The sequence below is a fragment of the Phocoena sinus genome, chromosome 6 (genome assembly GCF_008692025.1).
Source record: "Phocoena sinus isolate mPhoSin1 chromosome 6, mPhoSin1.pri, whole genome shotgun sequence".
Taxonomy (NCBI): Eukaryota; Metazoa; Chordata; class Mammalia; order Artiodactyla; family Phocoenidae; genus Phocoena; species Phocoena sinus.
The window spans coordinates 42,313,789-42,374,736 of NC_045768.1; the positions used below are offsets into that span (position 1 = coordinate 42,313,789).

The 60,948-nt window shown below is 39.5% G+C and overlaps 1 protein-coding gene across 10 annotated transcripts; it reads right to left on the bottom strand.

Moving 5' to 3' along the window:
* Window positions 1–8,701: 8,701 nt before the first annotated feature.
* CEP78 (centrosomal protein 78) lies at window positions 8,702–59,502 on the bottom strand. Of its 10 annotated transcripts, XM_032635173.1 has the most exons (18): window positions 58,978–59,479; window positions 55,727–55,899; window positions 55,563–55,635; window positions 54,412–54,515; window positions 52,236–52,410; window positions 49,852–49,965; window positions 48,049–48,113; window positions 47,651–47,762; window positions 43,899–44,034; window positions 42,671–42,716; window positions 41,119–41,247; window positions 31,344–31,421; window positions 29,499–29,665; window positions 28,488–28,659; window positions 27,312–27,573; window positions 21,439–22,294; window positions 11,556–11,743; window positions 8,702–10,502 (listed from the first exon to the last, which is right to left on the bottom strand). In XM_032635173.1, the coding sequence occupies exons 1-16, from the start codon at window positions 59,228–59,230 to the stop codon at window positions 22,284–22,286; spliced, it is 2,070 nt and encodes a 689-aa protein (XP_032491064.1). In that variant the 5' UTR covers window positions 59,231–59,479; the 3' UTR covers window positions 8,702–10,502; window positions 11,556–11,743; window positions 21,439–22,283. The 10 variants fall into 10 exon arrangements, with proteins under 10 accessions (XP_032491064.1, XP_032491066.1, XP_032491065.1 ...); XM_032635175.1 differs by lacking the exon at window positions 21,439–22,294; XM_032635174.1 differs by lacking the exons at window positions 8,702–10,502; window positions 11,556–11,743 and adding an exon at window positions 12,707–13,095.
* Window positions 59,503–60,948: the final 1,446 nt, after the last annotated feature.

Sequence of the window (60,948 nt, forward strand, 5' to 3'; positions counted from 1 at the left end):
ATACTCAAGCATTCTAGAAATTCAGAGTGTAGACAGAGAATGTCCAAACTTCAAGACAGTTTTAGTTTAGGTATATACTTTGAATTGATAATATATTCATATGATTCAAAAGTTGAACATACAGGGGCTTCCCTGGTGGCGCAGTGGTTGAGTCCGCCTGTCGATGCAGGGGACGTAGGTTCGTGCCCCGGTCCGGGAGGATCCCACATGCCGCGGAGCGGCTAGGCCCGTGAGCCATGGCCGCTGAGCCTGCGCGTCCGGAGCCTGTGCTCCACAACGGGAGAGGCCGCAACAGTGAGAGGCCCACGTACCACAAAAAAAAAAAAAAAAAAAGTTGAACATATAAAAGGTGTACAGGGAAAATGTCCTAGTCTAACCCTCCAGGTCCCACCCCGTCTCCACTCGTAGCCACTTTTATAAGTTGCTTTAGTATCTTTCCAGAGTTTCTTTAGCAAATATAAACAAATACAAATATATACTTACTCCCTCCCTCTCTTTTACACAAAAGGTAGCACACTACACGCACTTCTTTGCATCTTGCTTTTTAAATTTTACAGCAGAGCAAAATTTGGTATAGAATGTAAAGTAACCAGAAATAAGCAGGCTTCCCTGATAGCATAGTGGTTAAGAATCTGCCTGCCGATGCAGGGGACACGGGTTTGAGCCCTGGTCCGGGAAGATCCCACATGCCGCGGAGCAACTAAGCCCATGCACCACAACTAGTGAGTCTGCACTCTAGAGCCCAGGAGCCACAACTACTGAGGCCACGTGCCACAACTACTGAAGTCTGCATGCCTAGAGCCCGTGCTCCACAACAAGAGAAGCCACCGCAATGAGAAGCCCGTGCACCACAACGAAGAGTAGCCCCCACTCGCCGCAACCAGAGAAAGCTCGCACACAGCAACGAAGACCCAACACAGCCAATAAATAAATAAATAAATTTATTTTAAAAAAAAGAAACCAGTAATAAAAGGCCATATACACATGTGTGCATACACACACATGGACACACACACTTCTTTTTTGGTATAACTAAGCAGGACAAATTAATTGAGCCAGTAATTGTTCAGCCTGCTCCTCCTTATGGGCCTTAGGAGAAGGTCTGATGTTCCATTTCTGATGCAACACTTTTGGATGAGAAGATCCTGTTCGACAGATAACAGCAGAAGATGGGGGCAGGTGAGCCCATCTACGAGCCAGAACTGCTCAGGTTCATGTTTTGCTTATTCAGAGACACTGAGACTCAACTCTTTTCGGGTCAACCAAAACTGGGGATGCCTCTCTGAGCAGCTCTACCCTTTGATTCTTTTTATCACCAGGAAAGAGAAATCACAGCACACGGAGAGACAGAAATTGGGAAATGGGCTGCTTCTTTATTCCCTGTAAATACAATGTCAGTACAATTACAGAACTCACCATCTGTCTGAGAGTGAAACTTTTCAACAGTCCAAACCATCCCAGGGTCCAGAGCTGGTGAAGTTCACTCCTTAGCATGTGGCCAACCAGGGATTATGCTGAGAAGTTCAGTCACGCCTCTGAAAACATAATTGTTCTGAGAAATCCTCCCATTTTGTTATTTCTCCCAACACAATAACTAAAATTTCATGGTGTCAGCCAATCACAATCTTCCTTAACTTCTTTTGGATGTGTGTGCGCACACACACACACACACACACACACACACATATTTCAAAGGAACAACCAAGCCTATTTTTCCAGAGGGACTTAGCCCTTTCAAGAAACACTACATTATTCTCCTTCCTCACAACACAGGCAAGCTATTTCCTGAAAGGAACACAAAAACTCTAGTGCATTTTGCTTAAGAACAATAGTCCCAGTTCTGTTAAAAACATCTTATATGTTTACGTTCAGACCTACACAGGGAATTTTCCCAAGAGTCTTCCATAATAGCAACTCAAACCACTCTTCAATCAGCAGAACTCAGCTTCTGGCTTCATATCTTTTCCATCTTTGGCCATTTCTACCCTGCAGCAAAACATCAGCCAGGGACAGCATCCGACCTTGGGACCAGAATATGTGGAGGACAGTTTGATATTCTTCTTTCTTTTGCATTCGTTATGCCCTACACTGTCAATGAATAGCTGGCTTTTCTTTACTAAGTCAATTTAACAGGGGAGATAGAGGGTATGCTATTTTTCTCTGTTTTACTTTCTCTAGCCAACTCAGGAAGAACAAAAGTTAAACCCTGTTAAAGAAGTGAGCAAGGGACTTCCCTGGTGGTCCAGTGGTAAAGAATTTGCCTTACTATGCAGGGGACCCAGGTTCGATCCCTGGTCAGGGAACTAAGAGCCCGCATGCCACGGGGCAACTAAGCCCACATGCCTCAACTAGAGCCTGCACACCCTGGAGGCTGCATGCCACAACTAGGGAAGAGAAAAAACCCATACACCACAACTAGAGAAAAGCCCGCCCACCACAACAAAGAGCACGTGCACTGCAACAAAAGACCCCGCATGCCGCAACGAGGATCCTGCAGGCGGCAACTAAGACCCAACACAGCCAAAAATAAATGAAATAAATAAATAAAGGGAGGCTGGTTCAAGATGGTGGAGTAGAAGGACATGCTCTCACTCCCTCTTGCGAGAACACCGGAATTACAACTAACTGCTGAACAATCACCGAGAGGAAGACACTGGAACTCACCAAAAAAGATACCCCACATCCAAAGACAATGGAGAAACCACAGTAAGACGGTAGGAGGGGCTTAATCACAATAATATCAAATCCCAAAGCTGCTGGGTGGGTGACTCACAAACTGGAGAACACTTAAACCACAAAAGTCCACCCACTGAAGTGAAGGTTCTGAGCCCCACATCAGGCTTCCCAACCTGGGGGTCTGGCAACGGGAGGAGGAATTCCTAGAGAATCAGACTTTGAAGGCTAGCAGGATTTGATTGCAGGACTTTGACTGGGGGAAACAGAGACTCTACTCTTGGAGGGCACATACAAAGTAGTGTGTGCATCGGGACCCAGGGGAAGGAGCAGTGACCCCATAGAGACTGAACCAGACCTACCTGCTAGTGTTGGGGGGTCTCCTGCAGAGGCAGGAGGTGGTTCTGTCTCACCCTGAGGACAAGGACACTGGCAGCAGAAGTTCTGGGAAGTACTCCTTAGCGTGAGCTCTCCCAGAGTCCACCCTGGTAGGCTCCAGTGTTGGGGCGCCTCAGGCCAAACAACCAACAGAGAGGGAACCCAGCCCCACGCATCAGCGAACAAGTGGATTACAGTTTTACTGAGCTCTGCCCAACACAGCAACACCCAGCTCTACCCACCACCAGTCCCTCCCATCAGGAAACTTGCACAAGACTCTTAGATAGCCTCATCCACCAGAGGGCAGACAGCAGAAGCAACAAAAACAACAATCCTGCAGCCTGTGGAACAAAAACCACATTCACAGAAAGATAGAAAAGATGAAAAGGCAGAAGGCTATGTACCAGATGAAAGAAAATTATAAAACCCCAGAAAAACAACTAAATGAAGTGGAGATAGACAACTTTCCAGAAAAAGAATTCAGAATAATGATAGTGAAGGTGATCCAGGACCTCGGAAAAAGATTGGAGGCAAAGATTGAGAAGATGCCAGAAAAGTTTAACAAAGCTCTAGAAGAATTAAGGAACAAACAAACAGAGATGAACAATACAATAACTGAAATGAAAAATACACTAGAAGGAATCAATAGCAGAATAACTGAGGCAGAAAAACGGATAAGTGACCTGCAAGACAGAATGGTAGAATTCACTGCTGTGGAACAGAATAAAGAAAAAAGAATGAAAAGAAATGAAGACACCCTAAGAGACCTCTAGGACAACATTAAATGCAACAACATTTGCATTATAGGGGTCCCAGAAGGAGAAGAGAGAGAGAAAGGACCCCAGAAAATATTTGTAGAGATTATAGTCGAAAACTTCCCTAACATGGGAAAGGAAATAGCCACCCAAGTCCAGGATGCACAGAGAATCCCATACAGGATAAACCAAAGGAGAAACACGCAGAGACACAGAGTAATCAAATTGGCAAAAATTAAAGACAAAGAAAAATTATTGAAATCAACAAGGGAAAAACAACAAATAACATACAAGGGAACTCCCATAAGGTTAACAGCTGATTTCCAGCAGAAACTTTACAAGCCAGAAGGGAGTGGCATGATATACTTAAAGTAATGAAAGGGAAGAACCTACTACCAAGATTACTCTACCCGACAAGGATCTCATTCAGATTCGATGGAGAAATCAAAAGCTTTACAGACAAACAAAAGCTAAGAGCATTCAGCACCACCAAACCAGCTCTACAACAAATGCTAAAGGAACTTCTCTAAGTGGGAAACACAAAAGAAGAAAAGGGCCTACAAAAACAAACCCAAAACAATTAAGAAAATGGTAATAGGAACATACATATCGATAATTACCTTAAACGTGAATGGATTAAATGCTCCAACCAAAAGACACAAGCTTGCTGAATGGATATAAAAACAAGACCCATGGGCTTCCCTGGTGGCGCAGTGGTTGAGAGTCCGCCTGCCGATGTAGGGGATGTGGGTTCATGCCCCGGTCCGGGAAGATCCCACATGCACCAGAGCAGCTAGGCCTGTGAGCCATGGCCACTGAGCCTGCGTGTCCAGAGCCTGTGCTCCGCAATAGGAGAGGCCACAACAGTGAGAGGCCCGCGTACCGCAAAAAAAAAAAAAAAAAAAAAAAAAAGAAAAGAAAGCTGGAGTAGCAATATTCATATCAGATAAAATAGACTTTGAAATAAAGAATGTTACAAGAGACAAGGAAGGACATTACATAATGATCAACGGATCAATCCAAGAAGAAGATATGACAATTATAAATATATATGCACCCAACATAGGAGCACCTCAATACATAAGGCAACTGCTAAGAGCTATAAAAGAGGAAATCAACAGTAACACAATAAGAGTGGGGGATTTTAACACCTCACTTACACCAATGGACAGATCATCCAAACAGAAAATTAATAAGGAAACACAAATTTAAATGACACAACAGATCAGATACATTTAATTGATATTTACAGGACATTCTATCCAAAAACAGCAGATTACACTTCCTTCTCAAGTGTGCACGGAACATTCTCCAGGATAGATCACATCTTGGGTCACAAATCAAGCCTCAGCAAATTTAAGAAAATTGAAATCATATCAAGCATCTTTTCTGACCACAATGCTATGAGATTAGAAATCAATTACAGGGAAAAAAACCTAAAAAATACAAACACATGGAGGCTAAACAATACATTACTAAATAACAACGATCCAAAACCTATGAGATGTGGCAAAAGCAGTTCTAAGAGGGAAGTTTATAGCTATACAAGCCTACCTCAAGAAACAAGAAAAATCTCAAATAAACAATCTAACCTTGCACTTAAAGGAACTAGAGGAAGAAGAACAAACAAAACCCAAAGTTAGCAGAAGGAAAGAAATCATAAAGATCAGAGCAGAAATAAATGAAATAGAAACAAAGAAAACAATAGCAAAGATCAATAAAACTAAAAGCTGGTTCTTTGAGAAGATAAACAAAATTGAAAAACCATTAGCCAGACTCATCAAGAAAAAGAGGGAGAGGACTCAAATCAATAAAATTAGAAATGGAAAAGGAGAAGTTACAACATATACTGCAGAAATACAAATAATCCTAAGAGACTACTACAAACAACTCTATGCCAGTAAAATGGACAACCTGGAAGAAGTGGACAAATTCTTTCAAAGGTATAACCTTCCAAGACTGAACCAGGAAGAAATAGAAAATAGGAACAGACCAATCACAAGTAATGAAATTGAAACTGTGATTAAAAATCTTCCAACAAACAAAAGTCCAGGACCAGATGGCTTCACAGGCGAATTCTATCAAACATTTAGAGAAGAGCTAACACCCATCCTTCTCAAACTTTTCCAAAATATTTCAGAGGAAGGAACACTCCCAAACTCATTCTATGAGGCCACCATCACCAAGATACCAAAACCAGACAGAGATATTACAAAAAAAGAAAATTACAGACCAATATCACTGATGAATATAGATGCAAAAATCCTCAGCAAAATACTAGCAAACAGAATCCAACAACACATTAAAAGGATCATACACCATGATCAAGTGGGATTTACCCCAGGGATGCAAGGATTCTTCAATATATGCTGATCAATTGATGTGCTACACCATATTAACAAATGGAAGGAGAAAAACCACATGATCATCTCAGTAGATGCAGAAAAAGCTTTTGACAATATTCAACACCCATTTATGATAAAAACTCTCCAGAAAGTGGGCATAGAGGGAACCTACCTCAACATAATAAAGGCCATATATGATAAACCCACAGCAAACATCATTCTCAATGGTGAAAAACTGAAAGCATTTCCTCTAAGATCAGGAACAAGACAAGGATGTCCACTCTCACCACTATTATTCAACATAGTTTTGGAAGTCGTAGACACAGCAATCAGAGAAGAAAAAGAAATAAAAGGAATACAAAGTGGAAAAGAAGAAGTAAAACTGTAACTGTTTGCAGATGACATGATACTATACATAGAGAATCCTAAAGATGCCACCAGAAAAGTATTAGAGCTAATCAATCAATCTGGTAAAGTTGCAGGATACAAAATTAATGCACAGAAATCTCTTGCATTCCTATAAACTAATAATGAAAAATCTGAAAGAAAAATTAAGGAAACACTCCCATTTACCATTGCAACAAAACGAATAAAATATCTAGGAATAAATCTACCTAAGGAGACAAAAGACCTGTATGCAGAAAACTATAAGACACTGATGAAAGAAATTAAAGATGATACCAACAGATGGAGAGATATACCATGTTCTTGGATTGGAATAATCAATATTGTGAAAATGACTATAGTACCCAAAGCAATCTACAGATTCAATGCAATCCCTATCAAATTACCAATGGCATTTTTTACAGAACTAGAACAAAAGATCTTAAAATTTCTATGGAGACGCAAAAGACCCTGAATAGCCAAAGCAGTCTTGAGGGAAAAAAACGGAGCTGGAGGAACCAGACTCCCTGACTTCAGACTATACTACTAAGCTACAGTATTCAAGACAATATGGTACTGGCACAAAAACAGAAATATAGATCAATGGAACAAGACAGAAAGCCCAGAGATAAACCCATGCACCTATGGTCAACTAATCTATAACCAAGGAGGCAAGGATATACAATGGAGAAAAGACAGTCTCCTCAATAAGTGGTGCTGGGAAAACTGGACAGGTACATGTAAAAGAATGAAATTAAAACACTCCCTAACACCATACACAAAAATAAACTCAAAATGGGTTAGAGACCTAAATGTAAGACCAGACACTCTAAATCTCTTAGAGGAAAACATAGGAAGAACACTCTTTGACATAAATTACAGCAAGATCTTTTTTGATCCACCTCCTAGAGTAATGGAAATAAAACCAAAAATAAACAAATGGGACCTAATGAAACTTAGAAGCTTTTGCACAGCAAAGGAAATCATAAACAAGATGAAAAGACAACCCTCAGAATGGGAGAAAATATTTGCCAACGAATCAACGGACAAAGGACTAATCTCCAAAATATATAAACAGCTCATGCAGCTCAATATTAAAAAAACAAACAACCCAATCCAAAAATGGGCAGAAGACCTAAATAGACATTTCTCCAAAGAAGACATAGATAGCCAAGAAGCACATGAAAAGCTGCTCAACATCACTAATTATTAGAGAAATGCAAATGAAAACTACAATGAGGTATCACCTCATACCACTTAGAATGGGCATCATCAGGAAATCTACAAACAAATGCTGGAGAGGGTGTGGAGAAAAGGGAACCCTGTTGCACTGTTGGTGGAAATGTAAACTGATACAGCCACTATGGAGAACAGCATGGAGTTTCCTTAAAAAACTAAAAATAGAATTACCATATGACCCAGCAATCCCACTACTGGGCATATACCCAGAGAAAACTATAATTCAAAAAGACACATGCACCCCAATGTTCATTGCAGCACTATTTACAATAGACAGGTCATGGAAGCAACCTAAATTCCCATCAACAGACGAATGGGTTAAGATAATGTGGTACATATATACAGTGGAATATTACTCAGCCATAAAAAGGAACGAAATTGGGTCATTTGTAGAGATGTGGATGGATCTAGAGACTGTCATACAGAGTGAAGTAAGTCAGCAAGGGAAAAACAAATATCGTATATTAACGCATATATGTGGAACCTAGAAAAATGGTACAGATGAACTGGTTTTCAGGGCAGAAATTGAGACAGATGTAGAGAACAAACGTATGGACACCAAGGGGGGAAAGCGGTGGGGGGTGGGGTGGGATGAATTGGGAGATTGGAACTGACATGTATACACTGATGTGTATAAAACTGATGAGTAATAAGAACCTGCTGTATAAAAAAATAAATAAAATAAAATAAAATTCAAAAAAATAAATAATAAATCTAAAAAAAAAGAAGTGAGCAAAACTTGAGCAAAGAACTGAAAGGGGGTCAAAATCAAGAGAAGACTCAATAGTGATCCAAACACTGAAAAGCTGGAAGAAGGACCTCAGTTCTTGTCTTCTTTGAACAAAGAATTCAGCAAAGAGACCAAGATTGTGAAGAAAATACAAGTGTTTATTAGAAACAGAATGAGTGTGAAAGGACACACGGGTGGACTCGGAGTGAGTTATGCACCATAGGGGCAGCTTAGGTTGCTTATATAGGGGCAGTTTTCCAGGTTGTCTCTGGCCAATCATCTCCATATTTGGTACTGGTGTGCACGCACATCTCTCAGCCAAGGTGGATTCCAGCTGGCGTCTTCTTCCTCCTTTTTGTCCTTCCTGTAGACTGAGGGCCTTCTCTTCACACGTGTCAGGCCGGGAAATCCACAGGAATGCACCCCATCAGGGCCCAGTGCTCCCACTGGTATCCTATCTCAAAGCGTTAGCAGGAGACCAGCTGCAGTTGCTCAGCCTGGTGCGTATCCCTCTCCTACCTATCTCCTACCTCTATAGCATGGATCAAATTGAGGGTTAGGTATTTGAAAGACTATAAGGGCTGAAAGTGCCCTTCAGATGGTGGTGTCTAGCCCCCCATCTTATAGCAGACTAGAAAGTAACTCATCCCAGATCACACAGCACATTAATGGCAGAGGCAGAAACCAGAATGCTCTCCTTTGCTCTTAGACCACTGTTCAAGGGACCATTTCCTGCTACTCCTCATTTCCTTATGGAGGGAAGGCAGTAGCCTAATCCTTTCGCTAGTCCATATTCAGAGGAACACTGGGTGGCCTGTGCTCAATTCACTTAACTACATCCCTGGACGCTACTAACTGCAATCGACACAAGTCCCGCTCCAACCATCAGAAGGGAAATGAATCCATTTGTTGAACCTGGAACCTCAGGGCAGGTGGGAGGCTAAGGCTTTGCTTCAGGGACAACCTAGACAAGAAACCCACGTGCTGGGACTCTCTTCCTTTGCTTCTGCTGTGAAAATCATCGTGGAAGGACTACAGGGCCCTTGGGTCTCACGCCCACTCCTGCACTCAGGGGTGCAGAGCAACAGGATTGGCAGCATCCACTGAATCACAATACTGAAGTGAGAGGGGCCTAGTTCAACCCCAAAAGGGGATGCTCTTGGTAGAAAAAAGGCTGAGGGCTGGGAAGGCAAACATGACATTTCCTCCTCAGCTTCCCCTCCTTTGCACAGCTGGGCCTGGTGACCTCACCCCAACTCGTGTCAGTGACCAGAATCCTGACATGTTCTGCTGATGTGCCCGGTCCTCCAGACATTCCGGTTCATCACCATGCAGGCAGACTCCTTAGAGTGAGATACTAGCCCAGCAGAAATCCAAGTTTCAACAGAAAATCAATAAATAATATTATATTCTGAACCAACGTTCTAAGTCATATTCCTAAAGAAAGACGTTTTTATTTTTAAATCACTAAGTCCTTATTGCTGCAAATTGCACATAAACTTAAATGGCTAAACTCAGAAGACCATACATCATTAGAAAATATTTATCACAGGCAAGGACACTTTATTTAACCCAAAGCTTCGGCAAAAAAAATCTGTCTTTCCTGCACTCCCTGTCCTGTCATTTCAGATTGAACTTCTGAGATTTATTAGTTTTATTCTTCTCCATTCTTCTCAAAAAGAAGAGAAATTTCACCCTTTCCTTTTGACTGGTTTAAAAAACTACAGAATTGTTTGTTCTGCCAAAATCTCGAAGACTCTTCAGTTCCACGTATGAACTTCTGTGCCACAGATATTTGTCAGTCACAGGATTCCAGAGCTTTCCAACGGCTCACTAGTTTAAAATGATAAGAAGGCCAGGAGTAGCAGACTCTTCCCTCCATGTGAGCGGAGGCTCAGATGTTCTGAGCTGACTCTGCCGTTGGCCACAATTGATTGCTGTACGAGTTATCCCCAGATCCAAGGGGCGTTCATCAGAAATCTCTTCCAGGGTTTTAAGCTGAGATACATATAACAAAAACTTTACCATCTTAACCATTTTTAAATGTACAGATCAACAATGTTAAGTACATGCACATTGTTGTTGCATCTCCAGAACTCTCTTCAGCCCACAGAGCTGAAATTCCACACCCACTAAACAACAACCCCGTCCTCCCTTCCTCCAGCCCCTGGCAGCCACCTTTCTGCTTTCTGTTTCTGACTATGACTACTCCAGGTGCTTCATATAAGCACAATAATACAGTATTTGTCTTTTTGTGGCTATTTCACTTAGCATAGTGTCCTCAAGGTTCCTTTTCAGACTCCCTTCTTTAGCATATGTTGTAGCTTATGTCAGAACTTCCTTTCTCTTGAAGGCTGAAGGATATTCCATCGTATGTACATACCACATTTTGTCTACACATTCATCAGTCAAGGGACACTTGGGTTGCTTCCACCTTTTGGCCATTGTGAATAATGCTGCTATGAATATGGGTGTACAGATACCTCCTTGAGACCCTGCTTTCAATTCTTTTGGGTACGTACCCAGAAGTGGAATTGCTGGATCACGTGGTAATTCTATTTTTAAGTTTTTTGAGGAACCGTCATACTATTTTCCATAGCACCTACCACATTTTACATTCCCACCAATAGTGCACAAGGATTCTAATTTCTCCACATCCTTGCCAAAGACTGTTACTTTCATTTTTTGTTCTTTGTTTTATAGTAGCCATCCTAATGGGTGTGATTTGGTTTCCCCAGGATTTTTAACTGGAACTAAGGCAGTCTCTTCCCATGACAGAAGCTATGGAGGTGAGACTCTTAATTGTCATGTTTCTTGACATGTGAAGGAAGACAGCCTGTATTGAGCCTTTAGGGCACTAATTAATCCTACCTCTTTCCCCTCCAAAGTTTGGAACCCAACTGAAATCTATTCAGAGAAGCCAAATAGACTCCAATAAGGATCAAAATAGCAGTGCCAGTACTTTTCAAGGAGGACTGGAGACGAGGACTGAAAGCCAAGTCCAGGCCAGTCTTCCCATTCCTCTTCCCCGACCAAGTGGAATTGACTTACCGGCAATGGCAGGCCTGCTCTGTCCACCTTGCGACAGAGACAGAGAAGGCCTGGTGGGTTTACTGCACAGAAACGCTGCATGCTGCCTGGGGACAGGCAGGGTCCGCGAGAGAGCCAGAGGGAGGGGCCATGCTTGTGTAACCACCCCTTTGCCGATCTCACCAGCCAGAATAAGCCACTCCTTCATCCTGGAAGCAAAAAGGGAGTTTGAAAAGAAGAATGGAAGCGTAGCCCCCAGAAGCTCTGAGAAGATGTACGCTCATCTCTGTGGGCTTCGGCAGACGCATGAAGGGAGGAGGAAATGTCCCCCCCCACAGCCTCCCTAGCAGTTCTAACATTGGGGTGTGCTTGTTTTTAACATCTTTATGGGAGCATAATTGCTTTACAATGTTGTTAGTTTCTGCTGTATAACAAAGTGAATCAGCTATACATATACATACATCCCCGTATCTCCTCCCTCTTGCGTCTCCCTCCCTATCCCACCCCTCTAGGTGGTCACAAAGCACTGAGCAGATCTCCTTGTGCTACGCGCCGCTGCTTCCCACTAGCTATCTATTTTACATTTGGTAGTGTGTATATGTCCATGCCACTCCCTCACTTCGTCCCAGCTTCCCCTTCCCCCTCCCCATGTCTTCAAGTCCATTCTCTACATCTGTGTCTTTATTCCTGTCCTGCCCCTAGGTTCTTCGGAACCTTTTTTTTTTTTAGATTCCATATATATGTGTTAGCATACGGTATTTAACATTTGGATTTCTTAACAAGTAGGACTCAGCACTGCATAAATGCAGCTGTTCTTCCTGAGAAGGAATGCTGAGTGCATGGGAGCAGGGCTGCTCATCCCTTGTGAGGCTGCTCTCTGACATCATCATGACTTCTTTGTGAATCCCTCGAGGTCAGCTATGGGACCTGAAGGCTCTGAAGTGGGTCTGCACAAAACACCAATTAAATTTACTCGAGGCTATCCATGGCCTAGCCTGAAAATTCACTCCCCAGTCTGTCTTCCATTTCACATTCTCCCAGGGAGGACATTCAATAGAGCTCACTGGAGATTATGCAAGGAACTCAGATGAAGTCATGAAAACAACCCCAAATAATAAATGCCAGCAATATTAAAATGCCCTGACTTGAACTATATGAAATGCCTCACATTATTAAATTCTCAGGAAGGAATTAAAGTCCCTCCAAAATAAATATCCTTTCTCTTGAAGGTTGAGCTCTAGAGAAATTAAAAGTCCACAATTATTTCCTGCCCAATTCCTTTCTGGTTCAGGGTCAGTCAGAGGGTCTCATTCAGCGATGGCGGTAGAGTCTGGCTCCTTCCACAGCTGCTTGCACTGCAGAACAATCTTGGTTTCAGGCTCTCCAGCTGTCACTCCCTTGGCCAGTTTGTCTGGAGTCCGTAACTTATACTCAACTGGGAGAAACCCACTCTCACGGGGTTAGTCCTGCTGCCATGGGGCCCTCTCCTTGTCTGGCGGAAGTCCAAGGCAGGCTGAGGCCTGTGTGCCATGGTGGCAGCTCTCCTGAGAAGCCGCTTCTCCTGAAAACCATCAAGAGGAGACCCACTGCAAACAGGCGTCTCTGCCTGCTTGGAGGTAAGACTTGCCCAGCTCCAGCAAGCACCTTGCCTCTTCCACATGGGACTCTGCAGTCCCTGAAGAAATGAAGCTGTTTCTCATTTCTCCAAGAAGGGAGGCCTGTGGTGCTAACATCACTGGCAAGGCCTGTGACATGAAGAGCAGCCTGCAGGACAGGAGCAGCAATGAAAGCTGTCACAGACTTAGAAGGCAAACGACCTGCAAGACCAAGGCTCTGTAACCCAAGGCCAAAGGCATTCAACTCTCCTTCAAGGGAGAATGGGAGAGATGGAGAAATAGGTAAGAGGCATCTTTTCATTGTAGATAAGAATTATGGGTTTCAATAAATGCTGGAGAGGGTGTGAAGAAAAGGGAACCCTCTTGCACTGTTGGTGGGAATGTAAATTGATACAGCCACTGTGGAGAACAGTATGGAGGTTCCTTAAAAAACTACAAATAGAACTACCATATGACCCAGCAATCCCACTACTGGGCATATACCCTGAGAAAACCATAATTCAAAAAGAGTCATGTACCAAAATGTTCATTGCAGCTCTATTTACAATAGCCAGGACATGGAAGCAACATAAGTGTCCATCACCAGATGAATGGATAAAGAAGATGTGGCATATATATACAATGAAATATTACTCAGCCATAAAAAGAAACGAAATTGAGCTACTTGTAATGAGGTGGATAGACCTAGAGTCTGTCATACAGAGTGAAGTAAGTCAGAAAGAGAAAGACAAATACCATATGCTAACACATATATATGGAATTTAAGAAAAAAAAAAATGTCATTAAGAACCTAGGGGTAAGACAGGAATAAAGACACAGACCTACTAGAGAATGGACTTGAGGATATAGGGAGGGGGAAGGGTAAGGTGTGACAAAGTGAGAGAGTGGCATGGACATATATACACTACCAAACGTAAAATAGATAGCTAGTGGGAAGCAGCAGCATAGCACAGGGAGATCATCTCCGTGCTTTGTGACCGCCTAGAGGGGTGGGAGGGAGGGAGACGCAAGAGGGAGGAGATATGGGAACATATGTATATGTATAACTGATTCACTTTGTTATAAAGAAGAAACTAACACACCATTGTAAAGCAATTATACTCCAATAAAGATGTAAAAAAAAAAAAGAATTATGGGTTTCAAGTCGAGAAGAAACCCTAAATAATTATAATGTCTCTGTAAGCTGTGGAGATTTACCTCAGGTTAGTGGAAAGTTCAATCCTTGTCCTGTTTGAAAGGAAATACTCAAAAGGCACGGACAACTGAGAGTCTTAGGCCTGACGCTTTAACCTAAAGTTAAAGGTTAACCTCCAGAGGATAAACAACAAGGTCCTACTGTATAGCACAGGGAACTATATTCAATATCCTGTGATAAACCATAATGGAAAAGAATATGAAAATGAATATATATATGTATAACTGAATCACTTTGCTGTACAGCAGAAATTAATGCAATGTACATCAACTATACATCAATAAAATTTTTTTAAAGAGATTTTGTGAAGGTTTGCTTTTTGTTTTCCTTTTTTTTTTTTTTTTTAAAGAGAGAAAAACTTCCTCTACATTTCAAGGACTTTGAGGACTATCTTTCTAAGACATTAAATAACCCAACTAATCCTCACTGATCTCTCAGGAACAAAGTTAATAATTATTTGGTCTATAGGTATCCTTACCTATGTCTAAACTGCTTGGTTTTTTGTTGTTTTTTGAATTCACACCGGTTTAAAACTTACAAACTGTACGAAGACAGCATGGGCCTTAGGTCAAGCCCTTTCAACCCTGTAGTACATGATGTGCAGGTGAGCAGCCAGCCACCCAAACCAAGTGGTTGCCTGAAGTCACCGGGCACTTGTCCTCTTGTTTTTTAAAACTCTTTGACCAAATTATATTTTAGACTTCTCCTGTAGATGTGTCAATTTGAAAACTCAAGCTTTCAGTATAACAAAAGGGCTTTTAAAAGGGGAATCTAATGTAAATTACCTTAAGACTACTGGGAGTTAAAGAGCTCAAAAAAGCTGGGCTTTGGAAGTAATAATGCACAAACGGAGAAGGACTTTCAGCCATAAAATAACAAAGCAAATGGGGGAAAGACTTGGGTTCTCCGTGCAGCAGTTTTGTCAGCAACAGACACAGCAAATGTTTGAAGCACTCTAGCCAGTGTTTTCAAACTTGTAGGACATGATCCATTAGTGAGTGGATTGTGAAACCCACTTAGCAGGTTGCAAACACAACTCTCTTTAAAGGAATGCAATAGAAAAGAACACAGAGTGAGTCACTAGAAGTACAGTAAGAACTGTCTGGTGAAATGTTCCCTTCATTATGTGTGCTCACAGGTAGGTTTGGGCCAGGACAATTACCCTTCCTTTTGCATGAAATACAATTTTTACTCTGGGTTGTGGCTTTAAAAAAAAAGTTCGAATGCACTATTACGTAGGAACACCTCAGGGGTCCAAAGCTCTGAGAGGAGGTTACATAGTGAGGCTCATTTTCTACAGAGATATTAGGAAAGACACATTTTGAAAAATAAGTGGACATAGGACATAGGTTATCAGAGATTATATATTTGCATTTTCCAAGTTTTCTGTGATAATGAAAATTACTTGTCATCCATAAAAATATACTTACTAAAAAAAACCAAATAACCTAGAAGTAAATGAAGTAAATTACGTAAAGGCCCCTTTCATTCCTTCTCTCCCAATCCTAGTGCCTTGGGCAGAGGAAACCGTCAACATCTTGATATGCATTACTACAGGTGTTTTTCTAGGCACGCACAGACACACACATGCCATATATATGTAAACGGGTTCGTAACCATATAAACGTAAACAGGAGTGTGTGATTCAGTATTATTGTGCAACTTGTTTTTCATATCACCATCTTACGAATTTTTTTTTTTTTAGGAATATTTTTATGTCCACACCATAGAGCTGTTTTTATCTGCTGCAGAGTATTGCACGGCAGAAGTTGGTATGTATTATTTCAACAATTTCTTCATTTATGTACAATCATGTTGTTTCAAATTTTTTATTATTTCAAAAAATGTTTCAATACACATGCTTATACCTGACTCCTAGGACTTGCGTGAAGATTTCTTCAGGTTGGATGCCTACAGTCAGAGCTGTTAAATCAGAGGCTAGACCCCTTTCAAGTATTGATATACACTGACAAATTGTCCACCTGAAAAGCTACATGGATTTATACCTTCTCCAACAATGACAGAGTGTTCATTATGTCCAGCACTAGTTATTACCAATCCTTTCATATCTGCCTTTTCAAGGGATGGGAAAATGGTATTCATTTTAATTTCTGACTGCTTATGAAGTTGGAAGTTTATACATGTTTGTTTATATTTCTTCTTTATAAAAATATTTTTATATCTTTTGTTCATCTTTTGTTTGGTTTCTAGGTGCTTTTATATTAAGGATCTTTAACTTCGTTATATTTCACATAATCCCCCAATCTTTTGTCTCCTATTTATAGTTGTGTACAGAAGGTTTTTTTTAAGGTAATCAAATCTATCAGTTTTTTTTTTTCTTTCATGGATATTGGGCTTTGTGTCTTGATTAGGAAGGCCTTCCTCACCCATTTATTAGAGATTTTTTCCAGTATTTCCTTCTTTTTTTTATGTTTCCATGTTTAATTCATCTGGATTTCATTTCTGGTTCATGGTATGAAAGAAGAAAATGTTTTCCAAGTAGTAAATAATCTCAACATCATTTACTGAATAGTTCAACTCTTCCCTACTTATTTATAATGCCATTTCCAAATATTAAATTCCCATATGTACATATACTGCTCTGTTCCTGGATTCTCTGTTCTGTGCCTTTAACCTATTTGATTATTCCTGTGCTTAGAGTGCACTATTTCATTTACTCTGGCTCCATGGATTGCTTTGATAGCAAAAATTGTTTCGTGCGTTGTCTTGTAGATGATCTTTATAATTATATTGTTATAGCCACTTAAAAACCTTGCTATGATTATATGAAATTGCTTTGAATTTATGTTAATTTGATAGAACTGCCTTTTTTTTTTTTTTTTTTTTTTTTTTTGCGGTACGCGGGCCTCTCACTGTTGTGGCCTCTCCCGTTGCGGAGCACAGGCTCCGGACGTGAAGGCTCAGCGGCCATGGCTCACGGGTCCAGCCGCTCCGCGGCATGTGGGATCTTCCTGGACCGGGGCACGAACCCGCGTCCCCTGCATCGGCAGGCGGACTCTCAACCACTGCGCCACCAGGGAAGACCGAACTGGCATTTTTTATGTTAGGTTTTCTCATACAGAAATGTGGCATGCCTCTCCATTTTGGGGGCTTCCTTTTATACCGTTCAGTATAGATTTTTAAAATTCACATAGGCCTTAGATTTCTGCTGACCTTTTCTAGAGGATGCATTCTTTTCCACCATGCATTTCCTAATTGGTTACTGCCAGTGTATACAGAAGCTTCTGATATTGCAGTGTTGGTGGTGTGCCCTGCCTCTTTAACAAGCTTTCTCATTCGTTGCAACAGCATGCCAGTAGGTAACTACAAGGTTTCTTTTTGTCCAAAAAGACTTTACAATCATAGTTGTCTCATTTTCCATCGAGTTTACTTTTTAGTACTATTTTTGTCTTCTTTCTGAGTCAGCAAGATGGGATGATAAGAAAGTTTCCTTCTACTTCTAGATTGTTGAGTATCAGAGGATGCTGAATTTATCAAATGCTTTTTTTAGCATTGAAGATGATATGGTATTCTTTAATCTGTTAATTTAGTGAGCCACAGTGATTCTGCACTTCTGTTGAGACTGGCCTATAATTTTCCTTGTTTTATTTGTGCAGTCTTGGTATCAGGATTATGCTAACCACATGGAACGAATTAGGAAGTTTTATGTCTTTTTTCTATCCTCTGCAATGGTTTACAAATAAATGTGTTCCTTAAAGATGTGCCTAATAGTATTTGCCTTTTAAAAAGAAGTTTCAGGGACTTCCCTGGTGGCACAGTAGTTAAGAATCCACCTGCCAATGCAGGGGACACGGGTTAAATTCCTGGTCCGGGAAGGTCCCACATGCCCTGGAACAACTAAGCCTGTGAGCCACAACTACTGAGCCTGCGAGCCACAACTACTGAAGCCTGCGAGCCTAGAGCCTGTGCTCCACAACAAGAGAAGCCACCACAATGAGAAGCCCGCACACCACAACGAAGAGTAGCCCCTGCTCACCGCAACTAGAGAAAGCCTGAGCACATCAACGAAGACTGAACACAGTGAAAAATAAATAAATAAAATAAAATTATATTTAAAAAAAGTTTCATACTGCTCTTTCAATTTCTTCTAAGATGTTTGGTCTATTTACATTTTCTATCTTTTGCCAATTTTTAGAATCTCTTTTTTTTTTAAGTTAGCACATTTCATCTAGTCTTTCAAAATTATTGGAATGAAGTTATACAACCATATCAGGAGTAAATTATAAACAGTACTCCCTTGTAATTAAAAAGTCTATTTGTAGTTATCTTTCTAAAAATTATTCCTAATGCTAGCTATTTTTCTTTGCCATATTTTCCAAAGGTTTGCCTTTTATTGGTTTTTATTTTAAAAACCTTTTAGTTTCATTGATCAAAATTTTTTTGCTATTTTATTAATTTCTGCTTTTAACATTTAAAATTCCTCATGTCTTTCTTCTAGTTCATCATTTTTTCTAGCTTCTAAAGTTAAATTGTTATTTCACCTATTTTCAGTTTTCTTACTCCCTGAAAAATAATATCTATAAAATTTTCTCTAATTCCTGATTTGGCAGAATCCTGTAGGTTTTGAGAAGTAATTTTTTACTAATTCTAAATAGTTTGTAATTTGTTTTGAATTCCCCTATAAATGAGTTATTTAAAAGGTAATTTAAAAATTTCCAAGTGGACAAGCCTTTTATTATTAGTTTTATTGTATTATGAAAGCAAACAGGTCTGCATTCTGTACTTTTTTACCCTTATATGAATCCCTTCTATAAACAGTTCATAAGTTTTCCAAGAAAACATTTTGTATTCCTGATGGATAGAAAATATAAAGAATGTTTTGAATTCATGATGGATACAAAATATTTATGTATCTTCCCTCTCCTAACCTACTGATGGGAGGGGGGTGGGCCTGAGATTTTTGTTTTACAATTATTATACAGTAAAAATGATGCTTTTTTTGGGGGGGGGTACAGTTCCCTTAAATTAACTTAAGTATGGATTCATGTTACCACCAATACAACCAAAACAAGGAACAGCTCATCACTGAAAGAAACTCCCTTGCACAGCCTCTTTGTAACCAAACCTTCCAACCCCAACCCCTGACAGCCACTCACCTAGTCTCTTATCACCATCGTTTTGCCTTTTCAAGAGTATTACATAAATAGGACTTCCCTGGTGGTCCAGTGGTTAAGAATCCGCCTCCCAGTGCAGGGGACGCAGGTTCAATCCCTGGTCGGGGAACTAATATCTCACATGCCGTGGTGCAACTAAGCCCATGCACCACAACTAAACTAGAGAGCCCGTGTGCCGCAAACTACAGAGCCCACGCGCTCTGAAGCCCGCGCGCCCTGGCGAAGATCCCGCATCTTGCTACTAAGCCCCAATGCAGCCGAAAAAAAAGAATATTACATAAATGGAATCATAAAGTATGTACCTTTTGAGATTACATCAAGATGTAACCTTTTGGCTTCTTTCACTTAGCATGTGACTTTGAGATTCATCCAAGTTGACATATGTATTAATAATTTATTCTTTTTTATTGCTGAGTAGTATTCCATTGTGTGGACACACCATCATTTGTTTATCCATCCACCCTTAGGAAGACTTTTTGATGATGATAATAGAGCTGCTATAAACACCACATACATGTTTTTACATGAACATAAGTTTTCACGTAACTTGTGAAACTGCTGGTGTATTTGTTTAAAGACACTGCCAATCTGTTTTGAGGGACTACATCATTTTGTTTCCACCAGAATTTCAGTTACTTTGCATCCTCACCAGCCCTTGGTTCTGTCAGTATTTTCTTATTTAGTGAGTAGCAGTAGAGCCACTGATTTGGAGGAGAGATGTGTTAAAGTCTCTCTCATAATTGGTTTGCTCACTTTTCCTTGTATTTCTGTTTTTGCTCTATACATTTTGAAACTGAGTTTCTAGATTGCAGAACCGATTTCAAATAATCTTTCTGCAAAACTATACTTTTTATCAACCGAAGAGAAATGCTTTTACTTTCTCCCAGTTAATGGTTTTCATCGAGTCCTATTTATTGTTTATTCTGAGGTTAACATAGTCATATACACTTTTGTTAGCATCTGCCTGGTATGCTCATTTACTTCTTTATAATCCACGAAAGTCTTTTAGACATTTTTTTTGCCAAATAGTACATAGTTGGATTGTTTTTTTTACTCGAGCTTAAGGAATTCCAGAATTTAATTTACATTTATTGTGAGAAAAGCATTTGGTCTTGCTACCGTCTGTATGTGTGTGTGTGTGTGTGTGTGTGTTCCTATTTGTTTCTTCTTTCCTGCCTTTTCTTGGATTTTTAAATTCCATCCCCCCTTTCCTGGTGGTTTGGGGGCTATTAAAGTTGTTGACGTATATTTGCTTCTCTCTCTCCTTGTCTTGGCACACAGTAAGTCTGCACTTCCCTGCTCAGTTGAATTCAGCCGTGCCACGTGATTTTCTTTGGCCAATGAAATGTGAGAGTGACATGCATTCCATCTAGGCAGAAGCTTTAAGTCAGGGTATGTTGCATCACAATCTAGTTTTGCTTGGGTATTGTAACAAGCAATGTTCCAAATAGTGATGCTTTGTCAGCTGGCTCCCAGGTTGAGGGGGATATGGAGTAGGGCTTCTAGCCAATCTGCCAAACGCATACAGAATGAGCACAAATAAACCAATGTTGCTTTAAGTCACTAAGATTTCAGGCTTGTGGCTGAAGTATCGTCACATAACCTATCCCCACTGATATGCCTTTCACTTCAAATATACTTAAATATATTTTTCTATCACACCTAGAGGTAAACACTATGTTCTTGCCTTGAATAAAACGAGATCCTGAACACTGTTCCACTTTCTATATCCTGCCCTGCCTCCATTCATGTTAAAGCCTAGAATTTTAGCTCACTTCATTTTTACATATGCATAATATTTACTTAGATTTTTCCTTATTATAAGCATCCATGGTGATTATAAAGGGGAAACACAGATCACATGGCATCATCAGTTCCTTTGATTTAAAATCTTCCATGGATTCATTGCTCATACTGATATCTGCACTATCTCATACAACAAGTATTTGTGCACTTACTGTATGCCAACTCCCGTGTTCTTCTAGGAGTCTTTCTTTTTCATAACTTTTATCTTTCATCCCTTTGCAATGCATATTAAGGGGATCTCTCAATCAGATCTTCCATTTCATGAATTCAAGCTTCAACTGAATCTATTCTGCTATCTAGTCCATCTTCTGAATGTTCTGTTTTCACAATCGTATTTTTAATTTCCAAAAACGAAATATCTTTTTCCTAGCATCCTATTCTTTATGGATGCAACATCCCCATGACTCTTTGAAGATCCTAATTGTACTAATTTTTAAACTTCTTCTGTTTCTTCTAGTAACTACTTTCTTGAACAGGTTAATTTGTTTTAATTTGGTGTCTCCTTTTATGTTAGTGGTTTTCTTCAAATTTGATGGTTCTTGGCATATTTATAGATGAGGGCCTAAGACTAAGGTTTGAAGTGCTTTTCCTCAGCCAAATGAGAATTCTGGTTCACTTTCAATGAATACAAATTCTGATTATAGGCACTCTGGTGATTATAAAGGGAGTGGCAGGTCACCGTAACCAGAAGTGTGGCAGCTTATCTTCAGTTCCTGCTTGGAGTCATTTTGGATAATGCCCTTGTTCTCCAATCCCAGTGTTTCCTGTGTCAGGACCCCCACTTCAGAGAGCTGCTTTCTTAGCCTGAGCCTGGTGGCAAACTCCATAATTAGGTACTCCACAAAGAGGTGATTGGAATGGCTTAGCTGTTCCACTCTTCAATTAACTCATCTTTCAATAATCTGCTCTTTATCTTCTAGGAAGTCCACATTGTTCATTTTCTGGTTTTCCAACTCTGCTATTAATTTATTTTTGTTTTAATATTTCTCCAGTCATTTCAATGGGACTCTGGAAGAGTAAAAGAATGTGTTCAGTGATCCATGTTAAACCATAAGTTCTCGTATGTAGTTTATAATTAGGATCTTCTAAAAAATTAACCATCTTGCTGATCTTCTGAAAATCAAGTGTTACTATTTTGAGATTAGGGATTATTTTGTAAATATCCACTTGAAATTAGACTGATTCCTGGCCATAGTATTGGGAATGCATACAACAGTAATTTTTGACCAAAAGTAATTATGGCATATTTAGGGCAAGATGACGAGCTCTTTGCTACTGTATCACATCTGACACTGTTTAAAAAAAAAACCAGAATTCCTGTTTGCATAGATTGCATATGCTCTGGTAAACACTCAGCAAAGGTACACAGTAATTTCTCAGTAAAGGTACATGCTCATAAACTCTAACCCAAATGAAAATATTTAATTCCAATTAAGTGACATTGCTTTAGGTTGAGTATCGAAAGTTTAACGAAGTACTGAAACTGTACATATTAAGCAGCAAAGTATCCATATTTATAATTTTTAATGGAATCACTTCAAATGATCAATAAAACATGTAAATATGAAAGAATTTTAAAACTATAATTATGTATGTGTATATGTCTCTGAAAAATCTGTGTCAAAGAAAACTGAGGCTATCAGTATAAAGTCATTTAACTTCTATCTCTTCATACCTCTATTTCCTCCCAAACTTACCAGTATCCATCCAACTCGAAGGATATAAGTGCTTTTTATATACTGTGCAAGGTTTTTTTCTTATCCATATTTCCATGTTTCCCCAATTCTCTAAGTTACTTATCTACATCTTCAGGATCTTCTTTATCGGTTCCTTCGTTTCAACATATAAAATATAAGTCCTTCTCATTCTAAAAAATTCTTTTTTGCTAATTATTTTCTCTTTTCATCCAAACTCCTTCAGAGTAGCCTATTCCCACTGTCTTCACTAGCCCCGCCTGGGCCCCACTGGCAGCCCTACACCCTCAATTTATTGCAATCTGGCTTTCTTGTTCACCACTTCACTGAACTGCTCTAAGGTCACTGGGGACCTAACTGCCCAAATCCAATGGACACTTACAGTCTCTGAAGTATGACACTGTCATCTACTTCCTCCTTCTTGAAACTCTATCACCTCTCTCCTTCCCAGAATTCTTTCTCTGCTTATTACCTAAACTTTGACAGTACCCACAATTCTCTGAAATCTCATCCAGTTTCATGATTTTAATGACTGCTTATATGTGCTAATGACATTCAAATTTTTATCTTTCCATGTCTTCACATGCATATCCAGTTATCTACCAGTTTATCTCCTGAATTCTACAGGTGCTTTAAAATTCAACATGTCCAGAAGTAAAGTCTTTTCCCCAATTCAGTTCTTTATTCCCTATTTCCAAACTCAATGATACCACCACCCAAACTTAGTCACACAGATGGGGGTCCAGCCTCCGCTTCCTACTTCTTCCTTACTTCCCAAGACCAAGTCTTGCTTGTAATTTTCTAAATAGAATTAGAACTTATTTCTTCCCTTCATCTATACCTTATTTCAGACCCCTTTCTTGTTGCTATTACCTGGTCTAGAAGTTACCAAATTGCTGTTTGGTGGAACCAGTTGTTAGACACTTCTATTAAAAAAGGACTCTACAATCAAATATATTTGAGGATGGCTGTGTACCATACGCCTGCTGTGACGATCCAGAATGAACACTAGCCTACAGCAGCCCCGAGGAGCTGTACCGTAAAGAAACCTGATTAACTTTACTTAAGCCAGGTTCTCCCTTCTGCCGGCCTATAAACCTCTCAGTAGGGACAGGAGAGGAGGTGGCAGCGTGAAAGTCCCACTCGAAAATAGAAAACACTGCTCCTCAGAAGAGTGGGGCATAATTATCTCTAGGCTTCTTCAAATTCCTCATCCATACTGACGTCAGTGGTCTAAAATGCCACCTGAACTTGTCCTTTCCATTCTTAGCTACTTTCTGAGGAAACCAGCTCCACGTACATGGGTGCTTAAGACCCGCTCTCCTCCTTGCTGCCTCCTTTAGGGGCATTTGCCACTGCCTGGTGACACTGCACTGATCCTCCAGAGCCTGTGCCTGTGGCTCCATAACACACCCCTCGCACACTCACGGCTCTGGACTTCCGCTGTCCTCTTTGCCTTGAGTGTCCTTTCCCTTCACTGGCTGACTCACCAGTTTTTCACAAGTCCTTTAAGACTTAGCTTAGGGACTGCCTCTTTCGATGACTTTTCTTTGCGTCACAGCTCCCCCTCTTCTTCCACAAACACTGATCAAACGCCCTGAATATGCCCATCATAGCATGTCATGTGCAGGATAAGACATCTGCTGTGCGTCTTCCCCTCTCACTCCACTGCTAAAGGGCCAACACTACACCTTGGTCATTGTTTCACTCCTCTAACACTCAATCCATGACTAATGAACTGAACTGTAGTAGCCCTCTTAGTAACAATCAGGCAGGACCTTCTAGAAGAAATCTGACAATCCAGCTTTTCTCTGATCTCACCTTTCAGTCTGGCTGAACTAAAGACTTATCTGTGCATGTTTACCAGGGAGACATAATTTAATCCAGAGATGTGTCATCACATGCTCTTACATACTCTGCCGTTTAAAAATTCTGCTCACGATGGGGGAAGGAGACAGGTGTGCTTTCTGACAGCCCCACTGTTTTGCACTTCTAGTGCTCACTGGCTTCTCTCTCGGTGCCTTCCTTAAACCGTTCCTCTATTAACAAGGAAACAGGATAACAAAGTAATTAAGAGCCTGGGTTCTGCCTATCTGTGAAACAGAAACAGAACCAGGGACATAGAGAATAGACTGGTGGTTGCCAAGGGGGAGGGGGTAGGAGAGGGTTGGATTGGGAGTTTGGGATCAGCACATGCAAACCGGTGTATATACAGGATGGATAAACAAAAAGGTTCTACATGGGACTTCCCTGGTGGTGCAGTGGTTAAGAATACGCCTGCCAATACAGGGGACACAGGTTCAAGCCCTGGTCCAGGAAGACCCCACATGCCATGGAGCAACTAAGCCCGTGTGCCACAACTACAGAGCCTGTGCTCTAGAGTCCGTGAGTCACTACTGAAGCCTGCGTGCCACAACTACTGAAGTCCATGCACCTAGAGCCCGTGCTCCACAACTATAGAAGCCACGGCAATGAGAAGCCTGTGCACTGCAACGAAGAGTAGGCCCCGCTCACCGCAACTAGAGAAAGCCCGCATGCAGCAACGAAGACCCAATGCAGCCAAAAATGAAAAATAAATAAATACATTTATTTTTTAAAAAGTGGATATATTAGGGCTTCCCAGGTGGCACAGTGGTTGAGAGTCTGCCTGCTAATGCAGGGGACATGGGTTCGAGCCCTGGTCTGGGAGGATCCCACATGCCGTGGAGCAACTAGGCCCGTGAGCCACAACTACTGAGCCTGCGCATCTGGAGCCCGTGCTCCGCAACAAGAGAGGCCGCGATGGTGAGAGGCCCGCGCACCGTGATGAAGAGTGGCCCCCACTTGCCACAACTGGAGAAAGCCCTTGCACAGAAACGAAGACCCAACACAGCAAAAATAAATTAAATAAATTAATAAACTCCTAACCCCAACATTTAAAAAAAAAAAAAAAAAGTGGATATATTAAAAAAAAACCAAAAAGGCCCTACTGTATAGCACAGGGAACTATATTCAATATCTTGTGATAAACCGTAATGGAAAAGAATATGAAAAAGAATGTATATAAATGTATAACTGAGTCACTTTCCTGTACAGCAGTAATTAACACAACACTGTAATTCAACTATACGTCAATAAAAAATAAAATTTTTAAAAATTGCCATAAAAATAATCACATAAGGGGGACTTCCCTGGTGGTCCAGTGGTTAAGACTTCGCCTTCCAATGCAGGGGGTGAGGGTTCAATCCCTGGTCGGGGAGCTAAGATCCCACATGCCGCGCGGCCAAAAAAACCAAAACATAAAACAGAAGCAATACTGTAACAAATTCAATAAAGACTTTAAAAATGGTCGACATCAAAAAAAATCTTTAAAAAAAAATCACATAAATCAGAAACAAATGAAACATAATAAAGTCCATACATTAAAAAAAGAAGAGCATGGGTTCTGGTCACATCCCAGCTTCCCACTTACAGCTGTGTAATTCTGGGCAACTCACATAACGTCTCCTCAGTCTCCTCACCTGTAAATGGGGATGGTAACAGTTCCCTACCTCAGAGCGTTGCTGTAATCCATAAACACGGTTAAGTGCCTTGGTAAATTGTTTGATGCTCTCTAGTTATTGTGAATTAAAATATGTCAATGGCTTCTGGCCATACGATTTATAATAGTCTGACAGTTAACCAAATGGTAAAATTATTCCATTTATTATTCCCATCTCTTTTTACCCCTTACCCTGCTTTGTTGTTTATGTTTTCTCCCACCAGAGTGTTAGTTCCAGGAGAGTAAAGGCTCTTTTTTGTTCACTGCTGAAAGCAATAGCACCCAGAAAAGTACTGTACATATGAAGCCCTCAGTAAACACTAGCTGAAGAATGGTGCAAACTGTCACAAGGAAAAATACACCCAGACTTTCATTATAATAAAAAAGTATAGATAAATCTTTCTCTAATGGCTTCCAGTCAAGTATTTTAAAACACCATATGCTATACTAAAATCATAAGTAATTTATTAAAATTTGAAGGCAAAAACATAATTTTAAAAGATTTAGACTTATGTTAGGCGTGATAGAGTATGGATGCTTTCTTGAAATTCAAAATCAGATCCAAGAGTATCACTTTCAGAATGTTCTAGTAGACTGAGTTTACTTTTAGTTGTCTTTGATGAAACAGTCACTATTCTACTCTCTTTCTTAACAGAAATGGGTTTTTTCGAAGACTCACTTTTAATTGTTTTATTAACCAAAGAATTATTTTGCCCAATTTCTTTGTTTTTCTGCTTTACAGGTGAGTCGGAGCAGGAATGCAGGTCCTTCCCAGGTTGTTTCTTAGCAGAGTATTTTTTGGTATATTCACCTGCTTTGGTCATTTTCTCTGAAGAAGACCTGCTATTTCTAGATAACTCCTCTTCTTTTCTTTGACTTCCAGTTCCAGAAATGACATCTGCTGAAGGAGGACATGTTCTAGCAATGAAATCTTCAAAAGACTCCTGCTGCTGCTCTGTGACTGGGAACCCCAGGTTATCTTTGGAAGTTTCTAAGGCCTCCTGAGTAGAGACTGGGACCTGGAAGGAGTCGAGAGACAAAGGAATCTTAGCATCACCTGTAATTTTCTGAAACTGGAAGGAAAAACAAAAGACAAGACAAAAATTCAGTGATGCACAAAGCCAACCATTAAAAAGTAGAGTTCAAAACTTCAATGTTACTCTGCGATATTATTATTAGGACAGTCAATTGATTATTCAGAAGATTTCAGAGCCAGTTTCTCTCTAATTATATCTTGCCAAGTGATTCTCAACTTAACCTAGCTATATCCAAGGCTATGTCCGCTATATTTTCAGACTTTGGTGATTGGGGTAGTTATTACCCATTTCCTGTCCCTCACTAAAAATAAACCCTACTCTGTAAAAAAATTAATTTCTTTTCTGTCCTCCAGGCACATGTAAATAGTATATAGCTTGTGACCAGACTGTGTTCTCAAGCTTTCAGTTCCCAAGACCAGTCTGAGATTGGCTGAGGTGGGAGAAGGGGGCTCCAAGTGAGGCTGGAGGAAGAGATGACAGGTTTCCCCTCCCATTCCCATGACCAGGGGAGTCACCATAATACGTTACCTATTAGCTATGTCTGGATTACTTATTTTAAAAATTATCTATATCAGTACATGTACCTTCATTAGCGTTCCTTCATTGTAAGCTGATTGCATACAAATAGAAACCTAGATAAAATATGAATAGAATAGACATTTATACAATTTGGAATATGTTCTCTAATGTTTCCTTTCTTCATTAAGGATAGTTCGCTTTAACTCATAAATTTTCTAAAGAACTTCCAGTTTTCTTATTTACAACAATACAGTATCATGAAATGGGCACACAATTACTACTAATCTCAGATTTGGAAAGGATTCCAGAGTCTTCTAGTTCCCGAGCATGTGAACTATTAGAGACTGATCATTATTGTTTTCTCCCTGACCTGGTTATTTCCTTTTTGCTAATCACTCTTAGAATCATTAAGTGCTGTTCTGTCCACTTACTTGGATATTTTGCATTTGTCCTGGGGCACCCTGTTTTGATTCTGATTTTTCTTCTTCAAGTGCCTTCTTTTCTTCTTTAGGTGGACTACTAACAGTAGAATTCATCTGGGGACGACCTAGTAAATGAAAATCTGACTGATCTATACCAGCCATTGTGGCCAGCTGCCCAAGCCTGGACCAGAGGAGGAAAGGAGAAAAGACAAAGGTTATTAAAATCGCATAAGAGCAGTTTAGATTTCCCCAGACCTACAATCATGAAATACTTCTAAAATAGTAAAAGTCAACATCCTACTCCAGATTACAAGCCTCTCCCCCAAATTCTCAGCCCTTTCCAGATTCACCCTCTAGGACACATCCCATCTCCTTACCTACTACCCCTCCATTTTAAACACTGTCTCACTAGCAGCTTCAACATCTACCACGCACCTCGTCCACTGCCTGTCACACCTCCATTCCCACACCTCTTTACCACCTTTCCTCCAGTTTCCAAGAATGTGTTTGTTCCTTCCTTCCCAACACCAATTCATTCACTGACAAAACACTACTCCATCAACTATCAATCTCCACTTCCCTCTTTCAGCAAAATTGCTCCCAGTTGAGAACCACTGACCTATATCTTCTCTGCAGATTAATAGTAATTTTTATGTCTAAGACAAAAATAACTTTAATTTAAACTTATCAAACAAGCAAATAAGTGAAAGACAGGAAAATTCTTATGCAGTCCCGAATACTTTCACTGAAAATTGCCTTCAATTTAGTCTTTACAAAAAACTATACCTACTAATTACTCTGTCTACAGGTTACTCTTCTATAATGGGCTCCCCACTCTAACAAAGCAGGCTCCCCTATTTGCAGTTCTTAAAAAAATTTAATTCCTCATTTAAAAAAGTCAACTATATTACCTATAATTACACTAAATATGCCCATGGAAGTGAGGAACTGCTCCAGTTCCTCAGAAAACTTCCATTATAGTCACAAAGAGAAGAACGCCATGAAGAGAAATGAACTAACCCAGCATCTTTAAGGAGATCCAAGAAAGCGTGGAACTTCTGAAAAGAATTCTCAATGCTGCCCAAAACACCTTCATCATCCAGGATCATGCTTGTCAATGAGTGTGCATGAAGGGCTTCAGACAAAGAGAAATTTATATTTCTTAACTGGGCGTTTTCATGTTCCAGCTATAAAAGAAAACTGAAAATGTCTGACATGATTTTTTCTCATTGTCATCAAAAGTAGCCTTGTCTAGTTTCAAGGAACAAAACTAAAACACTCAAAATGTAATTAATTTGTAACTAACCTAACTCTCCACCAGTAAAGACAGAGACCACATCACATAATAATCAAAACCCACAGGCACCCAACAAACTTTCCTATATAACACTTAGGTGGTATATAAATAAACCAAAGTTATCATTTTATTAATGATCTTTCACAAAAGATCACATTTCTAACTGGTTAAAATCATATTGGAGCCTCATTCCACATTAGAAAATTACCTGCTTTAAGTTTCCCTTATATTAGAAAATGAAATATAGAATCTGATTTGGACAAAACATATTACAACTCTGCTGAATGTTAAGAATTAACTTTAGTGAGCAAAATATCTAATGCTTACGTTTAAAGGCCTAAATCATACCCAACCCAATTTATTAAATGTAGGATCACCAATATTTTCTTTGGCTTCTTAAAAATATTCAACCCCATGCACTCTTCCCCTTCCGCTCATCATCTATGCACTTAAAAGCCCCTGTAAGCTCAAGTCTAGTATTTCTCAGAAAGACCGTTATGTTCATGATGCCCCTTTTGCCTTATATAAGCAGGTGCTCAACATTTATTGAATGAGTGTCCGCCAATCCAATGGATGCACTTTCAAAAATTCCTCCCGGGCTTCCCTGGTGGCGCAGTGGTTAAGAGTCCGCCTGCCAATGCAGGGGACACGGGTTCGTGCCCCGGTCCGGAAAGATCCCATATGCCGCGGAGCGGCTGGACCCGTGAGCCATGGCCGCTGAGCCTGCGCGTCCAGAGCCTGTGCTCCGCAACGGGAGAGGCCACAACAGTGAGAGGCCCGCGTACCGCAAAAAAAAAAAAATTCCTCCCTACACTCACCCTGTGATAAATTATATTTAGATAGAACTTTTTAGATTATGCCCTGCTTTCATGTACATTACCTAATGTAATTATCATAGTATATATTTTTATCTTTCATTGCATTCTTAGAAGTTTTCCAATATCTTAAATTTATTTAAATGATTCCCTTTCCTAATTCATTGCCAGGAGAGTCTCATCATGTCTTTTATGTTACTGTATATACAGTATATGCACAAAAAGTGCTTTCTTGAATCAAAGAATCATGAACAGAAAATAAGCTAATGTCATATAAAAGCACACACACGGGCTTCCCTGGTGGCACAGTGGTTGAGAGTCCGCCTGCTGATGCAGGGGATGCGGGTTCGTGCCCCGGTCTGGGAAGATCCCACATGCTGCGGAATGGCTAGGCCCGTGAGCCATGGCCGCTGAGCCTGCGCGTCCAGAGCCTGTGCTCTGCAACGGGAGAGGCCACAACAGTGAGAGGCCCGCGTACAACAACAAAAAAAAACCGCACACACACACACACACACACACACACACACAAAACCAAATTTTCACATTTTTAAAAATATGCTTTCTGGAATATAGATCATATGATCACTAAATACCAGTAAATGCAAAAGTCCATATGATACAACCAATTTGCAACATATTACAGTTTTATATACATATTACAACATATTACATACAAACTATGTGTATATGGCTTAAAATCTAATCAAAATAAAACCAAAACACTCTCAAAAGTATAAGAAGAAACTTGTTTACCTCACTGACTCGTTTATCAGCCTTCAGTCTTATTACTCTTTCCTCCTTTAACTGCTTTAGGCACTCCTCCAGTTTTTCCTAAACAAACAGAGTCAATATTATGATAATTCACAGTATAATATCCAAAAGCCTTTCCAGCTATAGGTCTCATCAGGATTTAGGGGCAGAGCCAGAAGTGAACTCAGATTTTAGTCTGCTACTGGTAATATCATACCATGCTAGTGAAATGAATTATCAAAATCTATCAAATTAGCATAGTAAAGATTTATTTAAATCCCACTCTTTCCAACATAAATTTGTGGCAGCCCACCATAAAAGCCATATGCGTATAACATAGTAAGTCAGAAATAAAAAGTTAAGACCAAGAAAGAAAAATTCTATTTTTATTTGTGGGTCTCTTTATAGCAGGAAGTCCTATTAATGAACATGCTTAACATAACTGAATTGCATAATTGCAGATTCAAAAGCATTTTTTTTAAAGTAATCACTTTTAAAGCAATTTACAGTCAAGCACTGTTCCTGGAGTTCTCTGGGCATTAAATAATCTAATCATCAAAACCCTAAGGGGGGCTTCCCTGGTGGCGCGGTGGTTAAGAATCCGCCTGCCAGTGCAGGGGACAAGGGATCGAGCCCTGGTCTGGGAAGATCCCACATGCCGCGGAGCAACTAAGCCCGTGTGCCATGACTACTGAGCCTACGCTCTAGAGCCCATGTGCCACAACTACTGAGCCCGTGTGCCTAGAGCCCGTGCTCCGCAAAGAGAGAAGACACCGCAGTGAGAAGCCTGTGCACTGCAACAAAGAGTAGCCCCCGCTCAATGCAACTGGAGAAAGCCCTCAAGCAGCCATGAAGACCCAGCACAGCCAAAAATAAATAAATAAAATAAATTTATATATATATAAAAAACAATAAAACCCTATGAGGAAAGAATGATCACTAACTCCATGTTATTTTACAGATGAGGAAAACAGAGGCAGAGAAGTAGGGTAACAGCCAAGGTCACATCACTAAGTAGCAGAGCCACACTGGGAACTCAGGAAGCTCGGTGCCATTCCCGTTCACGGAGGTGGTAGTCTTCCCATCACCAAGGTCAATAAAATAAAATGAACACTGATAAACTCTCTTATGAATTTTAAGAACTAAGACACTTAGGTCCTTGAAGTGGGGACACTGCTTGCAATAGGCAGAATTCTGTAAGAGTCCCTAAGACTCCTACTTACTGAAGTACACAAACCTTCCAATCAACCAATCAAACCCTAAATCTAGGTGCTGGGGTGAAGGGATTTTGCAGATGTAACTAAGGTTCAAAATAAGTTGATTTTTTAAGATAGGGAGGTTATTCTAGGTGGATGTGACCTAATCAGGCACTCCATAAAAAGGACCTGAGGGCTTCCCTGCTGGCGCAGTGGTTGAGAGAGTCCACCTGCCGATGCAGGGCATACAGGTTCGTGCCCTCGTCCGGGAAGATCCCACATGCCGCGGAGCGGCTAGGCCCGTGAGCCATGGCTGCTGAGCCTGGGCGTCCGGAGCCTGTGCTCCGCAACGGGAGAGGCCGCAACAGTGAGAGGCCTGCGTACCGAAAAAAAAAAAAACAAAAGAGGACCTGAACTCTTCCTAAATTGAAGTACAAAAGGGACAAGAGGGAGACTCTCCATTGCCGGCTCTGAAGAAGTCCAATGTTGCAGCAGGGAAGGCAAGCAAGAGGCCTCTAGGAGCTGAGACTGTCCCCCGACTGACAGCCAGCAAGGAAATGGGGACCTCTGTCCTGCAACTGCAGAATCTGAATTATGCCAACAAGCCGAAGAAGCTTGGAGGCATTCTTTCCCAGAGCCTCTGGATGCTAACACAGCCAGACTGACATCTTGATTTCAGCTCTGTGACCCACACAAACTATGGTGAACATCCATTGTTTGGGGCTCAATGTCTTATAATTAAATTTCACGTGCTTTAACACTCTCAGGAAGGAACCCACATGTTCCCGTGAGTATCTGAGCAGGAAACCCAGTCACGCTGTGCCTGGACTTCTGACCTACGGAACTGTGAGCTAGTCAAATAGGTACTGTTTGCAGTCAGTAGGAGTGTAGTAAAAGAATTAATATTCTACTCAACCTCCAGGTTCATGAACAAAATAAATGACTGTCATTGTTTTAGGCCACTGTTTCGGGGTGGTTTCTTATGCAGCGATAAACAATCAGAATACCTGTACTTATGAAAACAGTACGGTATATTTATACATTTTAACTGCTTTGAACAATCACTTAAAGAATGAGGAACTCTATTATATGCCATCATTGGGAGAGGAACTGGTATCAGTTTCTGGAGAGTAGCTTTTGGTACCTAACAACAATCCTACATCAGGAGTTTACCCTAAGGAAATCAAAGATGTGGGCAAAGATTTATGTACCAACATGATGTCATAAGATTGTTTATAACCAAACCCTAGAAGAAAGCTAAGAGCCTCCAAATTGGGATTGGTTTAAATAAAAATAGCTCACCGTCTGAAGGAATGCGCTATGAAGGCACTAAGAAAAGAATGACAAGAGGTCTCAACCAGAGTTAATGAATGGGCTTCAGGAGTTCCACATTCAAAATATATCTGTGCGCTTTTCCTGGGAGATGGTGCATAAGCTTAACCAAATTCTCTGATGTAGAGGAGTATTTAGTGACATGACAAAATATTTTTGATACTTTTTTAAGACAAAAGAGCAGATTAGGTGTGTGTACATGCAGAGGTGGCTTTTATTTCCCTCAATAAGTTGTTCATTGTTTTCAAAAATTTGCTCAATGAACATATATTTTTATATTTAGAACATATTTAAAAAATTGACAGTCCAATAACTTCAAATTCTTTAATGTTTCATTACTAAAGCCAGCCAAGTTTTCAATGGCGAAAAAGGGAAAAAAATTGCAAAATTCCTCTGCTTTTAATATAGTGGTTTAATAAATTTTCTGAAACTGATTTCAAAGAAATTCTAAACAAATAAGCAAACAAACAAAAAAACCTCACCACAGTCAGAGGAAAGTAGACTAAAAATTCCTGACTGGTTCTAAATAGCACATCAAAGTGCAATTACATGAAATAGTTTCTCCCTCTAGTGGAGGGAATTAGAACACAGTGTTAAATTTTTGTGAAAAAGTGTACCCTCCTCCTACAAAGTATTCATAATTCATGTCCCTTACATGGAAATATGGAACCAAAAAAGTTACAAAGTAAAATTGCTTGATATTCTATTACTTAAGTAAGACTAATGATAAGGCTTTGGAATAATTTTCCTTCCTGTCATCTGCTCTCCTTCCTCCCTTCTGTACACCGGCTAGGGTGATTTTTCTGGGACAAAGCTCCCATCATATTGCATATTAAATTCTATGTTCAACTTTTTTCCATTTAACATTGAAATAAATCATTTCTCATATAATCAGGGGATTCATAACCTTGATTTTTTTTGTGGGCTACAAAATATTCCACTGAGTGGGTTTACTGGTTAACCATTTTACACATTTAAATTCTCTCCAACTTTTCAATATTATAAGACAAAATAACCGTTTTTATGCATGAAGGCTTTGTTCCATATTGAGAATGACGTTCTTGCAATAAATCCATAAAAATGAGTTTGAGATCAAAGCAAATGAACATTTTTAAGGCTCTGAGGTACCTATCTCCAAACTTCTTTCCAAAAGATTTCTAAGATTTTATACTGCCATCCGTGATGTATCACTTGGTATATAACCTCTACTATAACTGTTGGCTTACCTCCTCACTTAGAGTGCAAGTTATTTGAAGAAAGGAGTGTATTTTATTAAGTGTTTATCCCCAGCACCTGTGCCTAGCACAAAGTAGATGGTCAATAAATTATTGCTTAATAAGGAAAATCCCTGCCAATACAAGATGTATGTGTGTGAAAGATAGACTGTATGTTTTTTTCTAACTGGATAGATGAAAACTTGTCATCTTCTTTAATGTACAATTTTTTTGCTTATAATTAGTAATTAAATTCTCTTTTAGATTATATTTAAAAAATTCAGATTCTCTGAGGCAAACGGGCCTGGCCCTACCCATTAGCTATATAACCTTGGACAAATTCTGTAACTCTAGGTCTCAACTTCCTCATCTATAAAATGGAGATAAGCTCCCATATCACAGAGCTCTCGTGAGGATTACATGAATTAAAACACATATAAAATTAGAAGAGTGCTTGGTACATAGAATATGTTCAATTAATGCTGAATGTATGAACATGCGAATGCAAACAGTAGTGAAAGGCTTAAAATAAAATGGTCTCATCCCACTCCCACATCCAGCACTCAAGCGACCGATTCTTTAAACAGATTTTTAACTGTAAAATACGATATGCGTACTGAGAAGCGCACAGGAAAAAACTGTCAATGTGACAAATAAAAAGATAATCCTTACATAACCACTACTCAAATCTCAAAGTATTGACACTTGTCAGCATCTCAAAAACCCCCCATACCCTTTTCTCATCACAAGCTCCTTCCCTCTTCCCAGTTAAACACCATCCTCACTTCTTGACAATCACTTCCTTTAACCTGCATGCATCCCTAACAAAATAGTTTAGTTTTGTCAACATCTAACTTTATGTAGAGGATCATAGTATAGGAAGTCTTTTCTATCTTATTTCTTTCACTCAACATTGGTTTAAAAATTCATCCACATTGCTGCCTGTAGCTCTAGTTCATTCAATTTTATTGCTTGATAGTTTTCTCACTGTATGAATACACATAATTTATTTAATTTTTTTTTTTTCCTTTTTTTTTTTTGTGGTATGCGGGCCTCTCACTGTTGTGGCCTCTCCCGTTGCGGAGCACAGGCTCCGGACGCGCAGGCTCAGTGGCCATGGCTCACGGGCCCAGCCGCTCCGCGGCATGTGGGATCTTCCCAGACCAGGGCACGAACCCGTGTCCCCTGCATCGGCAGGCGGACCCTCAACCACTGCGCCACCAGGGAAGCCCTTATTTAATTTTTGACTCTTAATAGACATTTGTATTTTTTTCAGTTTGTGCTAATGCAAATAATGCACACGAATCCTGCTGTACCGGTTATCCTGGTGCATTTATACAGGGCGGGGGTGAGGGCTGCTGGGTCACGGGGTTATTTATATACCTTCAGTTGGTGGAGAGTGCTAAATGCTTTCCAAAGTAGTTGTGTTGATTTATACTCCAGTATAAGCAGGGTAGAAGATTCCCATAGTACTCCAGGTCTACAATACCTGATACTACCACACTTTATTTATGTATTTGTCAATCTGATTGGCATGTAGTTTCACTGGTTTTGACTCACTTTTCCCTTATTACTTAATGAAGTCATACGCTTTTCCGTGTTTACTGGCTGTTTGGATTTCCTTTTTTTATGAGGTTTAAGTCAACTATTGTTATTTTTAAATTTTTAAATTATTATTTATTTATTTTTGGCTGTGTTGGGTCTTCATTGCTGTCTGCAGGCTTTCTCTAGTTGCGGTGAGCAGGGGCTACTCTTCGTTGCGGTGCGTGGGCTTCTCATTGCGGTGGCTTCTCTTGTTGTGGAGCACAGGCTCTAGGCGCACAGGCTTCAGTAGGTGTGGCTCGCAGGCTCCGTAGTTGTGGCACACGGGCTTCGTTGCTCTGCAGCATGTGGGATCTTCCCGGACCAGGGCTCAAACCCATGTCCCCTGCATTGGCAGGTGGATTCTTAACCACTGCGCCACCAGGGAAGTCCAACTATTGTTATTTTGAATTCTTCTCCATTTCCAAGTAATACTCTTACATAACTATATTCTCACTAAATTTGAGGCATTGTCTGTTAACTTTCTAATTTACTAAGTAAGGGTTTAGTTCCTTTGCACTCTTTCCTATGTCCACACTGCTCAGTAAAGTTATGTCATCATTAGTTATTCCACTGCTCATGATCTCTTTGACTTGTAGTGATATACTTAAAAACCTACATTGTTGATCAGCTATAAACTCTCTCAACGTCAGGCTTTGTAAAATGAGGACATTCATACCATCTTCCCTTTTTTCTACCTCCTGTCTACCTTCCAAACCTAGCTTTTACATTGTCAAAGTTGAAATTTATATTCTGTTCTATGTGCAGTTAAGTCTTCCGTTATTTGAGAGTCAGTACGGAGTAATGTTTAAGAGAACAGGCAGAGCGCCGAAACTCGAAGCCTCAATCCAGCCCTAAATTAGGTACAGTCTGGGCAAGTTCCTTCCCTGTCTTAGCTTCCTTTTCTGAAAAGTGGGAATGATATTAGCACCAACCTCATAAGGCTATTCAGAGGATTAAATGAGTTAATATATGCAAAGACACTTAGAGCATAATATATACTAAGTACATACTAGTACACAATACATTTCAGTACATACCAAGTTAATACTAATACATACTAAGTATAGTTTAGGTTAGTTATTCGTTATTACATGCAAGTTGACAATAAAAGCTGCAAACCAAGATAGTATTTCCATTATTACAATTAAATTAATATTGCCCACTGCAGATGTATTGTGTCTCTGTGTATAGACTATACCTCCTTCTATACTGTTTCAGTGTCACTGCCCTTGTGTAGGGTGACCACATACCCCAAGCTGCCTTGGGCTGTTCCAGTTTATACCTGTTGTCCTGATGTTACAGCATTAGAGCGCCTCCTTACACTATTGAAGTGTTCTGGTTTGGACCACAAATTAGATAGGTGGTCATTACCCCCGTGTGTCACTGAAAAGGGGGACATCTATAGTGTCAAGTCTAAGTGGATTCTTCTCTTGCTCACCAATGGTAGGTTAAAAATCAACCATAGTTTAGTTTGCTTCATGTTTATGTCAGTATAGCCTTTCCTCCTCTGGAGTTCAAGTTCCTTCTCCTCTTCCTCTCCCTCCTCCCTTCCAACAGTGCCTAATACCTAGTAAGTACAATATGTCTCAAGGTGTTTCTAAGCTCTCAATCACACAATCTCAATAGAAGCCTCTCAAATCTAAACTAGCTGCTCTCTACACTGAATCCCCTATTACCTTCCTTCTTGGTTTATTCCCTCATTTTGCTGGATTATTTCTATAAATAGCTTAAGGTGTAGCACAGGAGGTAAAATTTTCAAATTACGTACAAAATATCTTATTCAGCCTCCACTTATGACTGATAGTTTGGCTGGATACAAAACCTTAGGGCGAAAATTATGTGCCTGAAAAACTTTGGAGGTATCTTTCTAATGCCTTCCAGGATCCATGGTGCTGATGACAACTATGATAAAGTCAGATTTTAACTTTCTTTTTTAGGTGACCAGTATTTTTCTCTCTGGAATGGATGTATCCTCTCAGTAGTTTATTCTATTTTATTTTTTCAGTATTTTAAAATTTCACAATGAAGGGTGTCTAGGTGTGAGTCTATTTTTGTTCATCTTGCAGCTATTTTCAATCTGAGGCCTGATGTTTACTTTCAGCTGTGGGGAATTTTCTTGCCCTTTGACAGCTTCCCTCCATTTTTTTTGTGGGTCTAAAGTTTCTAATAGTAACATGTTGGATCTCCTAGATGCAGCCTCTCTAACATATTTCTATCACATTTTCCATTATGTCTTACTTTTTTATATACTGAGAAATTTTTTTAATTCCTACTGAATTTATTTCAGCAACCATATTTTCATTTCCAAGAGACCTCTTTTGCTTTCTGACCATTCTCTTTTTAATTAACCCCCAGTCTTATTTTATAGTTGCTAGCTCTTTTTTTTTTTTTTTTTTTTTTTTTTGCGGTATGCAGGCCTCTCACTGTTGTGGCCTCTCCCGTTGTGAAGCACAGGCTCCGGACACGCAGACTCAGCAGCCATGGCTCACGGGCCCAGCCGCTGTGGGCATGTGGGATCTTCCCAAACCGGGGCACGAACCTGGGTCCCCTGCATCGGCAGGCGGACTCTCAACCACTGCGCCACCAGGGAAGCCCGCTAGCTCTTTTTAAACCTCTCTCAGGATACTAATTAGGGGTTTTTATTAAATTATTTTGTTCCCTAAATTGTCCCTGGTCCTACTAGGATATGTTTTCACTCTTTTTCCCCCTCTCTCATGTTGTAAGCTTTACTCAAATATCAGGCAAATGACAGTTATTTTTTATTTAAGAATGAGTGCAGAAAGCTCCCTGAAGTCAACAGCTGATTGGCTTCTTATGCAGGAAGAACCTGGGAGTAACTGTAATAGCATCCCCCCGAAACACTCCTTTCTAGGGTGTAAAAACTCACACTAGCTGCCTTAGTTCTCCCCAGTTTCACTGTTTTCAAAATGAAATCATCTCATTTCAGGAGCGTGAGGGCGGGGCTGGGAGTCCACGCCTCCAAACACAACCCTTCAATGAGCTCCCCTATTTGAGTCACGCTTTTAACTAACTCCACCCTCTCTCCTACACGTGCATCTGAGCACGGAGCTGCTTCTGCAGGTGGGGTCAGATTCCTCCTCAGTTGAAGGTGGTCCGTGTGCATATTCTAGGTGATGGTTTTCCTCTGTTCTACTGCTTCAGTTTCACACTCTTCCACTTGTCTTCCGTCTTTCAAAACTATGTTGAAGTCTCTTGATTGTTGTGGGCTTATATACTTAAACACTTTGGTGCCATCATTTTAGGGTATTGTCAAAACAGACAAGAGCTGAAAGGGCTCTCAGTGCATATTCTGAATCTGCTATTCTGTGGTCCCAGTGTTTAAACTTCTTGGTCTTCCCCAGTGTCTATAATTGCTTTTAGAAATACAATCTCCTGGTCTACTCGTGAAGGAAATGGACACAACACATCTAAAATGACAAGGAACGTGGGTTAGATGCTCTAGGGTCTTGTCGTATTCTGCAACTTACTAATAAACCACTTACGTGCTACAAATTTTAGGTGCTCATTTATAAAACAAAAGGGGGTAACTCTAAATGAACTATAGATTACTCCTCTAACATTTCATAATTTTCTAAGTTCTTTTCTTAAAATTTCTCTATATTATCATTAATTTTAATTAAAAAAATAAAAATCTAACTTTCTCTTTTGAAAATCAAATAGTAATTTCCATAGTCCTACAATAATGGGATAATTAGTTCTGAAACCTGTCAAGTTTCATGTTTCATATGAAAAGAAAATCATATTAAATAATTTTTTAAAATTAAACATGGACTTTGTAGCACAAAGACAAGGTCCCCCTAAATGGTGTTCCCTTATTTACTAGAAATTTTCAGCTCTGCATTAAAGTTGAAATAAAATAAATGTATTATTTTTGAGGTTCAAAAATTTGTTATGAAAATCAATTTTTCTTTTCTGTCCATACAAACAAAAGTATGGAATGACATTAGATATCAGGTTTATTAGGTAATATAGCTTCTTGATATTTTTTATTTTAGGAAAGGAGAATATCAACATTAAAACTTTTTTCAACTTTACTTTTATTTCAAATGAGGTCGTATTTTCCTCTTATAAAAAGAGAGTTGAACTAGAACTGCCAATTTTCTCATCTGTAAAACAAGAGCACTGAATCAGCTGACTATTTTCATTCAGAACTCAATTTCCTCATCGTATGATCACTAAGGTTCTCCCTAAATCTAATATCCTAAGGTTCTAAGGAAAGGAAAATATATTACTAACGACATGTTTTGATTTTTATTTCTTACAGTTCAAATGTCCACCATTCACCTTGGTCTAAGCTTAAGGAACCATTCAAGGGGATACAATGCAGATGGGAGGGGAAAAGAGAACCCTCACACAAGCTATGCAGTGTTGCAATCAGGTTTCCACTTGAAAAATAATCTTCTCTATAGCTTTAAAGTGATAACTTTGTACCTGCAATGCTTCTTGTTTAAAACTGATTTTCTCTGGCTCTTCCTGAACACTTTCTGAGGAATCATCGACCTCTTCGATTTCTGAGGAGGAAGGACTCTCTACTGTCACAGTCACAGGAAATTCTGACTGCTTGAAGAAAGAAGACAAGATTGTATAAAAGATAACACAAGCAGATACCAAATATCCAAATATTAGAGGACATTTAACAAAAGTGATCTGAGGTATCATTATTTATAAATGTCTCTCACTGCTCCTTAGTCTAAAACAGGCAATGACTAAGTAAAATTACAGGAACTTATTTTTGCTATGTTACTGTACAGACCTCTGTTGTACATGGTTAGGATTAGTAATGGGAATTGCCCATATTATTTTATTAAGTTTCTTTCGCAGAAGCCAAGTGAAGAGCCAAGGTAAACATTTTTTCTCAGATCAACTTTATACTGCAAATGAAAAATTTATTCTTCACCATCAGACAAAAACAGTCTGGAAGAAAATGTAGTTTTTCGGAGGAGAATTCATCAGTAAGGGGACTGATAAAGAATCAGAAGAATAATCAGAAAGTCAATATATCTAAGCTGTGAAAAATAAACATTAGAATTTTAAAAAATAAATCACATACACAACTAAAACTGACCCATCAAAAATTTCATCTTCTCACCACCCTTAAGCCAAAACTAGTGTAATAGTAATACAATTCTCCTGTCAAGCTTCACTGCCACTGCAATGTTGTTCAATATGACATTTCCAAACATTTAAAAACTGACCTGGTCACAACCCCATAAAAGTCTACAGATCATAAAGAAGTGTGCTAGGATTATATAACTATGCAGAAGACAAGTCGCTAGGACATCCTTCTGACAAGCAGCAAACCCTGCAGCACAGGAAAATCCCAACAGGAGAACGAGGCGCACACCCCTCCCTCTGGGCATGCAAGGGCAGGACTGACACCCAAGGTGCTCTTCTCTCAGTCTCAGCAGTGTTGTCTTTCACAGAGCAACTATGCAGTCTCCCAAGACCACTGGGAAGGAGATTCTGATACTGACAGTATTAGCTTGTCATGAGGCCAGAAGAGAGGGAATGTGTGTGGCCTTGGTGAGAGAGCAGAGGTTTGGTATATGTTGCTTTATATTGGCTTTAAGATCAGGAATTTGTACATATAGCCCGCAAACAAACAACATTTCTTGAAAACATATGAACATTATTGAGTATGACAGCTCCATGTGAGGGGTCAGAAACGGCAGTCAAGTTCGTTTCACTGGGTAACAGCTGATTTGCGGACTGGAGAACAGGCTTCCTTGTTTACAGACATAACCACAAGGCTGCCAGTTGTGTGCCAAATCCACACAACTACACAGTTGCATTGGGAGAGCGACCAGACAAGTTTTAAACTACACAGTTGCATTGGGAGAGCGACCAGACAAGTTTTAAATCGATTTATTTCAGAGAGGGAAATGCTTCTTGTAAGGCTCTGTCAGTTTAAAAAGCAAAAAGAATGACCATCCACCTTTCCCAATTCAACCCCCTCTATATTATAAATATGATAGCTACATACCTGCAACTGACTAGATACATCACGAGCTCTGATGAATGGAAAACCCCTAAAAATATATCAACAAAATGAAGTTATATCTTGATGTAAATACATCACCAGTTAAACCCAGTTAATACAACTATTTAGTATTATGTACAGTATCCATACAGAATTGTGTATGAAAATAAGCTCAAAAGAAGGACCTGGAGGGCTCTGCTACGGAGAAAACTGAACAGAATTCAGCCGACTGGCTTGGTAATAACTCTCTGAACTGCTGAGAGGCCCCTTCAGTTCCTATGTTCAGGATGGTTGAGATTTCAGGCTCACTTCTTTAACTGGTGATATTAATCATTCTCTAATTTACCACTCCATGTGACAAGGATGGACCTGAGATGAAGTGTCTCAGAAAGAAGACAGGAAACCACAGGGTTGTTAAACTCAAGTGCAAAGACTGGGGATTCAACACTACAGTTTATGCAACAGCAATTCACATTACCATTTGCAAAAAAGTAGTCGGTTGTCCAGTGGGGATTATAAACATCCATTTAACATGAGCAACTGAACAGATATTTTACACAGTAACTACTTCAAGTACTATTTAAAATCAATTCTCTTTGTTTTCTTAAGCAATTGTTAACCTCCAATTTCGTGAATACTACCAGGTAAGTCACTTGAAGATCATCTAGAGCCATCTATTTCACTTAGCAAGCCTAAAGCGATAGTTCAACCATTTTATTTACAGTTCTATGACAAAAATTACTCTGAACAGCTATCCCCTGGATAAGTAATCAGCTAAAGCTAGTTTGACTCACTAAAGCTGATTTACTGAGTTAAGCCAGTTGGTTTAGAATAGATCTACTCCATATTTCTCATCCATTCTGCATTAAACTATTTCCCATGCCTAAAATGTCTTTTTTCCCATTCGTACATATCCAAATTCCTACTTCTGTGCTGTAGGGCTTGGCTCAACTACACCTGCCTTTAGTGAAACTTTTCTCACCTGCACAATTGGAGATAATTTTAGTCTCCTCAGGACGCCCACGGGTTACCTCTGTTGTGACACTTGAGAAACAAGCTGAAACTCCCAATTATTTTTTGTTTTTCTTCCTTAGAGGGCTCATTAGGCCGAAGCCATGTGTGAGTTATCTTTTTTGCTCTATAGAAAGCACCAGAGACCGCCCACATAATAGAAGTTCCAAAACAAAGAATTCTGAATGACTGAAAAAGACAGGGAATGCAAGCACATTACCTGTTCCTTTTTGCACGTTCTGCAGTACGCCACGGCAGGAAACCAGACACACCAGGTGGTAGAGGTTCAGGAGCATAACATTCTTTACCAGCAGAGTGTTTCCTTCCATTACCTACAGGTTTCTTTGTGGCCAAGCCTATGTTTGACAAAGCATGATAAGAAGGAATCAAGATGCACCAAAGGTCTACAGAGCAACTGTCACACGTGTACACTTTGAAAGGAATCAAACAGGCACTTGACAATGGTGCCAAGGCCATTAAAAAGAGGATCGTTTTGTAAAAAGGTTTTACATAAGCCAGCATTTTTAAAAAAATATAAGTTCTCTACAGTAACAAGTTATTTTAACTAAAACAAAAGTACTGAGATGTGCAGAAATGCAAAAATAAATTTTTCAAAAATCCCAAAGAATGATACATTTTATGTATCATGCAGAAACACTCAAGTTTATTGACTCTTAGAACACCTTTGGCATTTCTGAATCTCCAGGATAGAGAAACACAGATACACACCCATGACTTCTGCCAAACAGAATCTTTAGAATTAGACCAAAATTTCAATTTAAGATGAATTTTTCTATGTAAAAACAATAAAAGTTATAAGACTACAAGTGGTAGGTAAGTCAACGTTACCCTCCTATAAGCCTGTCAACATTCACTGCTCATTTGATTTCATATAGAAAACACACAAAAAAACAAATGAAACCCACTGGATAAAAGAGTGAAATGTGGAGACATCCTATATTTCAGTAGTAGAGAGTCAAGTATCTTTATATGAAATATTTGGTAGCAAAAACTAGACCTACGTGTTAATATTTTATTTAGAACAAGCCACATATTAAAATTCACATTTAAATATTTAATTTGTGTTTACTGAAAACAAACATCATAGGTTAAAATGGTTATATTTATCCTTCAAATCTACTATATTTTATGTTATTTTATTTATTTATTTTAATAGATCTTTATTGGAGTATAATTGCTTCACAATTCTGTTAGTTTCTGTTGCACAACAAAGTAAATCAGCCATATGCATACACATGTCCCCATATCCCCTCCCTCTTGAGCCTCCCTCCCACCCTCCCTATCCCACCCCTCTAGGTCATTGCAAAGCACCGAGCTGATCTCCCTGTGCTATGCTGCTGCTTTCTACTATATTTTAGCAGCATTAGGATGGAGTGCAAAACAGAGTGCATGTGGTAATATAGGACAAATATTTCATAGAGTGTAGCTTATTGATAATCACCACATGATCCTGTGTGACTTACATGTCTCTTAAAAATATACAGGAGCTCAGTTCATTTTGTGCTATTCTATTTTGTCTAACTTAATTACCCTCAAAAAAAAATGTTTATATGCACGTGGTTTGTATGTGTATACCCTTCCTTTACTTTCAGAAACGAATGAAAATATATTTGTAATAAAATTTTTTTAAATTACACTTTTCTTGTTAGGAGCTAAAAAAAATTTCTAATAAAAGTTCCCATCTTTTTTTAGGCATACATAATTACAATATAAATGTGACACAATTCACACCATTATTTCACCCCTATACTCACCTACCTGGATCTAACTATATACCCAGTCATTGATTTGGCTTACCTCTATGTCTCCAAATAACTGAGGCAAATACAAAAAAAAGCCCAAGAAATAAAATTACTCTTAAAATAGCTCAATGAGCTTGTATACTTCAGTTACATTTCCACTTTGTTTAATCATGCTAAATAAAAAAAAAATTTAATTGTTTTATTCTCATTCCATGATGCCCTATTATATACCACCAGGTACTAATATTATAAAATTCCTAATATGTTTTACATATACATGTTTTATTTATATATATATTTATTTCTAATATTATAGCAAAAGTCAACTTAGCTGTTTTAAGAATGCTTTACATATGATATAAATTTTTAATAATAATATGTAATTAGTGTGGTATCACAAATCTTCTTTGTATGTACTATTTGATTATTAAAATATCACTGTCTTGAAATAACTGGCAGACAAGTCATAAGCTTTTTTTTCATTTAATAAACACTCTTAACAACTTCTATTTAATACACTATTGTCCGAGCAAGTTGATTAATGGAGAATCAAAAACATACATCTTTAAGTAGAAAAAAAAAAAAGGCTGTATTTATGAAGATGTTTACAATAGTTTATTTTAGGTTATTTCTCACCAATTTAAAAAATTGACCAACTCAATGAAAACTTGTGAATACAATGTTAAAAAGTATAACTATGAATCATAAAATTTAAATTTAATATGAAAAGATAAGAATGGCAAATTATATTTAAGAATGGCAAATATATATTATATATTTAAGCAAATAAATATATATATTATATATATAAGCAAATTATATTATATTTAATGGCAAATATATTAAATTATATTCCACATAATTCCATAATGTGGAATTACGTTTATAGACAACAGGAAGAGAAAACAAAAATGTAAATATTGCTTGATAGGATAATGAGACTAGAGGTAGTCTTTTAAATTTTTCATTCTTATGCTAATACAATACCTTTATAAAACCTAAAAATCTTCAAACAACATGTTTTTTAAAAATTGTGGTAAAATACACAAAACAGAAAATTTATCATTTTAACCATTTTAAAGTGGACAGTTCAGTGATATTAAGTCAACAAATTTTTAAAACTTTCAGATGGCACCTAAATAAAAGATGTGTTGTCCATTGGTGATTTTTAATGTATCTGGTGTATAACTAAAGTCACCACAAAACTTTTTTTGGGAAATTGGCAGATCATAAACATAAAAAATTTATTTTGCTTTATATTAAACCTTATTGTTTTACTGTTTCAAAATTCAAATTTACTCACAAGAAAGAGTCAGTTTCATATTAGATTTGGTTTCACAAATGCTGCTCCTGCTATTCATTCTTATCAACAACAAAAAAAGACTATTTGTGACTAAAGATAATATGTTCCAGAAAATAAAAAGTTAAGGTCTCTTAGAAACAATACAAATGTTATCAGTAGAAGTGAATTACACCACATTTATATATTCAGGAGAAATGTGAAACTTATTCCATTGATTGTTAAAGGGTTTTAAAAGCTTTTTATTACATTTGGTAACAAAATTATAGGCTTAGTTGTAAAATCTATCATTTTAGATTTTATGGGTTAACTATCATTTGGAAAATTAAATACACATTACAGCAAACATTTAGAAAATGTTTTTCTAAAATGTTCCATCTAGGTCAATAAACTTGTCTGTAGAAGTCTTTTATAAGGATAATACATATTTCAAGTTTTTGTTATCATTGAGAGAAACAAGATATTACGTGAATCAAAAATTTAGGTAAGAATTTCTAAGAAAGAAGAAGGGAACAATGGGAAGGTTGGAACTGGGAAGAAATTTTGTTTCTTATAGCGCAAAAGGTAATTCTGCATTAAAAAAAAAAATCATCCCTCAAAAGCACCACTACTAAAATTATCATCAAAGTGCACCCCAAATTTCAATTGCAAAGTATTAGAAGTAATCATCAACCAGGAAATATTTTCAAAATAATGAACTTTTTATGAAATCCAAACAATAATGTTGGTTAATATTAATATCTCTTTAAATTCATTTATTATATCTACATTCTATAAATTCTCATAAGTATCAAAATAATTATAGTCCTCCTAATATGCATGTGATTAATATTGGCTGTTTTAATTTTAGCACACTGGAAAACATAAGGGGTATAAATTCTAGTAACATTAAAAACAAGAAAAAGTTACCAATTCTAATAGTAGCTTTTCCTTTTCGACCACTTCCCAAAATTATAGTTCTCTTTTTCTGTCTAGCAGCTTTGGATGGTTCCTTCACAGATGGAGAAGTTATCCACTGGTACTGAGAAATAATAAATATGCCATTTAAGTTCCAGGTAATTTATGAGGGTTTGATCTTAACTGGAAATTAAGATATTTTAAGTTAATAAAAGGTTTTCAATCTGCATTTCTCAGAACCTAAGTTAAAGAATCACACAACATTTTCAAAGACAGAAAAGCCATTTGATTTGACTAAAAACTTAGTTTTAAGATGGCAGAAAGTACCCTGATAATTTTCTTTTAAGGAAGAAAGAAAAACAAACCACTAAAGAGAAATTAATCCGAGAGAACTAAAACACATTATATACCTCTGACTTGGCACTCCTTCCATTCTGGAGAACTTTTTTGATAACTGATTTCATCACAGAATGATCTAAAGTAAAATAAATTGAAATTAGAATAATTATTTCCCAATGAGTAGCTATTTCCATTTAAAACCAAAAGCCAACTAATTATTGCTCTTCCCATAAATTTAAATATGAAATCTACATTACGTAATTATACACTTATTTCCCCCTTTGTGTATTCTAGTTTCTTCCTCAGAAACCTAAGATGCCACCTTGCAGACTGCCCCCTTTGGCAGCAGCAAAGGTCAACTTTAAACATTTTGCATCTAAAGCGGCTTTGGATACCTTTGGATAGAAAGTACAGTCTGAGCACCGTCCAGACACTTAGATATCTAAAGGGCATCTAAGATATCAAACCAAAGTCCTGATATTCCCTCAAAAGCCGCTCCTCCCATCAGCTCCCTTCTTCTATGTGATACCACCCAGTTGCACACATAATCATCAACGACTTGTCTCCTTGTTACTATTCCCTTCATACCCCACATCTAATCTATCAGCAAGCCTTGTTAGCTACACCCTCAAAACACAACCTGAATTCAACCACTTTTCACTTGCTCCAGACTTCCAGCCTAAGCTAAGCCATAAACATCTCTTATTTGGACCACTGTGATAGTCTCCTAACTGGTCTCCCTGTTTCTCTTCTTTATCCCCCCAAGTCTATTCTCTATACCAGGTCATCTTATTGAGATACTATTTGGATCATGCCTTTTTCCAGTTCAAAACCATCTACTCATTTAGAATAATCCACATCTTTACTCTGGCCTTCAAGACTTTACAAGAGCAGACCCCTGGCTAGCTCCTTGACCTCATGTCATACCACACTCTTCTTCACTCAGTACTCTGGCCTGTCGGCCTCCTTGCTTTTCCTTAAATACTCCACCCACCTACATGCCTGCATACGCATTGTCTCCTTGTCCTGGAATGCGCTTACCGCATTATCTTCCATGGCTTGCTCCTCTCTTCATTCAGGTCTCCGTTCAAATGCCACTTCTCCAGTGAAGCTGTCCCCTAACAAACCTATCCAATGGAGTCCTACCTGCCCCCCGCCACTCTCCTTACATTAAGATATTTCTGCACTTCCCTCTATCTAAAATTATATTACTTATCTGTTTACTCATTTCTATCTGAACTCCTTCACTAGAATGTAAGCGCCATGAGGGCAAGGCTTTTTGTCTGTCTGATTCACTGCTTTTTCCCTAGTGCCTAAACCCGTACCTGGCACACAGAAGGTATTAAAAATATTGTTAAACTGACAAATGAATAAAGTACTCCTTGCAAGAATTCAGAGGTTGCACAAGAAGGAAATAATGCTCTTGGTGGAAGCAGGCTTAGTATCTAGGTTCACCTCTATTCAGAGTAGAGATAAGAAAAATTTACAAGTATAACTCACTTTAACTGGTAAATTATCTGCTAAAAATGTACAGGAAGTGCAACATTAGAAAAGTACAGTTGACGCTTGAACAACATGGGTTTGAACCTCGCGGGTCCACTGACACACAGATATTTTTCAATAAATATGTACTATCGTCCTACACGATCCAAGGCTGGTTGAATCCACAGATGTGCAACCACTGACTATAAACTTATACCCAGATTTTCAACTGCTTGGGGGGGCGGCATCCCTGACCCCCACGTCGTTCAAGGACCAACTGTATACGATCAGGAAAGTTAAACACATGAAGTTTTAAAAACTGTCAATACGTGAAAAAATTCTTTTTGTTTTGCTATGTGTTAATCAATTAAAAAAAAAAAGTGACCACATACCGACAAGTGGGTTTTTTCTTATATCCAAAACGACCAGAGTTCTGTTGGTTTCAAGGGCCTTTAGTAAAGCCTTTGCTCCTTCACTGGTGAGGCCACACTGCTGCAGGTCAAGTGCTTTGGATGAAAGACAAAAGGTCACTTGCTAACTCTATACAGATTTGACATATAGACAACTCTCATTTTCTCACGTGTGGAAGAGTCCTGCACAAGACCAGTCATGGCAGGTTTGTAATTTTGGGTATGGAAAAAAACAGAAACGTATACACACACACATAATGCATGATCCAATTTAAAAACCTCTTCTTGGATGTGCAATGATAACACTGCCTTTAGTGCCAATAAATCATCCAACATATTTTACAATTAAAGAACTGAAGAATAACTGTATATAACCTATGAGCAAAAAACATCACAAAATGAATCTCAGTTCATAATTAGCAAGGGCGGCAGTGGCATGTAAACCTCACAAGCAAAAACTGGTGGAGCTCAGAAATGCACCGCATTCTTTTGATCATGATCTTGAGCTCCAAATCACACTTGAAACTAGTTAAAAAGGGGAAAACAAAATAGAAGAAATGTAACAACTTTTCCATTGTTCTGTTAGTTTTAGAACAAAAAGACAAGTCTAAGAGGATACAAATAATAACAAATTCAAAGAATGTGTGAATAGAGAATACATACTAAAAACCTATCTTGAAAGTATCATGGTCAAGAACTCTCTCAGGGGCTTCCCTGGTGGCGCAGTGGTTGGGAGTCCGCCTGCCGATGCGGGGGACACGGGTTCGTGCCCCGGTCCGGGAAGATCCCACGTGTCGCGGAGCAGCTGGGCCCGGGAGCCATGGCCGCTGAGCCTGCGCATCTGGAGCCTGCGCATCTGGAGCCTGTGCTCCGCAACGGGAGAGGCCACAACAGTGAGAGGCCCACGTACCGCAAAATAAAAAAAAAAAAAAAAAAAAAAAAATTTAAAAAAAAAAAAAAAAAAAAAAAAAAAAAGAACTCTCTCAGTAAAAGGTCAGACAAAAACCAGAACAAATGATCATGAATTCTAGTAGTTCTGGGGCTGAACAACCTACTCATTTAAACCAAAGGGATCATCACAAAAGCACAGGTATTAAAAAATATTACATGAAAGGAAACTATCATGAGTCTTTTTTTTAAGTGCTGTGTGTACCAGTGTCTTTCAACACCCCACGACACACAGAAATAGCAAGTCAGACATATGGATCTGACAGGATATGATACAACCCTTACAAACTCTCACTACAGAAGAATGGACACACGGTGTAATTAACCAACTAGCCAAATTAATACAAACAGCCAGTAAACCTCTCTAGTAAATCAAATGAATACAAAATAAAATGTGGTTATTCTCCTATCAGATTAAGCCAAGATTCTGTAACAAAAGCCTTTAAAATGTCTATACCCTTTTGATCCAACAACTCTCTTTCTAAGAATTTAACCAAAATAAATAGAGATATAGGTAAGGATATATATCAGAGTACTATTTGTAACTGAAAAACTGGACATAGCTTATATACAAGAATGGATAAGCTATGTGTACTGTGGCATATTCATATAATGAAACACTGAACAGTCACAAAAAATGATGCAGTAAACGCAAATTTACTGACTTGCTAAAATGCTCATACTAAATTAACTGAAAAAAGTTATAAAATTTGGAGTAATCCTACTTGCATAAAAAAGGGAGAGGTACTCATTTTTGTAGTTTTACAGTTTTTTAAAAGTGCTACAAGCCAGTGTTTGTGAGAGGGAGGCTTCACATCCACTGTTGGGGTGGACTACAAATTGGCATAGCATTTCTGGATGGTAAGCTGGCAATGTGTATCAAAAGTCTTAAAAATATGTCACACTTAGTCATTCCACTTCTAGTAACTTATTCTACAGAAGTAATTCCGATGGACACAGAGATGTACATACAACGTATTCACATTGTTTCTGACAGGGAAAAGCAAACTAAATCTAATTGCAAAGAATTGATTAAACTATGGGACATCAATACGATGGAATACTACATGATACATCACTAAGTGAAAAAAGCAGGAATATGAAATAGCAAGTATACTACAATTCTATTTTTGTAATCCCTAAGTGTACAAATATATTTATAGAAAAAAAAAAAGACTGAAAGTATATACACCAAAATGAACAGTGATTATGTCTGGGTATTCAGATTATAGGTAATTGTTCTCTTGTTACTCTGTATTTTCTATAAAGGATATATGCAACTCTTAGAGAAAGCTTAAAAGCAAAATAAAAGCTGTCAGAGAAATGAGGCTTTAAAAAAAATCCTATCACAACGTATCATGCCAAAAGCTAAGCACATATAATATTAAAAACTCAATATTTTCAATTTTAGAATTTACCTCTAAGCCATAAATCCTCACTAAGAGATTCTGCAAAAGCACTTGCACCCAGGTCACCAATAAGCGTGTTGCAGTTCAGAGTGATGCGCCTCAAACCAGCCATACAGTCAAGATCAGGTCTCCTGTAACGAAGACTCTCAGCCCAGGTTTCTTCATGCCTTCTGATAGTCTGATACTTCAAAGATTTAATGGGATGAAATTAAGATGCTTGAATAAGGAAACACGGTGTGCCTACTGAGTATGGCTTATTATGTCAGAGATTTACACACACACACACATCAAGCATATATGCCAGGAGAATCAACCTGAGAAATTAAACAGTCAGTTCTGCTTTACGAGTCCAGTGACCCAGATTCTAGTCGGTCAGTGATTAGATTCCAGCCACTGGATGACCTGTTCTTGAACACTTATGTAAAGTTGGACAACTCAGTTACAGTCTATGAATTATTTTCCTTATCTTCTAAGTCAGGAAATTGGTTCTAAATTCTATCATTGCTGAGGTTCTAAATTTCATCATTCTGTCCTACGGTCTCCAAACACCTGACTGGGCAACCCATAAGAAAACTTTTTAATATGCATCTTATTTATTAACAAATAATATACATGAAGTTCTATACATATAATTTATGTACATTATAAACTACACAGATATTTTTAAGTGATACAAAGGTAAACAGGTTCTAATATTTTCTTTTCCTAACTCCTAAGGCATTATTTTATTTATTTTTTAAAAAATATTTATTTATTTATTTGGCTGTGCCAGGTCTTTAGTTGCGGTATGCCAGATCTTTTAGTTGTGGCATGTGGGCTCTTAGTTACAGCATGCATGTGGGATCTAGTTCCTTGAGCAGGGATCGAAACCAGGCCTCCTGCATTGGGAGCACAGAGTGTTAACTGCTGGACCGCCAGGAAAGTCCCAGGCATTATTTTAAAAACTATATTTACAAAAATGGATCTCACATGCTCCCTAGGGTATGCACACAAACTTCAGAGGCCTGGACTATGCAGAGCCAGTTTGATGTGCCTTGGGAAAATAATGGTTTGACATTTAACCACAAGTATTGTCTTAAAGACATTCAATTCTTTATATTTATAAAATAAATTTTGGTAACAGGGAACACTGACTCTAAATGAAAAAAGTCTTATTACATTCTTGAAAAAATAAGACTCAAAGTGCCTTTGACACTCTAAAAGGAAAATCATTAGTGTCATTTTTCTATTAACAATAACTTATAAAAGCTACAAGCAGAAATAACAGCAATCACTTACACAGTGCTTAGTATGTGCCAGGCACTATTTATACAAATTAGTTCATTTAAACCTCATAATGAGGCATAGAGGTTAAGTGATTTGTCCATGGTCACTAGCTATGAAATGGGAGAAAGGGAATTTGAACCTAGGCCATTTGGCTTTGGCACCCAAGTTCTTGACTGCTTTCTATCCCAGGGGTCAATGGACTTGCCCTGTATGGGCTCAAAGAATTTTCCAATTTTTAAAATCTAAATTTAAAAATTTCCAGCTTTGTGGGCTATACAGTTTCTGTTGCAACTACTCAACCCCACTGGTGTAGGGTAAAAGTAGCCACAGCTACCATGTAAACAATGGGTGCGACTATGTTCCAAAAAACCTTTCTTTACAAAACCAGGCGACGGGCTGGATCTGGCCCACCAGCCATAGTTTACCTATCCCTGATCTGCACCAGCAAACTATTAAAAAGGCTTCATGTAAAATTATTAAATAACTTTAAGCCTAAATACAGTAATTATAACCACTGTAAAGTTGTTAAGGCATTATTTTAAAAACTGTATTTACAAATTGCTGATGTAATGATTTTTATTAGTTTATAAACTACATCAGCTAATAAACACTGGATTCATTTAAGTCTTGAAGACTATAATGGCATAGTTTCTGCACAGCATCACAATCAATGCTTTCAGTAACTAAAAATACATGAAAGTATTATTATGTATTATATATTAAATGTCTGATTTCTAAAATTAAGTGGACTAACTTTACTAAATGGTAGAATCCCAAACTGAAAACTGGTCATATTCTTTCAACAAAACTACAGCTGCACTCACATGTATCAAAACACAAAAATGAACTGCCATCTGTATCAATATATTAATGTGCTTCAATCACATATGTTTTCATGAAAGTTTAAACATAAAATCACCTTTAAGATCTTGGCCATGTGATCTGCTCCCTGCCATGTCAGATTACACCCCGTGAAGTTTACTGTCTTAAGAGTGATAGAGTTCTTTATACCTTGACAAATAACTAAAAGGGAAAAAAAAACCACACACACAATAAGATGAAAAGCCTATACATTTGTCAGTCTTGACTTATTTGCTTTTCTTGAGTCAATTGGATGTTTATAGCCACATTCTTGAAATCATTAACTACAATCTTCCCAAACAGGTAATTGACGAACCGATACATTCTAAAACTTGTCAGTAACAAAATGTTATTCTAGTTTACAGCAACAGTTTAATTCTATTTAGATACTAAAACTGGATACACTGGATACTGCAAACTTTATTCTCAACCACTAAAGTACTACATACCTTTTGAGACATAGGAAGAAAAAGAAAAACCTAAAAAGCATAAGACTTCGATTTTCATTTCCAATGATACATCCCAATCTTGATTATCAATCAACGATTTAAATGTCAAATATAAATCCAGTATTTTATTAGGTGCTATGCAATATACTAGAGCAATAAAAGATAGAGGACATCAAACCCTCTGTTCCCTCAAATTGAAAGGCAGGCTTCCTGACCCCTCCAGACCACTACTGGACACAGGGAACACACACAAATGTTTCAGGACCCCAACCAACAGTCACCTGCTTTGTGATTACTTCCATGATACACCCCCGCCAACACCACTGAGTTTGCTGCTCCTATGGGACGTTACATATATTTCCTATTTTAACACATACCACAGTGCATTATAATTATGATTGCAGATAGATGTTTTAACAATTTAAAGATAATGATGACTTCTTTGCTCTTTACATCTTGCTATTTCCCTTCCCATAATATTTCTTGACGAGAAACCATAAAAATATAAACAAACACAAAAGACAGAAAATATACAAAATGTGTGGTTTGTGGCTTAACACAAACTTAAGTAAAATTAGTTCTGACAGTATCCAGCATGACAAACTTCCATGGTACAAATGAGAATGGACCAAGGTTTGAGCAGGTACAGGAGACAATCCAGGCATGAACAGCAAGAAAAGGTGGACAGGAAGTAACATGGTGTGTAGGAAATCATGAGACCAGTCTGATGGGAAGAGACTTAAACAAGACTGAAACTCACTTTCTAAACCTCCATCTCCAATTGGACAATTCGCAAGACACAGGTGCACCAAAGTGGCCGATTTATTCAATCCCTTTAATGGGGAGAAAAAGTTTAAAATTTTATTGGTTTAGTATGCCCCAAAAGCAGCTATCAAATGTTGGCAGGACACAATGAAGGCTTACCTTTGTTAACATAGTTAAGTCTCTCTCTCTCAGAACTAGCCCATTTAGCTCCAGGTTCCTTAGCGCACCCGACGCACTTACACAGCATTTAAGAGCTTTACACAACTGGAAGGTCACATCTTTATTTCTTATCGCAGGAACACGACTTCTGTAAACTTTATTTCTGTCAGAACCTAAAGCAAAATTATTGTAAGATGAGTGATTTAAACCATACATTTTATCATCATTAAAAAGCACCTAAAAAAAAAAAAGCATCTGCTCTGTGTTAAGGTTTAGAAACGACTCCTGCCCTTAAAGCCTTCATTAAGGAGGGACATGTGTAAACTCAAAATTTCAATCACATGAGATAAAGAAACATAACCTTTATGCACAGAGATTCCTTTGGAGGCAAAAAGTTATATCTAAGTGATGGCTTCATGATAACCCTGAAGTAGAATCTAGAAAGATGAGACTATGCAGAGTTGCAGTAGGAGGTGCATTAACTGCAGAGAGAGCACCTGTGCAAAGACACTCAAGCCTGACACCTGCTGGGCACTGTAAATACTGCAGGTGGGGATGACTAAAGGCCAGGGGTCCAAGTGTGAGAAGAGACAGAAATTAAAATAGAGATGTTGGCCGAAGCAGGCCTGGGAGAGAGCATGGCTTGCATCCCACAGGTGATGAGGCCTGGGGCTACCACTAGCTGAGTAAGGGTGCCTCCGCTAATTAGAAAAAGGCGCCCCGCTGCTGAAGGACCGATTAGATAAAGGGAGTGATCACAGAAAGCTCCCCTTTCTCAGGGCCAAATAGTCCCATGAGGCTTGGAAGAGCACAGTTCAGACTACACGCCTCTGTGCAGAGCACACGCTGGGCAGCTAGTATGCACTAAATCTGTGTGGGCAAGCCATTAGCAGCGTTGTTTTAAGCGTATCTTTTTATTGTAGAAGATCACTCAACCCAGTAGGCAGATGAACTTAGAGGAACTGAGCCCAGGGGCCGCGAAATCACCTAGGAGCTTCTGCCATAGTCCTGGCAAAATGTAATATGGATGAAGAAGCAAATTTAGGAGGAGGCCAAAATCTACGAGCTAGACCCACTGGATGCAAGACATAAAGAAAGTTCAGTGAAGGAGCTCTGAAGAGAATGGGCTCGGCAATAAATTTTTCTTATATTCAATGTAAAATATTAGGCAAAATTAAGTACAGTGGCCTTTACGGTCCCTTCCAGCTATAATTTCTTTTGATTTCTAAGGTAGTACTCTGGTTAAGTAAAGTCCCTTCAGAGGTACAGAACAGTTCCTACACCTGAATGGGATGCAAAGAATAATCTGACTTCTCTTCACCAGGGGATGAGTTGAACTGTCCTTGAAGAAGAGATAACAGATGGTGTGAACCCCAGATCCTAGAAAAGGGCCAGGCAAATGACAAGTATTCAGGTTTTTGAAAACAAATGAACAATCATTTCCTCTCCTAGATCTTCACACTCTTCCTCTGCTGGCTACTTTTTCTCAGCTTATAAACATCCTCAAATTTACCCACCTAAAAAACTCTCAGACCTATGATTCTTTGGATCTTCTTGTGGGTAACCTAAGTCTCTCCCATGCCTTCAAACACCTGTCCTCCCAAAAAGCCCAGATCTGTACCTTGGGCCCAGACCCGTCTACCAGGCCCCTCTAAAGCACTGAAGATGAAGTAAGATCCTCTCCCCATCCCCAATCCCTTCCTACTGTGCTCTGTATCTCACACAAAGATGCAGCTGTAAACTGTCACCCACACTTGCAGCCCTCCCTTTTCTAACTGGTCACCAGGCCCCACCCAATCTCTCTTGGATCTCCAAAATCCAGTCCCACCTTTTATAACTTAAGTGGGACCCTTAGATTACAATTCACCCTGCACCCAATCAACTGCCTTCCATACGGAGGTCCGAGTGAGCCTCTAAACTAGAAGTCCATCTCACTGTTCTTTAGTGTTTCCCTCAGCCTTCAGGATAAACATCCAAACTTCTGACAGGACAAACAAGGCCCCTTTCTGTTGGGCCCCACTAGGTTTCCAGTATCAACTCTCATTTCTTTCCCAAACCCTGAGTTCCACTCCTGTACCTTAGTTTTGCCATTTTTTCTTATATTTCTCAAACTTTGACACACACTTCTCCCTCCTACTACCCCAGGAGCTTCTACATATCCTTAGAAAGGATGGCACCTCCTCCAAGAATCCTACCCTGAACTTTCCCTTCCAAGATTCTGTGCTCTGCAAAGGGGAAAGGTGGGGGGGAGGGATAAATTAGGAATTTGGGATTAACATATACACACGACTATATATAAAATAGGTAATCAACAAGGACCTACTGCATAGCACAGGGAACTCTACTCCATATCCTATAACAACCTGTATGGGAAAAGAATCTGAAAAAGAATGGATATATGTATAACTGAATCACTTTGCTGTACACCTGAAACTAACACAATATTGTAAATCAACTGTCCTCCAATATAAAATAAAAATTAAAAAAAAAAAAAGATTCTGTGCTCTTTAGCACCAGCTTCCAGAGCACTGACTACTGTGCTTGTGTTTACCTGCTGCCCAGTAGAAGGGAAGATTTCCTACGGCAGAAGCATCGTCTCCAGCAGCCCTTGGTTCTGACAACTCATTCAAGTGCCAGGATACTTTACCCACATAACCTACTTCATTAATTCTAAGAACCCACAGAAAGAGTGGTTTTTAATGTCATTTTACAAGTGTGGGGAATGTAGTTCAAAAGTAACCTGCCCAGGCCACAGACAGCATAAGCCCTAGAACTCAAACCCTAAGCTACCTTCACACCTGTGCTCTTCCCACTATATGATACGACTATTTAAGAAAAAAATTTTTTTTTCCTGAGCCCTGTTTTAATGGAAAGGAAATGAAGCTGGGATATATCAATTTCCTAATCGCTTTGGTCTGTACGGGACAAAGTCATTCAACAGACCAAGTAACATCTGTGGAACAATTAACGATGCTCCAAACTGTGCTACATTGTAGAGTCTACAAGCATTAACAAAGTGCCTCCTTGTAACCGCCACAGAGAGTGGGTCCTGTTAAGCCCATACTACAGATGAGAACACTGAGACCTAGAAGCCTTAAGGCACTCCGCAGGAGTCCTAGGCCGCACGCCCCGTCTAGTGCACGCACACTCGGGCACTGGGCACCGGTTCTAGTTCCCACCCTCCACCTTGCACCATCAAACCCCGCTTCGCAGCGCCGACACCAGAGCCCCTGGAAGCGGGAACTACAAACCTGTCTCGCCAAGCCATGGCTGGAAGAAGCTCTTGATACAGATCAGGGGCAGATCTTTATTAATCTTGAGGGTGCTCAGAAGCGGCGCCCAGTCCAGCCCGCGGAGGCGGTCGGCGTTGAAGTCCAGCACGCCCTCCCGCAGAGAAGCGCGCACGGCGGGCAGAGGCACCGAGTCCTGCAGCGCGCACAGGTACTCATAGTGCGAGACGAAGTCGGCCGCGCTGTCGCGGCGCAGCTTCACCGAATGGATCATGGCCCCAGCGCGGCCTCGGGGGACGCTGCCTGCGGGCACGAGGCCCACACCCGCCTGGGGACCCCGGCTCGCCTCCCGGTCCCTCCGGCGCCCACCGCCCGGCGGCTGCGGCCACGCAGCGTGCGCAGGACCTGCGTACCAGCCAGAAGACGGAGGGCTACGGGCCCCAGCTAGGCCGGCCCCTCGATGCCGCGCTCCCGCGCCGCTTCCCGCGCCGCAGAGCAGGCAGTTGGCGCCAGCCTCATCGCCCTCCGCGCCGCGGGGCTGCGGTTCAAGCCGGTTGGCGGCGCCGTGGGGGCGGGGCTAGAAAACGTCAGTGAGCTCGTCGTGCGTCAGCACGCAGCCCCGCCTCCCATGGGGACCCGGCCTGAGGAGCAGGGGAGGGAGCTTCGAGACTAGGGCAGCGCGAAAAGTAGGTGGTTTGGAGAATTGGGGGTTTCCAGAAGGCGTTTACTGACTGATCCAAATAAAAGTGAGATATGGTTGTATCAATGCATTTTATTTATTTTTTATTCTTATTTTTTTTTGCGGTACGCGGGCCTCTCACTGTTGTGGCCTCTCCCGTTGCGGAGCATAGGCTCCGGACGTGCAGGCTCAGCGGCCATGGCTCACGGGCCCAGCCGCTCCGCGGCATGTGGGATCTTCCCGGACCGGGGCACGAACCCGTGTCCCCTGCATTGGCAGGCGGACTCTCAAACACTGCGCCACCAGGGATGCCCTCAATGCATCTTAAAAGTAGTTAAACTCCCGATAAGTGTCTGTGTTCGCCCCGCCCAGGAGAAAGCGTGCACTCCGTGAGGGACACATGAAAAGCTGAGTGCCTGTGGTCCCTTACCTCGTGCACGGGTGTGTAAATTTCTGCGGAGAGCTCTTAATTTCTGTAATTTCTTTTGACTTGACAAGGTGGTTGGCAAATGGTCACGTGTTCCATGCATTCAGGACATGATCGTGGTTACTAATAATCACTTTGTTTTGTACTGATAATGATGGCTAACTCTGGTAACTAGTACTTTCTGTCTCCTAGGCATTATTTTAAGCACTGTTTCAGTATGAAATCATTCAGTTTTCCTAACAACTCCACAGAGAATTTACTACTGAATATCCACTTTACAAAGGAGAAACTGAGGCGTAGGAAGTGAAATAACTAAGTAAGAGGAAGAACTCAGACAATTGGTGTTAATAAATTAACCCTGCAAGGAGGCCGTTAGATTAGTGATGTGGCCGCCTGCATAAACCAACCAAAATCTAAACCTGTAAATGCCTCAAGATTACGAAAACCGCTAAGGACAACCAGTCACAAACCACCAACTAGGCTTTACAGCCATAGCAAGTCAGTAATTTACTTGCTTTGCTTCTGCCCTTTTAAAATAAAAACCTCTGCAGCTCCTGTGGCTGGAGTGCTCCTCACCACTTTCAGTTTGGTGCTGCCTGAATTGAATCTATTTTTGCTCAAATAAACTCTTAAAATTTTAAATATGCCTCAGTTTGTCTTTTAACATTGGCCGTAGAAGTTGGATGCTCCAAACCTTATCCAGTGTCTAGAACAGCGGTCGTCCTCTGGTCAGGCCTTAGGCGTTACGTGTACAACGTTCCTCTTCTACCACCACCTTCTGGATGCCTCCACCCACTACCATCTCCTGCGCATCAGATCCCTTAGATGTGGTCAACAATGGCTTTCACATGCAGCGTGCTCACATTATAACATCGCAGACAGTCCT

What these genes read in the sequence shown, in the direction of transcription:
- CEP78 (XM_032635176.1), bottom strand. Translation starts at nt 59,230, where the DNA reads ATGATCCATTCGGTGAAGCTGCGCCGCGACAGCGCGGCCGACTTCGTC. An exon ending in ACTTAACTATGTTAACAAAG is followed by an intron (nt 55,636 to 55,726) that starts GTAAGCCTTCAT and finishes TCCCCATTAAAG; the next exon opens with GGATTGAATAAATCGGCCAC. An exon ending in GAACGTGCAAAAAGGAACAG is followed by an intron (nt 42,717 to 43,898) that starts GTAATGTGCTTG and finishes ATATATTTTTAG; the next exon opens with GGGTTTTCCATTCATCAGAG.